The following is a 59,669-nucleotide window of genomic DNA, read 5'->3' as shown; positions in this document are numbered from 1 at the left end:
AATAAAATTTAACATATAAAAATTAATTAATTGCATTTTTTTCCACATACATTTTTATGTGTAAAAGTTACTCTGGTGGCACTTTTTCCCATGAATACGCCGCTACTTTATCAATGTAAAAGACACACAACATCATGCAATACACGCAACATAAAGTTAAGATAATTAGAAGCATAAATAAAATAAAAATTTGATTCACAAAAACAAAATCATTTTGTCACAGAGAGGAGATTCCACTAAGTGTAATTTGTATAATGTATTAAAAAGTTAATGAGATTTCAAAAATGATTAAACGCAAAATAGTTTCATAATTTGATTTTGCTAAAACTGAGTGAAAACATATCTATTTTACGACATTAATTTTATTTGATTTTTTGCGGTAGACAAATTTCGGAAATTAGTATAGGTTTTGTTTTTGATATACCATGTAAGGGATAAACTTATTATTTGATTATGTTCTTTTGAGACGAATCTCACATTATCAATCCACACACAACTACAAAACTTTAATTTAAAATTATAGATATCGTTAAGATAAAATTAATTTGATATAGAGAATAATATAAAAGATTTGTAAAAACGGTAAAGATATTTATTTTTCCAACCACACTGCCTTTAAAAATATGCAGAGACTGTAAAACAATATTCTAAACTTATGTATGTATAATAACGTAAATAAATAGCCAAATATAATTGAACATTGAAAATATGAACATTCATTATTTATACGCCTATATTATTATTTTCAGCCAACATTTCTCATAACTTAAAAAAAAAGTGTGTGTGTCAGCTCTGATGCACGACTGGAGTTTACTCCTTCAGAGCGACTGTCTAAATAGGCACAAAAAAGGCTTACTAGTCTAAGAAAAATATTAATACTATAGCAAATGGTAAATAAACGAATCAAATAACGCCATCTCAATCGCCACCCTAATAGGCTTCCGATAGATGGCACACAAATACGTAACGAGGTCATTCGTTCAGTAGATATTATTCCTCATATTTTTTTTCATTCCTTAGGGTCCTTACATGAAAATCGATTCGTTAGGAGTAAATTTTAAAAAACAAACTGCCATTACGGTAAGCACCCATATTAAATCCGAACTTTTCCAAGTTCAATATCATAATTTATAAAAAAGATGAAAGTAAAACTTGAGAAACAAATGAACAAACATCATGCATTTTGTTTTCTAATGTTTACGCGAATTTCACTCATTATAAAGAACAACTTTTTCATCTGACACCTCATGACCTCGGTCCTCCCGTGACCATGGTTTCTGTAAAGTTTCCGAAACGTCGGGCATAAAAAAATTAAATAATCCGCGATAAAATCCGAAAAAGTTGTTTCATTATAATTATAATATATATTAATATAAATTATACCATTCACTTAAGAAAAAAGAAACACATCGCTATCACTCAGTTCCGCCGATCCTCAACCAATAAGATTAAAATAAAAAATCATAAAGTAAGGCCTTCAAACAGGAGTTCTAATTTACTACTATTTAGTTGGTCAAGACTCAAGCCGAGTAACAGGAGGTTCTATTTTCTTAACACAAATAGACAATAATAAATTTTGATATGGTTCGTTACTTTTTAGTTGTAATATTTCGTTAATTGATTCTATTTCGAAAAACAATGAAATATGTTTAGTTTGTTTATTGGACTATCTGATTAATTCGTGACTTTGTAGTAGTACACAAAACTCTTAAAGTCATGCAACTCATTCTAAATGCTGCAAATTTTCAAAACGCATTCGTGATTCCTAGCATAACCCAACCTTAATTCCTAATTAGTATTAAATATTTAAGACAAAAAAGTATACATACATATAATTACACAACATGTGATATGGCAAACGTGTTTAAAGCTTCACTGTATCGTATTAAAGTAATTAAGGATTTTAGGTTCTGTAAATGTAAAAATACGTACAACAAAAATATAAAATGATGTATTTGTAAAGCTTGACTGTTAAAAAATGATAATATGACTTCGGTAAAGTGTAAACAATTATAAAATAATTACATAAGAAAAATAAAATTAGGAGCGAATAATTTGTATAAAATAACTTTGTAACAACGGTACTGTTTGATAATGATGTTACTTTATATTAAAATATCTGTTAAAATTAATATGGACTTAAAATTTAATTTTATCTTAAAAAAAGTAATAATTTGTTTAGTAATAAATAGTTTACTTAAATAATAAAACTATTAATTTTTTTATAAAAAAATAATAAAAAAGCTTCTTTAAATTGAAAAAAATTTGACTGCTACTTTTAGATGTATTGTATTGTTTAATTTGTAAAAATAAAAGGACGCCGGTACATATTGTTAATTACGTTCCACAAGATATATCTGTAAAATTAAAAGGAAAGGGTACCGAAGAGACTTTTCAAGAATAGGTATTTGAATAAAATGTTTCTGTCGCGCTGCATGCCGCTACCGCGCCCCGCGCCATCTCCGCTCCGTTTTTTCTATGTGTGACTGTCGTGTTGTTAGTGTGCGTGCGCCGGCTATTCAGCTATTAATTGTTGACGATATTTTAGTATTCGCATCTTTCGTTTGTGATTGACTACGAGTACATATAGCGCATAGTGCTATTTTTCTGAATTTGGCTTGTTTTATTGAATTTGTTCTGCATCGTATTGCTGTGACTCGGCTTACTATTATTTAATTTCGTAAACTACTTATTATTATGTTTTATTATTTTGACTTGGATACTTTGTGACTTGATACATGTCTATATTTTTGTGGGTAATTATCGAAATACTTAGGTACTTTATTTATGAATTAGGTACCTATGTAATTACATGGTTGAGGTGTGTGTAAGAATGGGTAATGAAATACATACATAATTATAGTGTATACATGTAGTACATAGTATAAGTGTAAGTATAGTATAGATATGTAATGTAGTACATACATAGTATAAAATGTTTGTCTTAGTACCTATATAATTTGTAATGTCTCATGTTTGTCGCAGTTATTAATACATAGGTATAGGTTATATGTATTAATTAACATACAATTGCGGCGATATAACAATGGTTAAAAATAATATTATAATTAAAAAAAAAAAAAAACAAGAAAAGCCGCCTGCGTGAAGAACAACTATTAGAAAGTCAATTGAAAAGGCTGGAACAAGATAAAAATTCAATAATTACTCAAAGATAGCTAAATAAATCACACCAATTTCACACATTATGTACTGCACTTACAAAAATCATGAAGGCGACTTTTTCAATTATTATTTTATTTATGTTTTTTTAGTTAGGCAAATTACATAATCGATTGAATTTTTTTAAAGAGTGGTTGATTAACATGACATAACATAACAATACACTTTATTGTACACCAACAGAAAATAATAATACGTATCAGATTGATTTTTAACCGACTTCCAAAAAAGGAGGAGGTTCTTAATTCGACTGTATTTTTCTTTTTCTTTTTTTTGTATATATGTTACTTCAGAACCTTTGACTGGGTGGACCGAGTTCGACTTGTACGCAAAGGAAAAAAGGCCGACTTCAATTACATCGACATGTAACACAACAAAGGTAGACGAAAATATAGTCAAGTAAATATGCGTTATTAAAGATTAATCAAAAAGTTGTTATCAGATCTCGATGAAATTTAAATTTGACTACAAGATAAACATCAGCTTTCGATTAAATTGAAAATCATCAAAATCGGTACACCCAGTAAAAAGTTATGCGGTATAATACAACGTAGGTCGACGAAAAAATAGTCAAGTAAAAACGTATTATTTATATAACTCGAAAAGTTGTTGTTAGATCTCAAATAAACTTAAGTGAGACCAAATGACACACAACACCTTTCGATTAAAAAAAATTGTTGAAATCGGTCCACTTAGTCAAAAGTTCTGAAGTAACATACATAAAAATACAGTTAAATTGAGAGCTTCCTCCTTTTTTGGAAAGTTGGTCTATAGAATTCCTAAGTCGACAAGCTTGAACAGTGAAAGATTTAGTTTAAAAGAAAGAGGAGTGAGAGGGAAATTCAAGAAAGAAGAGCTTTCCTCAGAACGAAGACTGCGTTCATTGGAATCACTAAGAAATTTAAATCGTCACTTTAGATAAGCAGGTCAGGCAGGCGTCTTCGGTGCGACAAAGCTAGTACTGCGGTCACCAACCCGCCTGCCCAGCGTGGTGACTATGGGCAAAACACATGAGTTCACGTTATTTTTGGCGTGAACTTGTGGAGGCCTATGTCCAGCAGTGGACTGTATAGGCTGTAATGAAGATAAGCAGGTACAACAGGGTTAAAAAGAATAGAGTAAAGTAAGTTGAGAATATACGTATTCCCGCAGTAGGGAATTGGGTGCCACTCAGGGCGTAACTACTGCCGTATCAGCCGTATCAATGATACGGGGCCCCCTTTTTACAGGGCCCCTAAGGTGTGTAAGCAAAAATTAGTAAAATGTTATCCATAATGCCACTTAATCTTGTGCTTCCTGGAAAAAAGAATAAAAAAACTGTCATACATACCTATAGAGTTTTCACTTCAGAAATGACTGAAGTCTGAAAAGCAATCCCCTTTTATCCGAGTCAAGCGTGCGCCCAATTGTTGATAACATTCTGTATCGTTTATTTCGGGATTCAGTTAATCATTATGAACAATGAATTAATCTTTTTTTATATAGGAATGGAGCACACAAGCAGACGAAGCCATCTGATTTATAACGGCTACCGTCGCCCATGGCCTTTAGAGAAAAGATGTAGACACTAGACGCTTGAAAACCTCCAAATTTTAGCAAGGTCATTCCACACTTTGAATATGCGCGGAAAGAAGAAATGCACGAAGCTCGCACTTTCGTTGCAAACCACTGGTGGATACATTTAGCACCACTAGACTTCTTGACATCGAAAGAATGCAGAACACGACAAACGACACTTCTCATAGTGCACATTACGCATCGCGTGCTCGCACCGTGGAATGCTCGATGGTGCTTTTCCCTCATCTTCAAGAGTTGAATTCGACGCAAAAAGAGTGCAAAGAATTTTCGCTTACTTTTTCGCATAATGTGCCAGAGAGCCTTCAGGTTCGCGCAATGATGGAAGTGTAGACTAAAAAAAGTTACCTTCGACAGCTTTTGTAAGAAACAAAAGGCCCGGGTTCCATTTGGAAAGCCCAATAGTCTCTCGCCAATTCTGATGTGTTTGAACTTTGCCCTAGCGATTTACTACCTGTAAGACCTGGAGGCAGCGTTGAATCTCTTCTTCAGGTTATGCGCCTGTGAATCCCCCATATAGATGCGGAAGATTCATAGGAATTCACTAATAGTATTGGCCTCACAGGCTGAAGCGAACGATCCCCCGCATCTATTGCTGCAGGTCAAGGCTAATAACTCTCCAGCTTGGGACTACAAGCTCTTTAAATTAGCTTAAAATCCGAAATTCAAAACATTCATTCCATTAAAGAACTCATGGAATTATTACTGATAAAATTCAATAGCCTTGCATCCAGTTTTTCGGAGGTATTAACTTGATGTTTTTCAAAACTAAAACTGATAAAAAATTACCTAAGGATTTCGATGGAACAGGAACTATTGACTGATTGACTTGTTAACTAACTATTGTCTATTTTAGGAGGAAGTAATAACTTATAATCAATAAATATTTATTTTAATTCAATGCAAGCATTTTTTTGTGAGAAATCTTTACCCATCATTTGCCTGCCCCCCCACTAATTTTGATACAGGGCCCTAAGGTTCCCGGGGTTCCAAGGAATGCTACGCCAGTGGTGCCACTTGAGTTTTTTACGCAATTCAGAAATATGATTCTATTTGCGAAGTCCAAATACGAATCGCATAGGTACATAGATTCGACCAAATTTAATAATCTGCTCCTCAGTAATGTCAAGAAAACAACTAAGCGATTTTTTACCGATGAAAAAAAAACAGAGGAGGTTCTAAAGTCGCCACCTACCTATATTTATTTATGTTTGACCATGCATAACTTTTTACAGGGTATTCCGAAATTGATAAAAAAAAATATATTGGAAAGAGTAAACCCCGAAGTTGTTTTTCGCCTAGGAGGCGAGGAAGAAGCGCGGCTCACAGCTTGCTTGGCATAGGCATAGGAAAGAGCAGAGTGCTAATTTTTTAAACTTTCTTATTGTATTTTTTATTAGTATTACGGTAATAATAATCATAATATACTTTTTTGAAATCCTTGTATTGAGCCCTTTAATTTGATACCAAAAACAAACAACACAGTTATTTACCATAATTATCATTGTTATTTCTTAGTGAAACCCTTCGTTAGCCCAGGTTTGCACAGTGTTACAATAAAAAACGGATATACAAATATGGTTTTATTGTAGTTATGAAAAGAGAAATTATTTAATTTTCTTAATACGAATTTTAGAAAATATCGACTAAAAATTACATCACTAGTGTATCGATATAATTATCGACTATGAGGCATCACTTCGCTGTTGTATATACGTATTGCTTTGACCCTTCCCTCCCCCAGACCTATCCCCCAAAAAGCAAGAAAGGGACAACTGCAGCTCAGACCGTTTTAGGTAGATAATTTTTGACCAAAACAGTGTTTCGTAGTCGACTGTTTTCTCCTCGAAACATGGCAATTTTGTTTTAATTTTTTTTTAGAAAATAAAAGAAGACTTCGGCTATGCCCCTATGTTCTCATTTTTTTGAAAATATGCATGTATATTTTTTAATGAGTGTCTGAAAATGTACAAAAAATTATGCAATATTTCGAGTTTTTGAAGTCTCGTAATTCCTATGATAATAAGAATATGAAAAAAATCAAAACATAGGGGCATGGTCATGGCAGCAAAGAGTTCTATGTCACAAAAATATTTGATCTAGTGTCATTATCCAGGGAGAAAACAGTCGACTACGTTTGTATGGAGAAAGAGCCGGTACCCTTTCCCCTTAACTCCATAAATATAGATGATTTTGGCATTATTTCGGTTTCAAATGTTCGTAACATTAAATAAATGATTGCTATAAATTGTATGTATGTTTTAAAATACATATTGCCGGTTTCAACTAAATAAATATATATACATATTTTAATTCTCTGTCCCACTATCATTTTACAAACAACTTTTTTTAGATTTTTATAATTTTATTAAAACTACATGTACACAGTGTTGTTATTATATTCTGAGAAATTCGTTAAAGAAAAAATAGATCTTTGAACTGGAAAGGCACTCACATCACAGGCGTATCGAATAGTTATTAGATAGGAACTTTATAGATATGTATGTAAAATATAACGCTATATTTTTGTATTAAATACAGAGCAGACCACCAAAGTGAAGAAAGGTGATTAGTTATTTATTTTACTTATTTTTACATTAATTTAAAATTAAGTAGGTAATTTTATTTAATGTGTCTTCTAGCAGACATTCCGAAATATTAATTTATTTAATAAAACAGCCAGCACAGCCAATACACATATTTTAATTATATTAATATCGTCATAAGTACATTTCAGTTTAAGAATAGGTTCAAAATGTCATGTATGTGTCATATGTATAATTTTTGTCTGTTATCCCCCACCAAGTTGTACCACAGCTGCAATTTGTCAAAATACTTAAGCAATATTACAAGATAAAAAAGTCAAAATTAACGAAACGAATTGTTTTTTTAAACATATTATTTTAAATACCTACATAACTTTCTAGAGTAGAAATCAACATTTTACTTTATTCATTAACTATCAAATATCATATATAAAATGTTTAAAAAAAATCAAAAAGAATAGCAGTGATAATATGAAACTAAACCTTGTCCTAACTTATCTACAATCTTCCTTTGTATACTTCCTTTGCACGTTATTAGAATCAATAACTGCTGGAAATAGCCTGATTCCTAAATATACGATTTCAAATGAAAGTTGATTGTGATCACTGGCAAAATATAATTACAATTTTTATTTTAGTTAACAAAAGGTTGAAATAACTTTACTATTTCCACGTAGATCCTAATTTGAACTACGTAGGAATGTAAATTATTGTATTATTTAGTTTACATAATAATTTTTATGTTATTTAAATAAAATTCACATATTTTGACACATTAGTTTATCTGTTTTGTTATAATTACGTAAAAATAATTTGTAGCTTATCAACACCGTAAGAGAGGTAACATGTTTGTTTTAAAACTTTTTGCCCGTATTATATTTTATAATTAGATTACAAGTTTTATTAAATAAATAGACAATTTATTCATATTACTGGTTTTTTTATTTTCTATTATATCGAAGTCATCATCATTGGCCTTAGTCCGTCTATTGAAGACGATTTAGACAGTGTTAGACAGACACTGTGTCGCCTAGGACACTCTTCAGGAAAACGCAGAGTTGCCTAAGCTCTGCGCCACCCTCTCGACCTCACTGGCTAGGCTCACAGGAACGACAAGTTGATACGTGTGGAGCCAGTTCGTCTGCAGGAGCTATGCCACATTCCGAGTTTCAAATGAAGTTTTCCTTCTCCAGGACCCTGATGATTTTGAGCCAGATTTATCCTTCGGTCGCCGTTTACGACCCCCACGGGAAGATAGGGGGTGATGCTATTCTACTCGGCCGACACCACACGGCATATATTAAAGTATACTTTTTATATTAAAACGAAAAAGTATACTCAAAGACGAGCAAATATTACTGTTGGTTGATTGATTAACACTGTAACAACCTTCTGCTGGGCCTAGGCCTCTTTCGCTATGTAGGAGAAGGTTCGGAGCTTTATTGAGAACGCTGACCACCAGTTAATGGATAATACATATAACTTAACGTACAAGTTATAAAATGAAGTTGTTTATTAATTTGCAACAACTGCTCTGGTGTAGTGGTGCGTGTAGTCGCTTAAAACACCGACGGTTTGCGGGTTCGACTCCCGCTCGGAATGGATATTTGTATTTGTACAAATATTTCTTTCCGGTTTGGATGTCTGTCTTTGTGGATCTCCCCATAGTGCCCCGGAGAGCACGTAAAGTGGTCGGTCCCGGTTGTTATCATAAATGCCTGATAGCGATTGTGACTCATAGTAACATATCCGCCAACCTACCGTGGAGCAGCGTGGTGGATTAAGTTCAATCCTTCTACAAGCAGAAAGAGGCCTATGTCCAGCATGGGATGGGATGTTACAGGCTGAATTGTATTAATTTGCAACTGTATGTTCGCCTGTTTTGAAATGATCTCTACAAAAATCAGTATAACAATCACACAGCCTCTTACGACTTCTGCTTAATATTAATATTTTTTTTATCTGAATGAGTTTTAAAGATTACGACATTAAAAAACACCTTTTAGTTCCGTCACGATAAGGTTTCACCTCGTAATGAAACGCAGTAAGCTGAAACTGAAATTTGGTATAAACCTCTAGTTTTGTTACTCAACATATAAATGTTCCATCTATATCTGTAAAAATAAATAAAATTGCAGTGTCTGTTTGTAATATTGAAATAAGAGCTCTTTACTAAATCCATATGGATGTATACACGGTACATATACCAAAATAACATTTTTTTACAATTTTTGTCTGTATATAAATAAATATGTACTGTCGTCAGATTTTGCGCTCTATTTTATTAATAGTTAATCAAATAAAAGATTTTGAGAATTTAACACTGTAAATTAGGGAGAAAATATATATAAAAAAAATGATTTTTGCGACCTTTAAATTTTCACCTTATGAGACTTGATAATATTTAGAGAATCAAAATAAATGCATATACAAACTTACAGCATATTCCATTTAATTTATAAGTTAGCCACTTTATAGGTCAAATGACTGGACTATAGAGAATATATAGATTGAGTTAGGTAATGAAGTAAAGTGACGAATCGCATTTCTAATTCTTCAATTTGAGCTTATTGGTCTGTTTCAAAAACAAAGAATATCTTTGACAAAGTATTACTGATACCGTCTTTAGCTGTGGTTTAAGTTTTACTCCGCGGAAATTGGATTAACGATGCGCTTATAAGCGTAATTCCTGTAACATGATACCTTATAAAAAAATATATGAAACCATACTCGCGTTATTTCCGAGATTCCAAAAATATTTATTTTTATTAATTTCTTATCTGATGATGATATGACATTTTATAGCTTAAAATTTTTAATTTGTTCGTCGATAAAGTTTTCTATGAAGATTAACCTTCTTTGCCTTATCGGCAGAAAAGGTTTAACCCAACAATGGGACGTAACAAGGTGTTACGGAGTGTGATTAATGATTTTTACATATAGGAACGGACAGTTCAAATGCCTGTCTATAAGTTTTATACCTATTTCTACATACTGTCTGTACTATTAGGTAGGTACTACAATTGAATTGTAAAGTTTTTTTGGACGTGGTAATTTCAATTAATCTGCGTTAAAAAAATTGTAAGCATATTTTTTTATATAACTAGGTCAGCAAACAAGCGCAGGGCTCACCTGTTTGTAAGCGATTACTAGTAGCTTAAAGATGTCTGCAACACCAGAAGCATCGCAAGCGCGTTGCCGACCCTATCCCCAATTACTCCCAGGATTAAGTATAGGCTATATAACAGCACCCTGTGACTCTATTAATATATCGATAATCATCGCGCATATGATTTAAATTTGTTAAAAATTTAAATATTGTGTTGTTATTAGCTTTCCACTCTGATTAATGTTATTAACATGTAAATTTAAACTCTGATCTCTATCAGATTTATTCATATTAATTTGAGCGGAAGGAATATTCATCATCAGTAAGAGATAGACGTCATCTAATCCGTACGAATGAATAATTTTAACCAAAACACACATTCTCTCAACTAACTATCTTTAGATATTAGGTATATTTGTAACGTTACTCATTATTCGTTCTGATTTTTTGGAAATTATATTTTACAATATCTAAGAAGTTAATTGAGCGAGATTCTTCAAGTAATAATAATAATAATATATCAATAGTTTATACCTAACTTGTAGGCATTGAGATATATGTACTACGTACTAGTAATATTAACTCAATGCTTGTAGGTACATAAACAGTAAAAAGTGTTACAAGTACCTAAGCGTAAAATATATTCAGATATAAATCTGGGACTGTTTTTTCACCACCAAACGTCAGTCACGCGTCTATTTTTAAACTTTTAACAAATAAAAATTAACTAAACAAATTAACTCGTTTTTCTCATAAATAAAACACAGGCGTAGAACATTATAAATTTCAAAGTATGCCGTTTCGAACGCAGCGACCGTGCAATTTCACTGATGTAGAGCAAACATTGATTCACTGCTTCAATAGGCGGCAAGGTTTTTCAGCAGAGGTGTGCTGTGGAGGTTTTTATCGGAGCGAGTGGAGGAGTCTAGCGGATCTCCTCGACACGGTGTTCGCCGTGTCTCTGGATAGAGGCAGCTGGCCACCCAATGGTTGCGCGCGCGGCTCGTCAGTCGGCACACCGCCCGGGCGGGCGCCACACGACCGGAATCTGCGCAAGCGACAGGCGACGCGAACGAATATAATTTCAGTGAAATAATAACGCGAATCCGCCAACGACCATTGAAATACGCACGCGCAAGATTCTGGTAAGTAAACTAATTACGATGTGATAACGAGAACCGTTCACGCGACTTTTCTACGTTCTATATATAGTGGTCGTGTATTTTCGGCCGCTGCACCGAGGAAGAGGTTATGCGTTTTACGCTTTTCCCGACGAGTAGTTTTAACGCGCGGATTTAAGATCGCCGCGACCCATAATCCGCCGGCAACGGGCGGTGTTTATTTCCTATACGATTTTCTCCGATGAGAAATGAAAGTGATCGTAGTGCTCGCGGAGCGGCTCCTACGCCTCGAGTCGCTTATTACGGGCTAATTGGTCTAAGAAAAAATATAATAAGTAATATGTTGTCTACTTTTCCGTCAACGACGGCCTAAATACCGGACACCGATATTCTACAACAGCGCACGTCCATGTACCATATCCATTGACGAATGAATGGAGCTATTTAATAGTGGGTGTTGAATTCCATTAAATACAAATTGAGTTGTGCCGCGTCCTTCTTTGAATAGTCACTTTTGGAAAGGATCGAACAACATATGAAATATAAAATTAATTTTTATAGGATATTGAAGATTTTTTTTAATACCACATTATACATAAGAATATCTGTAGTAAAAGAATGGTTTAATAGTTTTACTTTTTAAATGGGTATAACTTTTTCCAAAACCATTAACCATGACGGGATTACGTCACCCTACTTTACATTTTCAAACAAAGCGAACTTACGTTTTCACCTGCTAATTACGACCTTGACTTAAACTTATCTAACAACGAGATAGATGTAGGTATTAATTACTAAATTTAATTAGAAAATTTAATTGTCAAAGAGAAGAAATAATTTGGGTTTTTTTTTCTAAGTCGCTGCCGCGTATTTTGATAAAAAAAGTTTTTCAGCATCACTAAACAATACTAGCTATAAGCTACTAGTAGTACTAGTAGAGGCTTAAATCGGAAGTAATTTTAAATGTCCCTAATATCTTTGACATAAAATAAATCAGGCGAGTAGTCTGTCCTAACATTGCTATTTGAATGTGTGTGCCAGTCTTAAAAGATAAACGATGTGTCTATTACTGCAGAATTCCGGCGCCAAATATTATACTGGAATTTTAAAACACATTTTTTGTTGAACATTTTAGTGATTAATAAGACCGTTTAGAGTACGCAGTGATTGTATAAATAAATTTCTAACGCCGACCCATACATAGTTAATCTAGATCTGACAGTAGCTTAAAACTGAAAATAATTATCATACAATACTTAAAATTCAGTAAAATAAAAATTAACGTCTCATTGTTTTACTATTTATTTAGTCTCTAAATTTAGATACAGCTCAATTTTAGGTAGTTAGGTATGTAGGAAAACACTTTGTATTCCTGTGTTGGGAATTTTGAAGTATGCACTCAATTAATTCCACTAGTTTAAAGTCGCTCAACATGCAACAGAACGGGCTATGCTTGTGGTTTCTCTCAAAGATAGGATTAGAAATGACTGAAATGACTACGCGAGAGAACGAAAGTAACCGACATAGCCCACAGAATTAGCAAGTTCAAGTGGCAGTGGGCTGGTCATCTGTGTCGCAGGACCGATGGCTGTTGGAGCAAACGTGTCCTGGAGAGAGAGGAGGCCGCCTCTTGGCAAATGCAGTGTGGGACGTCCTCTGGCCCACTGGACCGACGATCTACTTAAGAATGCCGGAGTAGTCTGGATGAGGATTGTGGAAAACCGGAATATCTGGCGCAAACTTGGGGAGGTCCATGTCCAGCAGTGGACTACAATAGGCTGAACTGACTGACTGACTGACTCAATCTGTAAATGGAAAATGTTTGACCTAGCACTAATAATCACTACTACTTTGAGGTGTAACAGTGTACAAATTTAATACAGTGTACAATTTTAATTTAGTATATAATTCAACAAAACTATGTTTAAGCTTTAAATAGTTAAGATAATGTTCTTAAAAAATTCTGATCATTTACAAGATTGTAATAAACGAAACGAAATATCTAAAAAAGTTTAAACGCCTCGCCTGTTTGACATTTCTGAGCTGCGTTACAGATATATAATTTCGTAACAAAAGTACAATATTTGCATCTTGTTGTTGTTGTTGTTGTACACGGGCTATTTTCCGCAACTCGACGTCTTGATGCGCCTTTTTTGCGTGATCGGCTGGTGGGCACTATTCGTGCCAGCCAAGCTCCTTGAGGAAGCCTAGCAGACCCTTCACGTTGCCGACGACTTCCTGGAGCAACCTCGGTGTCCCAAGGTGTAGTGCCCTGTAGTTCGCCACACCACCGCATTCCAGCAGGATATGTGAGGCCGTTTCCTCTGCCTCCAGGCACGCTCTGCACAGGGGGCTGTCTGTAACACCTAGATTGTGTAAGTGCTTGTTAAGCAAGGCATGTCCCGTAAGCGCCCCGACCAGTAGTCGGAGCTGGGCTCTTCCATAACCGCGAAGTTTGCGGGACAATCCTGGGTTGATCGTCGGAAGAGCTTCCTTGGTCTGCCTGCAGGTAGTTAGGTTTGTCCAATATTCTTGGTGCATTACCTTGGTGTTGTGTCGCAGCTGGCTGCGCAGCCATCCGAATGGCAGAGGCAGAATGGGTTCGGGTCCGTAGACCCTCATCTCCGATCCATTCCTCGCCAGTCGGTCGGCCGCGTCATTGCCTCGCGATCCACTGTGTCCCTTTATCCATTGAAGGGTAATGGTGTTTGTTTCACTTACCTTCGTCAGAGCTCGATGGCACTCGTATATTAGCCCTGATGTCATAATGTCGCTCTGTAGGGCTTGCAGGACCGATCTGCTGTCGGAAAGTATACGGATTGGAAAACCCTGTACCTCTCTAGACTTGATCGCTGTTGCTGCCATTATGATTCCCATACATTCCGCCTGGAAGACGGTGTTGTGGATTCCTAATGGCGATGAGATGTGGATATTCAGGTCTTCTGAGTAGACCCCAGAACCTGTACCTGTTGATGTTTTCGACCCGTCTGTGAAGATTCTTAACTCCCTAGGGTTGAGGCCTTCACCTGGGTCTTCGTGTAATTGTATTCTGTATCTTTTGTCGAATACGTACTGTTTGGGTATCCTGTCGGTAACCGCTTCGACGAGCGGTTCCCTGTTTGCCAGTTCGCCAAGTATTCCTGTATGTGCTACCTTTACGTTCCTCCAAAGGTTTAGCTTCCTGAGTCTTACCGCAGCCGCTCCCGCCTCCTGTTGGATAAACAGGTGCAGCGGCGGCAGGTTCAGTAGGGTTTCCAGGGCGGCTGTCGGAGTAGTCCTCATGCAGCCCGTAGTCGCCATGCAAGCTAGCCTTTGAAGTCGTTGTAGTTTTGCTTCTCCGGTGATTAGTCTGGTTCTCGGCCACCAAACCACAGCACCGTAGCTGATAATTGGCCTGATGACGGACTGGTACAGCCACAGAGTGACTTTTGGGGATAGACCCCATTTCTTACCTATCATTCTGCGGCACTGCCAGAAGGCTATTGTAGCCTTGTCAATTTTGCTGTTGAGATGCTTGCTCCAGTTCAGTTTGCTATCTAGAATAATTCCTAGATACTTTACCTCCGAGCTGAACTGTAGCTCCGTACCGAACAGTCTAGGGGGTTTGTAGCTCCCCAATTGCCGTTTGTTAGTGAACATTACCTGTTCCGTCTTTCCAGGATTGACGGTGAGTTCGTTATCTATGCACCATCTCTCCACAATTCGTAGCGCCTGCTGTGTGACACTGCACACGGTACTGCTGACTCTGCCGCTGATTAGGATGGCGATATCATCAGCGTACCCGATCGTGAAGTAGTTGTGCTGGTTCAGTCTGGTTATAAGGTCGTTTACCACTAGGTTCCACAGTAGTGGGGAAAGCACCCCTCCTTGTGGACATCCTCTGGCTACCAGTGCATGTTGTGCCTCAGTTGATGTAAGTTTGATGACTCTTTTTCTGAGCATGTTACCTATCCAGTCGATCATCATCGGGTGTACCCCGTGCTTAACTAGGGCCGACGAGATGCTGTTGAAGTTAGTCTTGTCAAAGGCTCCTTCTATGTCGATGAAGGTGCCAAGACACATAGCCTTGTTTTCAATGGCCTCTTCTATTTTACTGACCACTGCATGTAGAGCTGACTCTGTTGATTTACCTTGGCTGTACGCGTGTTGGTTTGGATGTAGGCGTACTGTAGCTAGGGCGTTTTCTCTCAGATCCCGTTCGCACAGCCTTTCCAGAGTCTTCAGTAGAAAAGATGTAAGACTTATAGGTCTGTGGGATTTGGGTTCAGAGTAGTCACTTTTTCCCGGTTTGGGGATGAAGATTACCTTTACCTCCCTCCACTGCCTCGGCACGTAGCTGTGAGCTAAACAGGCCGCCAAAACAGTGGTAAGCCTCTGGATCAGTCGGTTACTTCCCCACTTTAGAAGTGCCGGGAAGACCCCGTCCAACCCTGGGGATTTGAAGGAGTCAAAGCTGTTGATAGCCCATCTGACTTTTGATGGGCTTACTACCTTGAGTGCATATTCCCAATGCTCCTCTGTTTGCATCTTGTTTTGATATTTATACAAAATTAATAGTCAGTTGAAAGAAATGTGTACAACTACACATTCTTTCTAATTATAATAAGTTAGGAAACTAATGTTAAGCCGCGTAAACTATAAGTTAGGCAACAATGTATATCTAGCGAGTGGCTACAGGCCATTGAACGAGGTCACTCACCCCTGAAGCAGAGGTTGCCAGCGATATAAATTACTGTAATTATTCATAGCTTTTGGTAACTTATTTTTTCTTGCATTGTGCGATACGATGAAATATTTCCTGACGCTACTATTGTAAATGATAGAGACGTAACAGCTATGCTCCTACCTACTCGATATTTTTGAAGTTATATTTATTTTGGCGTGTTAGGGGAAAATGATGAGAGTAAAATTTAACGATACGCACACCGTCACAAAAAAAAATCGACTCCCTGAAGCTACTCAACAATGAAGTTAACAACGTAAAGTGAGCTAGCCAATGAAGTATAACTTCTTGCGTGCATACATAAGTACACACACACTTTTTTAAGTAATTAAGTACATAGGTAAGACAAGGCGAAGTACACACAATACACATTTCTTATTTTAAACAATTAATAAAATCGATTCTTTACTAAAATCAACACTTAGTTTAAAGACTTCTTATTAATTAATTACCCAAATTTATATTTTAAAAAGAATTTAGGAAATAAAAATAAAGTTATAACAAGACTTTTCAATAATTGTAACACAACTGAATTGAAAATCCGTAAAACAAAGTAACGAATAAACCAAATGACATTTATCTATATAAATAAATAAAATTGAAGTGTCTGTTTGTAGTATTAAAATAACCGCTTTTTACTAAATGCATATGGATGTATTATCATTCAGCCTATTGCATCCTACTGCTGGACGTAGGCCTCGCCAAGTTCGCGCCAGACATCCCGGTTTTAATATCCTCTATATGGATGTATACACAGTACATATACCAAAATAACCTTTTTTACAATTTTTGTCTGTCTGTCAGTATTAAATATAATCATTAAAAGTTTGTTGGAAAAAATATGTCTCAAACACATGTAAGGGAGACTACGTCGATAATGATGTATCTTAGGATTAACCAGTGTGCACTAAGCATGTGCTTAGGACCCCCGCCTTTAAAGGGCTTCTGCTACTCTGCTGACATTTCTTCAGACATGTACATAATTATTTACTTACTCCTAACGCATTAGTGTTTAAAATAACCGATAGTAAAAGTCACACAATGCATTCTATATAAATAAAACTAGCTGTGCCCGCGACTTCGTCCGCGTGGAATTTAAGAAAAAAGTTATTTTTCAGTTCGGAGAGTTATAAAAGAAATAAATTTCTAAAATAAAAGTAGCCTAAGTATTCCTTATTACATCAGCTCCAGCCATTGCATGGCAGGCCAGCCATTATAAAGATTAGCCGGAACAAACAAACCGACAGACAGACTGACCACAGCTAGTATTAACTATAGCAAGACGTATTATAATAACAAGTACAACACAAATAAAATTTAATTTTGATAACTGTAGTAAGTAATTAATGTTTTTTTTTTTAATTCTTTTACAAACGTCTAAGACAACTTTACGAACATTCAATGCGATTCGGACCAAAACAACAAAAAAAAGTGTGTCAAGTAATTTAATTTTCAATTTTGGCGCAGTAAAAGTTTGATGTAAATTAATTTTAAAAAGTAATGAAATTTATCATTTAATACTCGAACATAATTTTTTACAGTAATTTATATGTTCACAATTATTATTTAAATTTAGAAAAAAATTAAAAGGAATCAAAAAAGTTTTGAAATCAAAGCTATTAAAACAAAGATAAAGATCTCTAGATATGTATGTGTGTATAAGGTACATAATCAAAGATAAAAATATTTAGGCCAAAACAAACCGCCATTAATTTAAATACGAAAAAAAAAATCCAGATATTATTAGGTTAAAGGCTGTATAGGTACGTTCTTTTGATCGACATCGTGCGTCAAATAAAGGTCAAATTAAGTGCAATTGGTTGACAAATTGTCGAGTAATTGTTGTAACCAAATTGCTTTTCTGTCGATCGCTCTGACAAAGGGAATAATTACTTAGTTGCCTTTTAAGAGCAGTGACTCTATTTAATTATCTTTTAGCAGGTTTTTTAACGGATAGGAAAAATACATTTTGACTATCCTTGATACCATTTTGGCTACTTTCAGCCTAGTTTTTAACAGACTTCAAAAAAGGAGGAGTTTACTCAATTCGACCGTATATATTATATTTTTTTATTATGTATGTTCGGTGATAACTTTGTCGTTTATAAACCGATTTTGATAATTCTTTTTTGTTTGAAACGAGATATGGTACCATGGTAAGGAAACCAGGATCTGATGATGGAATCCTAGAGAAATCGAGGGGAACCATCGAAAATCGTAGTGACGACTAGTGCGTTTGTTAATTTTTTCGTCTACTTGTCGATGTAATTGAAGTCAGTTTTTTTCGTTTGTGAGCAAACACAATGATATTTTTTATTAGATACAAGCTGTACCCTCGCTCGACTCATTATTCCTCTAGATTAGATCCCGTGCGAATTATGGGATAAAAAGTATATGTTGCCACGTGACCTCCTTTATCTTATATCAGCCTTTCTAGAGACAGTTGTACAGACATATTGAAAAAGTAATAAAAACGTTTTTAATTTATCATGTAAATAAAAAATTGCAATAAAGATAAACACAGTATTTTTTGTATGCAGAATGTAGTATTTTAATTTTAGTTGTTTTTCACTATTTATATATTTTATTTTACGTTATAATTTTTTTTTTATAATTTAATCCTCTTGGAATTTTATTTGTTTTTGCTTGCAAAATTTACGTATTTAATAGAAAATGTTTGGTTATTTCATATCTATCTAGGTGTTAAGTACTCGCGTGTGGTATACGCGGTTTCCTGCGTAAATCCTGATTTGCGGGAATTCCGGGATAAAAAGTAGCCTATATATTGCTCCATAACCTCCTCTATCTTCCAGTGAAGGTCACAAAGAATGGGTTCAGCTGATCCGAATATTAGCCCGCAGACAAACAGAAAGACAGACAGACAAACTGACAAAAATTTTGAACCTATTTTCGTTTTAGTAAAACGTGATAAGATAGTTATTCTGAAATCACATACAGACAGATGAAATATTTTATATAGAAGCGGTTCGTCTCTATGTCCTTTCATTTACACTTACGTACTAACGACTTTGTGAATCTATTTTTTTAATTGCATATATCAATATACGTGACACGGAACTAAAAGATATATATTTTTTTTACTTTTGTTCAAGGTATAGGAAGCCCATGTTTTTATCTATACAAATAAATAAAATTGGAGTGTCTGTATGTAACATTAAAATTACCGATTTCTACTAATTGCATGTGTATGTATATACACGGTACACATGCCAAAATAAGATTTTTTACAATTTTTGTCTGTCTGTTTGTTCCGGCTGTTAAGAGGAAAGGGTACCGAAGAGACTTTTCAAAAATAGGTATTTGAATAAAATGTTTCTGTCGCGCTGCATGCCACTACCGCGCCCCGCGCCATCTCCGCCCCGTTTTTTCTATGAGTGACTGTCGTGTTGTTAGTGTGCGTGCGCCGGCTATTCAGCTATTAATTGTTGACGATATTTTAGTATTCGCATCTTTCGTTTGTGATTGACTACGAGTACATATAGCGCATAGTGCTATTTTTCTGAATTTGGCTTGTTTTATTGAATTTGTTCTGCATCGTATTGCTGTGACTCGGCTTACTATTATTGAATTTCGTAAACTACTTATTATTTATGTTTTATTATTTTGAATTGGATACTCTTTGTGACTTGATACATGTCTATATTTTTGTGGGTAATTATCGAAATACTTAGGTACTTTATTTATGAATTAGGTATGTAATTACATGGTTGAGGTGTGTGTAAGAATGGGTAATGAAATACATACATAATTATAGTGTATACATGTAGTACATAGTATAAGTGTAAGTATAGTATATATATGTAATATAGTACATACACAGTATAAAATGTTTGCCTTAGTACCTATATAATTTGTAATGTCTCATGTTTGTCGCAGTTATTAATACATGGGTATAGGTTATATATATTAATTAACATATAATTGCGGCGATATAACAATGGTTAAAAATAATATTATAAATAAAAAAAAAAAACAAGAAAAGCCGCCTGCGTGAAGAACAACTATTAGAAAGTCAATTGAAAAAGCTGGAACAAGATAAAAATTCAATAATTACACAAAGATAGCTAAATAAATTACACCAATTTCAAACATTATGTACTGTACACTTACAAAAATCATGAAGGCGATTTTTTCAATTATTATTTTATTTATGTTTTTTTAGTTAGGCAAATTACGTAATCGATTGAATTTTTTTAAAGAGTGGTTGATTAACATGACATAACATAACAATACACTTTATTGAACACCAACAGAAAATAATAATACGTATCAGATTGATTTTTAACCGACTTCCAAAAAAGGAGGAGGTTCTTAATTCGACTGTATTTTTCTTTTTTTTTGTATATATGTTACTTCAGAACTTTTGACTGGGTGGACCGAGTTCGACTTGTACGCAAAGGAAAAAAAGCCGACTTCAACTACATCGACATGTAATACAACAAAGGTAGACGAAAATATAGTCAAGTAAATACGCGTTATTAAAGATTACTCAAAAAGTTGTCATCAGATCTCGGTGAAATTTAAATATGACTACACGATAAACATCAGCTTTCGATTAAATTAAAAATCATCAAAATCGGTACACCCAGCAAAAAGTTACGCGGTATAATACAACGTAGGTCGACGAAAATAGTCAAGTAAAAACGTATTATTTATATAACTCGAAAAGTTGTTGTTAGATCTCAAATAAACTTAAGTGAGACCAAATGACACACACCACCTTTCGATTAAAAAAAAAAAAATGTTGAAATCGGTCCACTCAGTCAAAAGTTCTGAAGTAACATACATAAAAAATACAGTTAAATTGAGAGCTTCCTCCTTTTTTGGAAGTGGGTTAAAAATAGAAACCGATTTTACACGTCTATAGAATTCCTAAGTCGACAAGCTTGAACAGTGAAAGATTTAGTATAAATGAAAGAGGAGTGAGAGGGAAATTCAAGAAGTAAGCTTTCCTCAGAACGAAAACTGCGTTCATTGGAATCACTAAGAAACTTAAATCGTCGTTTTAGATAAGCAGGTACAACAGGATTAAAAAGAATAGAGTAAAGTAAGTTGAGAATATACGTATTCCCGAAGTAGGGAATTGGGTGCCACTCAGGGCGTAACTACTGCCGTATCAGCCGTATCAATGATACGGGGCCCCCTATTTACAGGGCCCCTAAGGTGTGTAAGCAAAAATTAGTAAAATGCTATCCACAATGTCACTTAATCTTGTGCTTCCTGGAAAAAAGAATAAAAAAACTGTCATACATACCTATAGGGTTTTAACTTCAGAAATGACTGAAGTCTGAAAAGCAGTCCCCTTTTATCCGAGTCAAGCGTGCGCCCAATTGTTGATAACATTCTGTATCGTTTATTTCGGGATTCAGTTAATCATTATGAACAATGAATTAATCTTTTTTATATAAGAATGGGGCACACAAGCAGACGAAGCCATCTGATTTATAACGGCTACCGTCGCCCATGGCCTTTAGAGAAAAGATGTAGACACTAGACGCTTTAAAACCCCCAAATTTTAGCAAGGTCATTCCACACTTTGAATGTACGCGGAAACATTGCGCACGAAGCTCGCACATTGGTTGCAAACCACTGGTGGATACAATTAGCACCACTAGACTTCTTGACATCGAAATAATGCAGAACACGACAAACGACACTGCTCATAGTGCACATTACGCATCGCGTGTTCGCACCGTGGAATGTTCGGTGGTGCTTTTCCCTCATCGTCAAGAGTTGAATTCGACGCAAAAAGAGTGCAAAGAATTTCGCTTACTTTTTCGCATAATATGCCAGAGAGCCTTCAGGTTCGCGCAATGATGGAAGTGTAGACTAAAGAAAGTTACCTTCGACAGCTTTTGTAAGAAACAAAAGGCATGGGTTCCATTTGGAAAGCCCAATAGTCTCTCGCCAATTCTGCTGTGTTTGAACTTTGCCCTAGCGATTTACTACCTGTAAGACCTGGAGGCAGCGTTGAATCTCTTCTTCAGGTTATGCGCCTGTGAATCCCCCATATAGATGCGGAAGATTCATAGGAATTCACTAATAGTATTGGCCTCACAGGCTGAAGCGAACGATCCCCCGCATCTATTGCTGCAGGTCAAGGCTAATAACTCTCCAGCTTGGAACTACAAGCTCTTTAAATTAGCTTAAAATCCGAAATTCAAAACTTTCATTCCATTAAAGAACTCATGGAATTATTACTGATAAAATTCAATAGCCTTGCATCCAATTTTCCGGAGGTATTAACTTGATGTTTTTCAAAACTAAAACTGATAAAAAATTACCTAAGGATTTCGATGGAACAGGAACAGCTACAGCAGACTACACTCACTATTGTCTATTCTAGGAGGAAGTTATAACTTATAATCAATAAACATTTATTTTAATTCGATGCAAGCATTTTTTGTGAGAAATCTTTACCCATCATTTGCCTGCCCCCCCACTAATTTTGATACAGGGTCCCAAGGTTCCCGGGGTTCCAAGGAATGCTACGCTAGTGGGGCCACTTGAGTTTTTTACGCAATTCAGAAATATGATTCTATTTGCGAAGTCCAAATACGAATCGCATAGGTACATAGATTCGACCAAATTTAATAATCTGCTCCTCAGTAATGTCAAGAAAACAACTAAGCAATTTTTTACCGATGAAAAAAAACAGAGGAGGTTCTAAAGTCGCTACGTACCTATATTTATTTATGTTTGACCATGCATAGCTTTTTACAAAGTATTCCGAAATTGATAAAAAAATATATTGGAAAGAGTAAACCCCGAAGTTGTTTTTCGCCTAGGAGGCGAGGAAGAAGCGCGGCTCGCAGCTTGCTTGGCATAGGCATGGGAAAGAGCAGTCCTAATTTTTTAAACTTTCTTATTGTATTTTTTATTAGTATTACGGTAATAATAATCATAATATACTTTTTTGAAATCCTTGTATTGAGCCCTTTCATTTGATACCAAAAACAAACAACACAGTTATTTACCATAATTATCATTGTTATTTGTTAGCGAAACCCTTCGTTAGCCCAGGTTTGCACAGTGTTACAATAAAAGCCGCATATACAAATACGGTTTTATTGTAGTTATGAAAAGAGAAATTATTTAATTTTGTTAATACGAATTTTAGAAAATATCGACTAAAAATAACATCACTAGTGTATCGATATAATTGTCGACTATGAGGCATCACTTCGCTGGCGTATATACGTATTGCTTTGACCCTTCCCTCCCCCAGACCTATCCCCCAAAAAGCAAGAAAGGGACAACTGCAGCTCAGACCGATTTAGGTATATAATTTTTGACCAAAACAGTGTTTCGTAGTCGACTGTTTTCTCCTTAGAACATGGCAATTTTTAAAAAAATTTTTTTTTAGAAAATAAAAGAAGACTTCGGCTATGCCCCTATGTTTTCATTTTTTTGAAAATATGCATATATTTTTTTTAATGAGTGTCTGAAAATGTACAAAAAATTATGCAATATTTCGAGTTTTTGAAGTCTCCTAATTCCTATGATAATAAGAATATGAAAAAAATCAAAACATAGGGGCATGGTCATGGCAGCAAAGAGTTCTATGTCACAAAAATATTTGATCTAGTGTCATTATCCAGGGAGAAAACAGTCGACTACGTTTGTATGGAGAAAGACCCGGTACCCTTTCCTCTTAAATGTTATTTTGGTGTGATATTATGTACCGTGTATACATCCTTATGCATTTAGTAAAAAGCGGTTATTTTAATATTATAAACAGACACTCCAATTTTATTTATTTGTATAGATAGTTATCCTTATTCTATCAAGCGTGCTTCTATCAAAATCTAGATTATCTGTATAATAGGTATGCTTCTCACGTGTGATATTATACTTTTTTTGGCCTAGATTTACTAAGCCAAGTGTTTTATTTATAACTGCGTAGAAAGTGAAAGAATTCAGTTTAAATAAATATTATTATAATCCACACATACACATCGCGATGTGATTTTTAATTGATGGACTGAATTTAAGACAAATTTCAGAAAGTAGTTTAATAGGTACAAGTATAATAGATGCTTGTAAGGAAAGGTGACTGCAGTATGACAGCTGATTAGTCACTGTCTACATTTTTATGCCTTTCTTATGCTTTAGGTTATAAGATAAATAGAAATAATAAGATGATAATGATGTATCTACGGACGATTTGAGTATCTGTGATTAATGAAAAAAAAAATATAAAGTTATTTAAGTGCTTCTAGCTTCAACATACTTATATTAAAAATAAATAAATAATGAAAATCAATACAAATGAATAACTTACTGTAATAAACTGAATAGCATTATTAATTTAAATGAGTTTTATGCATGTACATATTTAAATAACAAAAAGGCGCTAAGCTAACATGGCGGCCATGATGCATGTGTGCATTTGCGAAGTACGATTCATAACGTGTTAATTGGACATTCACTGCATATTTTCATCTAAATGACGACATCGATCAAAGTATAGATATATTTTCTATCTTATAACTTTATTTAAACCAAATCAAAGTTGTTTTCTCTCTCATTATTACGTGTAAACAATGAGTCATTTCCTTTTCAAATGAATTACCTACGTAATGTGCATTCGTTTTGTCATTTATCTACACTGAAATATGTAGATAATCTAAAAAATCTAATTGATCTTTTCCACTAAATAAGGTTAAATACGGATTATCCTTATCCGTGGATATTATTTTCAGCTCAATTTTAAAATATTCCCATTTTATTAAACGATTTTTTTAGATTATTTTTTAGAGCTTTTAATTGTATTAATTTTGTATTATTGATTTACATCTTTATAGTAAACTTAATCTATCTTTTTTTTAGTTTTTTGCATATGAATGTAATTGTTTTGTATATTTTGTCTAGATCTGGCATAGGGTTGCCAACTTTTTTTGACAAAAAAAACGTATAAAATGGTTTGGATAGGAAAAAATAAAGTATTTGGAAGAAAAAAAAAGTATTTTTCAAATTTTATGTTTTTATTGCTTTAAAAACGTATTTTTGTGTGCCTTTAGCACATTCTAACAATTTTTTGTTATATTTAAATGTTTCAAACTTGTTTAACAATCATTATTTAAATTTATATAAATAAAAATTCGTTTCTAATTAAATTTATTGACGCTATATTTCTCTCTTCTCGCTACTTTAGATTCATTACTAAAAAAACCCTTTCAGTAAAAGCTTAAGTAGTAGGAACAGAGAGTAAGTAAGAATTTTTTTTTATATTTGGTAAGCTATCAGGTGCATTTTTAAGTATATATTGCCATTTTTCAACTGTACTTTTCACTGAAAATTCTTTATCATCATTAGTGATTTTTTTTGTCTTATTCATTCGGAATATATATCCTGCATCTTAATATTTAATCCGTCTTGTAATTTAGTTTTTATAATTATCATTTCAAAATGTTCAAATTTTTTAAGGACATTTTTTAAGGACACGTTAGGAAGTATTGAAAGCCAGTTATCTTCGCTAAGGTCAAACAATTTTTCCAACCCCTGATTCCTTAACTACATATAAACAAAGCCAACGGTCAATTTTTCTACAATATCGTTGATAGTGAGTAGTGACATCTGTGACAAATGTCAGATTGTCACCTGTGCTGTCACATTCAAAACACCACATCTGACATCTAACATTTCGTTCAGTAATTTTAAATCCTTTCCATCCGTTTTACCTTATGTGTACCGTTAAATAGTTAAGTACCCATAATGAGTATTTTGTTTCACGCATCACAGTAAAGATTGAAAATAAAGTATTTTCATATACTTTATTTGTATGCAAAAGTATAAAGTATATTTACCAAAAATAAAGTAAAATACTTTATTATAAAGTATGGTCGGCAACCCTAATCTGGCATGACGTCTTCACATAATATTGCATAGAAACGTTAGACCGTTGCTTAATTTAACGTGTAGGCGTAGAATGTTGAAATTTTTCACTGTCATAATGCGAAATAATCAGTACTTACATCATGTGTATGCACACTCTCATACAGCCACACCAGGCGATATGGTAAATAATAATTGCACAAAGGAATCTTATAGTTTATTTTTTGTTTCCATGTAGATATAAGTATTCTGATTTAGAAATTTACTTGACGATTCTGCCTGTAACATCCCATGGCTGGGCCTACGCCTCTTTATTTCCACGAAGAAGAAACTATACTAAACTAAGACTATGAGCGATGAGAGAAACTATGACTATGAGTAACGATCGCTATCAGGTGTATATGATAACAACCGGGACCGACCGCCGAAGCGTGGTGGAGATACTCCGAAGGACAGAGACAAGGATGGAGCTGGAATCGAACTCGAAAACCGCCGGTTGTTAGGCGCGTCGAGAACTGTTGTTGAGTTATTAAGCATTCTGCTTCAAAATTCATCTAACAGACAGCCAATGTTCTTAATTAAACTACTAGAATTTTAATTTTTGTTCATTTGTTAACATTTTACTTTTTAACTCCCGTATTCAGACAAACTAACAGTTCTCTTCATTAGTATTGAATATAATATTGTAGACGAGTAAGACAAGTGACTTTCATTTAAATTGTAGGTTACCTAGCTATTATATTACCTAGATATTATACAGAATTAATCTTATAATTAGTTTTCTATCCGGCGATAAAATTGTAGCGACTCTACATCGCAAAACACAAACGACTTTCTAAGTAGATTTTAAGCAAAATCTTGGTTTTGCTTATATTTTCATATTTTGGATAACACATACAAATCTTCGTAAATAATAATGGTATAGCAGACAAATTTTTGACAATTTGTACAATTGTTTATTTATTTATTTTTGTTCGTCATTAATTTAAAAGAATATGCCGATGTTGTACCTGAGATAAAAACAGTGAATAAATTACTTAATTGTAAAAGAAACAATTATAAGAAATCTTTATTAGCAAAATAAAGTTTTAAAAATCAAAACATAGTTTTACTAATGTCAACATTTAAAGATTTTTTATTCTTCAAAACGTAAAACACACCAGCTGATACATACTAATGTATACAAATAAGTAATATACATACATACATACAAGAATTTTTGTATAAATTCTTATTTTTTTTTTATGTATGTGCGAAACTATGGATTGGTAGGTCGATTTCAAATTGATTAATTATGGGTTACCAACAAAACAAAAGACAACTGTAGAACGTGCTCAGTGACCTGGAACCCGAGTCTCAGTGTGTACTCAGCTGACAGTCTCAAGATCGCGGAAATACGTTTAAAGAATTTTAAACTTTATTTCAAAATAATAGAGTTATATTTACTCTGATATTTTAGATGGCAGTACTATTTTTATATATTGTTCTTATGTGTCAGACGCAGTAAACACGGTGATGTCATGTAGCACCGCCTACACTACTAGAGGTTTTGATATTTTATAAATATATGTAATATTTTACAGCTATGGACACTCGCCTAATACGTAAAATGAGGGTAGAGTTTAGTGTACCTTGAGATTTGTAATTTTTTGGTATAGTTTAATGGGCAAATATTATGCTAACGTTTATTAATGAAATAAATTGAGAAAATGAAGAATAAGAAATGTTTTTTTTTTTTAATTAATTACTTTGCATTACCTAACTTTAAATTGTTACTTCAAAAAAGGAGAAGTTCATTAAATGTTCCGTATTTTTAAACGACTTCAAAAGAGGAGGAGTTTTCTCAATTGATCTCAATCTCAATTAATCGATTGAATCGATTATATATGTATATATATTATGTGTTATCGGGGATAACTCCGTCGTTTATGAATCGATTTTAGTAATTCTTTTTTTGTTGGGAAGAAATGTCTCCAGCGTAGTATCATGATAAAGTAATCAGGATCTGATGATGGCATCCTAGAGAAATAGAGGGGATCTTTCGAAAATCGTAGTGACGACTAGTGCGTTGGTTAATCTTTTTCGTCTACTTACGTTGTATAATTATTACTTGTCGATGGTATTGAATTCGGTTTTTTTTTCGTTACCTAGCAAACATAATTATTGTGTGTAGTTATTTTATACTTTAAATTCGCTAATCTATAATATAAAAATGAGTCGCTGAATGTGTTGCTAAGCGCAAAACTCGAGAACGGTTGGACCGATTTCGCTAATTCTTTTTTATAAATATTCCTTGAAGTACGAGGATGGTTCTTACGGAGAGAAAAATTCTAAAAAAAAAAATTTAAATTTCCTGAAAAAGTCTAAAAACAACACTTTTCTATACTCCCATACAAAAGATTTGTGATAATACTTAAAAGTCACTGTTAGGCGATACGAAGTTCGCCGGGTCAGCTAGTTATAAATTAATTTTAGTAATTCTTGATTAAAGGATCCACAAGAGAGAGAGAGAGAGAAGATTACATGATACAAGATAAATTTGATGAAAAACGACTGTTCTAAAAATGGAAAAATATTATTGTTATGCTTTTTATCTGAATTTTTATACGAGAAAAGTCATCTATAACTTACAACAGGCATTCATAGTAGATATTTCTTAACCTACTTGCTCTATTCATAGACATTGATATCTTAAACTGTATTAGACATTTTCTACAATTCTGCTACATAGAAAGCTGGTAGCTAATTATTCCAAATTGTTTTGTTTTGGGGAGGCCTATGTCCAGCAGTAGGCAGAACTGTAACTGTAACTGATCTTCTATGAGGTCAAGGTAATACCTCAGTCGGGCTGCTCCATATTTTGAGCAGGAAATTTTCTGTTAAAAAAGATCAACCGAAAAAAAATTAGGAATTTATAACATTAAAGAATTGAAAATGTGTCACCGCAATTATAGTATTAGAATTATAATTCATACCACTTAAGTTACTGCTGTGTGCGTGATCTAGACATTTTAGCTCTAAAGACGGGAGGCTTAAGCAAGTGCATACTAATTAGATTTAAGCACACCGTTAGATCGTATTGAGTATTATTTTATAAGTTATTATTGTGTATTGGCATTACGAGAAATTAACGGAAGTATTTTTAATAAGTTACTATCGATATAAAATGTAAAATGAATTCGATAATTTTTTTTTTGCGTTTGAAATTAAATGAGGTTATTTATTGTTACATAAAATTATAATAGACACAGTAAATTATACGTTTTTAATATTATTAAATATTTATAGCGTGTCACTCCAAACTAATAGAACTATTTTCTCTGACAAAATCTAGACTAAAAACAGTTTGTTTTTATTACAGTTTGAAATAAGTTCTAATATCAAGCGGGATGCGTGAAACGGCTTTTAAATCATAAAAACTAAACGAAATCCGTTGTTGCAGTGAAACCAATACGAGTAAAGAGAACGAGTCTCGAGTGCAGAGAACGACGGACGGCGCACAACGAGAGAGCGGTGAGTAGGCGCACCATTTTGTTGCATTCTACAAATAATATATATATATATATATATATTTCTCATGTCATACACACACGCTCATCTGTTTTTACGGTAGGCAACTCAATGCAAATTTTTGAATTAAAACTTCTTTACGCACGCTTGACTTGGGGAGTAAACTGGTGAATTCGTGACAAGACCGTTACGAAAAGTTTTATCGGGCGAAGCGAACGCAAGTTGAGACGGAGATATAAGTTAGTGAACATAGAAAGGGAGAGAGTTTTACTTCAGTCGTGTGGTCAAAAGCACAATAGATTTTTGTTTTGTAATAAATGTACATATGAGATTTCTGTGAATAAAGTACCTATAACAACTTGTTTCGGGGTAAGAATCGGATTTACAAACCCTGGATCAAAGGAAATGATCATAGTTTTAGTCTTGGTAATCCAGTAGATGGAGCACGTGAATCGATATCAGATGTGCTAACCACTGATATGATATAAAGTACTTTCATTTGACTGTATATCTTACCTCGTTCTGTTGGTAAATAATAATATATGGTGAAGTTAAGGTTTCATGCTTTTCGTAGAAATTCCGAATCGTCTGAATTTGTCAACGTCACAGTCATAGATATACCCGCCATTGCTGTAATATTTTTACAATTATCACATCAGAGTTGTAGAGAATGCAGAGTAATAGGTTATATTATGTCATTTTGGTACTACAGAAATTTACTTCGAGGATTCCGCAATGCTTGAAGACAAAAGTCTTCGAGCAATGCGTCCTGCCTGTGTTAACATACGGAGCCGAGACGTGGACACTGACGAAGGGACTGGTCCACAAGTTTAAAGTCGCTCAACGTGCAATGAGACGGGCTATGCTTGGGGTTTCTCTTAAAGATAGGATTAGAAATGAGACTATTCGCGAAAGAACGAAAGTAACCAACATAGCTCACAGAATTAGCAAGTTGAAGTGGCAGTGGGCTGGTCATCTGTGTTGCAGGACCGATGGCCGTTGGAGCAGACGGGTCCTGGAGTAAAGACCGCGTCTTGGTAAACGAAATGTGGGACGTGCTTCAGCCCGTTGGACCGACGATCTACGTAAGATTACCGGTGTAGGCTGGATGAGGATAGCGGAAAACCGAGAGGACTATGTCCAGCAGTGGACTGCAATAGGCTGAACTGACTGACTGACTACAGAAATTTCGGGATCAAAAGTAATTTCTGACATATTCATTAGTGTTTACGTGAAAGAATATTAAATATCCATCAACTCAATTTGTTCATAAGTATTATTAGCGTGTGTGAATGATGGTCACACTAGCGGCGGTGATGAGTCACAGCGGAGAGACACGCGCGCAAATCGCGTTCATAACTGTTAGGTGGCCGCGTCCGTGTATTCAGTAATATTGATAAACTCATTTTTACTCGCGACTATGTTTACATAGGGCTTTGTGGCTGCGATTTTTCTTTTATACCTACCTAAAATAAAACACGCATCACGTCTCTATATTGTGTATTATATTTTACTTCATAGCATACCTACAGTGTAAATCTTTCACTATAGGATTTAGTTTCTAGAGATTCTGTGACAATACATAATATGCAAGTATACCTACTTATTGAGAGCTATCTTACCATATTCTTCAGCAATATCCTGAGCGAGTTTTTAAGTGAGCAAACTATTTAATTATTGTTAAATCATAATTTGTCTTAAAATATTATTTTATTAATTATTATTATATAATGTAAGTTAAAATAGCTCTCTGTATGTGGAAGTTTCTCACATATTTTTTGTATGTTCTCACTGTCGTATTTAAAGCTATTGTTAATAAAAAACGTAACATCGTCGAAACTTCACTCCATCGTCGGACGAATAAAATTTGTTCGTTATTTTTTATACGAAAACCGTAAACCGGTCCGCAATGAGGACGGCGGCGTATCGGATGGCAAGGTCTTTCAGGCTGAATATACACGTTAAAATATTATACGGCGGTATTTAGTGTATAATTATATTAATCTCTGAAATGAAAGAACCTCTATTACCGGTAAATAGATATGCTTTAATTTTATTTCTAGGAGTAGGTACCTATTATATAAAGCCAGTGAAAACAATGTGAAGTGGGTGTCGTAAGAGGCGACTAAGAGATAACACGTTTCCATTACTACCTTGGAACTTAAAAAGCCGACCGATGGCGGGATAACCATCCAACTGCTGGCTTTGTAATACACAGGCCGAAGACGGGCAGCAGCGTCTTCGGTGCGACAAAGCCATCCCTGCGGTCACCAACCCGCCTGCCCAGCTTGGTGACTATGGGCAAAACACATTAGTTCACACCATTTTTGGCGTGAACTTGTGGAGGCCTATGTCCAGTAGTGGACTGCGAGTGGCTGCTGTGATGATGATGATTAGTAAAAACGATAAACAAGCGTTACTCACTTTGAACGAAAAATAATAAAAAAATTGAGACAATGATAAAACTTTATTATATTTCTAGGAGTATCACAAAGCCTTGACCAAGAAAACGATACATGTAACCTAATTCTTGACGTCAAAAAAAAATATGATTAAGATTAAATTTTTGATATGCTCCTGTCCGAATCGTCGTATATTTTTTTTCTATCATTCACATTCTTTTTAAGAATGTTTTACTTTAAAGTACCTAAGAACACTCACTATCTCTCTTACTCTATCAAGAATAGTCTAGATTCTTTTCAACTTCCTCAGGTTGGTTTATTATATTGTCCTACACTATATTAAATAAAGCGTACAAATTAATGTATTATTCCCAAATGTACTACCTGAGTAACGATCTCGTGCTAATCTCTGGATATAAGCTATATGTGTTAACAAGCAATAAGCGTTCATTGTTTGTAAAATTTTCTTAATAATCCTATATGTAAAATTCTCGTGTCACAATGTTAGTTAACATACTCCTCCGAAATGGCTCGACCGATCTTCATGAAATTTCGTGTGCATATCGGGTAGGTCTGAGAATCGGCTAACATCTATTTTTCATACCCCTAAGTTATGGGGGGGGGGAGATTAAGGGAGGTAAATAATATATATGGCAAAATAACGATTGCGGGTTTAGCTAGTATTAGATAAATTCTATGATTAATGCATGGGCGTAACACGAACTAACTTTGTTGAGGTGGGGCAAAAACAAATAAATGTAAAACTTAAGTACCTAGTAGAAAATTAAATACTTTTCATTTACTGCTACTTTTCATTTACTTTCACTGTGTACACTACTTCATTAATAACTTATGGAGCTTTAGCTAAATCTAACTTTTTCGCTAAATCTCTAACTTATTATAATCTAAAATATAAATTATTTAGGTTTGAGTCAGGGTAGAGAATACCCAACCATACCCCACCGTGGGTACGCCCATGTATTAATGTATTATAGATAACTAGCTTTACCTGTGTGAATAATTCGCACTAAATAAGTATATTAATTATCTATTTACAAAGTTACAAAAAAGTATTTATACGTGAGTTGATTTATGGAACAAAAATTTTACCGACCGTCAATCATGTTGATGTTGTTTCAAAACTGAAGCTGGCAGATGGCAGCATTGTTGTATTGTGTCTCAATGTATATCCATACATATATATAATTTTAATAATTAATTAATTTACAAAAACAAAAGCAATAATAATTTTTTTAGTTGTGGATGCCGGTAGAGCTAGCAATTATCTATAGAAAGATATATAATTTATGTGGAGTAATTGTGAGATTTTTTTTCTAAAAAGGGAGGCAAACAGCTTAACCTTAGCGTATTAATATAATTAGCGACCCGCCCCGGCTTCGCACGGTTGCAAAAACTATCAGTGTTCCTCTATTATATTATGCATGTATTATACATATAAACCTTCCTCTTCAATCACTCTATCTATTAAAAAAAACCGCATCAAAATCCGTTACGTAGTTTTAAAGATTTAAGCATACCTAGGGACAGAGAAAGCGACTTTGTTTTATACTATGTAGTGATTGTATGATTTATATATTAATTGTATAAAATTTTCATTACAATGTATATAGTCTATTGAAAAAATTAATAATTTGTTTCAACTTTAATAAAATTAACACTATGATTTATATGTGAAACAGAAATTAAAGTGACCAATATGACCACCAATAAACACGGTCAATATCTTTCTTTACATGTAAATAGTAGTAAAAGTATATAGGTGTGCTGGAAAGTTTGATTGTTTGTTTGTTTAAATCTCAAGAACTACTGTTTGGAATTGAAAAATTCTTTTTTGTTTTGAGTGTCCCGTTTGTCGAGGAAAGCTATAGACTATGTTTTCCTCAAATTAACTCAAGTGAATCCGCGAGGCACAGCTGGTACCCTATAAGTACTTAGCTAGTATCCTATAAACACTTGATTCTGCGGGATTTACAGCTGTTGTCAATTTGAAGCTATCGATATTTTGGCGACGTTGTAGATGCTATGGTCAAGGTTTAGTATCGGGAAATGAAAATCGCGCTAAGTCCCATACATTCAAAAGCGTTCACAATTACCGTGAAAGCTTGAAAACTAATATATCCTATCACATGAGCAGAAAGATAGAAGAGACTTTGCAGAAAGCTAGATGATATCGCGACCATAATTGATGATATCGCGACCATAATTCCCAACATTGTTGTAATGAAATGAATGAAATGAAACGATAGCTTTGTCGTAGCGATTCATCAATTTGAACGAAACATTGAGGAAGCGTCAAAGTGAAAATAATCAGTTAATTAAATTGGCGAACGTTCAGTAGGCGTTAATTACTGTGAACGAGACGAGGTGAAATTTCGTTGTCTCGGTCTGTTTTCGATGTCAAATTTAATGTTCCAAATGTTATAGATAAGGTTATTTATGAAATTTATGAATTTTGTGAAACTATTTTTTTTTTCTAACCGACTCGACATACGTTGTGTTGTCTTACGAATAAAATTGTCAAACATTGTAAAGTGAAAATGGAAAAAAATCTGGATATGGACATCCTAATTTTCTATACCTATTGAAATATCCATATTTTATTTTTATATATTTACAATTTCAAGATCATACCGTAGATATGTACATTTAAAAATCATAAAAATCGGTCAAGCCGTTTCAGAGTAGTGCAACGAGATTTTTATTCTGAAGAAATCAAAACAGGCATAAAAACATACGGGAATAATCCAGTTGTCTATTATTTTCATACGTAGCTGTATAACAGTAGCGAATATAACAGTTTTGTTATGCCTCATCTACTCGACCTTCAACGGTGTACGTATATTCTGTTCTACAAGTCCATAAATAATTATTACACAGCTCAACGAAGACCTAATGTAATTCATTGAAGACCTTTCTAGAAATATAATATCTGTACGTTTTACAGAGGAAATGGTTTTGAAGCGTTTTAGTGTTGTGTAATTTTTTTTGGGAATGTGTATAGAGTTTTTAATTTGGCACGCTGCTCAATTACTTTATGTTAATTGTAACAGTTTTTATTTATTTTTTTATTTTAGGACTTTACATCTATAATCTACTTAAATAGAAATCTTATGAACATTGCATACATTTTTTAAATATTTTACTGGAGAAATATCCAAACCAATATTTTAGTTTTAAGTATATTTGAATTACAATATGAGAGCAATGGTTATTGCTATCGCTAGGCTATTGCGACTTGCATAGTGGCCAAGCAAATTCAAGTCGTGGTCATCTTTAAATAATAGCCATTATAGATAGTTAAGTATAAGATCAGCTATTCCATATACTGTTAAATTATGTTAGTGTTAAATATATATATATTTTTTTTTTTGTTTCAGACAAGGGTTTCAGGGAATCCCTTCAACGAAACGATTCGAGAAAGGAGCTGAAACTGTGCTCACGGTTCTGCCCCTCGATTTATAAAATCGCTCTGTCTCTATCGGCCTAGCTCCTGCACCGCTCTATAAAGTTGTATAACGTATAACGAACAATCGAAACCACGCCCCTTGTCTGTGGCCACGACCGGGGGGGGCCTTAGGATATATTATATGCATATACTATAATCTGCAGTACAGATCTCTAAAGTGACGTCACAATACACTATTGTGATATAATTCATTAATATATTAACTTATTATAAGCTTTGTAATTCGCATTTTGTATATTGCCCATTTTGAAATTGTTTTTTTTTTTATTATTTATTTATTTGTAAATATAAAATAAAAAACTATCTAACCAAAATATTATTCACATTGTATCGTAACTATTATACTAGTCATTCATCTAGTGTATTTATTTTAATATATTCAGACTTACTACTATTTAATAATATAAAGCTGTTTGTGTAACTATAATTATATTTAAAAAAAAAAAAAACGCTGATATAAGCGTAGGGTTTGCCAAAGAGGAAGCAGACAATATAAACCGTCCAAAAGCGCTACGAAATAAAAAATATTTTTGCGCGTTTTATATTTGAGTCTAGTAAGTGTTGTAATAAACATCGGCAAAATGCAAACTCAAATGGGGGGTGACCTGCAAAGGAGCTACAGGGTGCAGGACTTTGCCTCACCAGGCGTCATTATGAGGGAGCGAAGCTTCATACGGCCGCAGTCGCACCATAACATGCATCATAACCAGGTATTTTTCATTTATCGTAAATAGTACACCATATTCTACGTTTCTAGTGACTAACGTAGGTTTATAAATAATAAGTATTTTAATACGTAATTATGACATTTGTGTACCAACACTACACGTAGGAGAAACTGCACAATTTAACACCCACATACATTTGTAAAACTTGATGGCCTCTGTCTGAGATAATTGTGCAATAACGCAATATTATCATAATCAAACATACTTTAATAATTAAAATATTTTGTGATACGATTAGCTTTCAAATATTTTTCAATGGTATTCTAAAAAATTATTACGAAAATCTTTACTTTTTACGTTTCGTTCAACGTTAGTAACGTTCCTCACCAATTCCGTTTTAAATTTGTCGATGATGCTAGTAAACATTTAGTCAGTATTACATCTTCTGTGTATAACATGCTCGAAATAAATCGTGACAGTTCATCAAAACTCAAAAGATTATGAATAGCCAAGCAATATTTTACTTAACACATAATGTGTACTCTAAAGAATATTCTTTTTAACCATTGCAGTTTCCGAACAATGGGAAACGGCGGAGTATGATTCTGACAAACGCCAAAGGGAAGCCGACGCTCGAAATCTATAGACCTCCAGGTGAGCTAAAAATAAAACGGTATTTATAAAATATTGGTAACCATTTCCGATTCGGTAACAGCACTCGCGTCTCGGGAAGTGCTGGCTGGCAAGCATCACTACGCGTAATTGGCGCCAAATTTAAAAATAAACAAAACATCAAATTTGGAACGCGTCGACAGTCTCGTGTTTGTTGCGGTATACGGGTGTCAAGTTTGCGTTTATCGAAATATCAATGTATAATACAATTATTGTGAGCGAGTTATGTCGAGGTGTATAGTGAAACAGTCGGTAGTTCAACCTATGGCCTCACCGGTGGGTCAGGTGACTCCAGTGTCGATAAGCCCAGTTCCAACAGTACCGGTGACTAGCTGTGAGTCGACGCAAAACGAAACCGCTTCTGAGGTCCCAGGTGTGTTTACATTATAATGTGGAATATTTTGAATGAAGTAGAATTAGTACAAGTTTAAGTAATAACAAAGATTAATAAGACTGAAAATGTCATAAGCATGGGATACAGCGAAACTGTTTTAAAGAATTATCTAGAAGTTTTAGTAATTAAGAATGAACTAATCTTACGAATACATTTTGTACGCTCTTTTGATCATATATTTCGTAAAAAGCCGTCCTTTTCTGTTACTACGGTCAAAGTCCCAAGTTTATATTTAAGACAACTCACGACATTTTTTTCGTATAAGTAACTCAACTAAAAGGCCCATAAGTAATATATCTAAAAATAAAAAATGAATATTTAGGTGCTTACAAATGGAAGTTACCTATATCGTGTATGATTTTTCCTTGAAATGCCAACTTCATACAATTACTCCCGACATTAAACTTCCAAAGATAATTTATTAATCCGCATTATTGATTGAGTAAGTGAATTAGTGTAGAGGTCTAGAGGCGTTTATTTAGCATAATTCAGTTCAGATTATGATTGGCAGTGTATTAAGGACATCTTCTCTGATACATTATCTTAACTATATTAGTCTTAACTATATTAATCGCCTACTAATCTGCAAAATAGGTCATTAAACTAAACTAGCAAAAATTGATGAAGTGCGTTTTTATTGTTTTCATGCTAGCTGTCTCATGTTATGTCACTTTCTCAAAAGAATGGAATAATTTAAGTATAATTTGAAACTCTTAACATAATTTTTATTAACAAAATGATAGAAAGCTAGCTCAAATTGATGTTTTGTTTGTTTATTATATTAATATTATTATCTTATGTTCTAGAATAATCTAGAATATACATCTATGTATAGTTGTTGTAGTGCCGACGTTTGGACGAACGTGATCGTCGGTCTAGCTGTAAATCTTTGATGAAAGTTTGCTCATTTGACCGAGACGCCGAGAATCACGCACATCGGCGTTATCTACAAAATGCGATGAATCTTTCAAACAAAACTTAATATAGGATTATAAATAATAAAGAAATATCTATATATCATTAAAATATGATTCAATTAAGATGTTCAATGATTCATAGTCAATTAGAATTTTAATTTATAGCATAATTTGATTTCTAAATCAAATAAAAAGCTTTTTTATTCAAGTAGGCTGTGAAACTCTTTTATAAGTCGTCATTTTACAAATTAAAATTATAGTAGTCAAAAAAGTTAATTATTGATTGATTGGTTCGTTTAGCACGAACTCAGAATGAAAATTTTGATGAGTACAATTTGCAAGAAAGGCTGCAATTATTCTTTAATTATGAAATTATCAATTTAGTCACGTCAAATTTCATCAAATGTTTATTGATTTGATTGCTTCGCCTTCACATTCGTCCGTACGCAGTCATCCATTAAACTACCGATATAACCAAAATTACGACATTATCTAGATAAATATTGCATGAAAACTTTCAGTTCGCTTCGGTAGGAGCGATGACGTAACGTCTAACCGACATTTTTTGCATTTCAATAGACGAAACTTCGTACTCCTTCGGATTCACATTTCCGTAATTTCCGCATGAATTAGCACAAATATTCTCTTTTCATCCAATCATTTCTGTTTCTCTATTTCTCGTTCATGATCCCTTCGTTGGCACTGTCGTCTAACGTTCATTCTAACCTTTCCTATCATCTCTTCTCTTGACGACCACGTTGACCACCAGGTGTCCGCACAGACGGCGTGGCGACCACGGGTGGGAACACGGCTACTACGCCCACAACGCCAGGCTCCAACAAGCTGAATGTGCATGCTAAGGAATTCACAATGGCCAAGCCTGCTGATCTGCAAAATAGGTGAGTTCCACAAAGAACTAACTACTAACTAAATATAATATAAATGATATTGTTACAAGTTTAGAAAAAAAAAGTTCAATTATTTTATGTATTTGGAAAAACTTGATAGAGGATTATAGATTTATCAAAATGCGGTTATAATGTATCTACTACTTTTAATTATATGGTCGTTAACTTAAAATATTGTTGGAAGATACTTTTTTAAATTTTGTGCTGATTTGGTTAATTTTGAATGGGTTCGAAAAAGTGTAAGGTAAATGAAATATGTTTGTACACACTTCACACCAACTAGGACAGTCAACGTAGAAGAATCAACATATACACAACATCAACCCAAATGCCACGACAACGAATATCCGCATAACCAATACAAATATTTGTTATGAGCAATGATCGCAACTGCGACCATTAATTAGTCCAACAGCCAGAGCATTGACTGCTATTGGTTCCAATGTGTTGTCAATACTAATTATAATTAATTAATTCATTTATATATCAATTACTAACTACTGATTGACTTGACCTTTCTTAATATTCTTAAGAGTAGTTTGGCTACGGTTACGGTGCGCGTATACTCGCCATAATATAACACGAGTAGCCGACCATTAGTAGCGCAAAAACGCACAAATCACTTGTGATGTAATATTTTTTGACGCTTAAAAGAGTCACAATTGGTAGCAGACGATTACTAATCAAGGATTATAAGGCAACCATAAATAGAACTAGATAACCTTCACGTTAATTGATTTTCCTTTTTGGGGTTGCTATTATAAGTCATTTTTCGGTAAATAATGTTCCCAAAACGTTAGAAAATTACCTCTACTAAAAAAAAGGATCTTTAGTTTATACGTAAAACACCCAACTACAGAATAGAATCCAGTTTGCAAGATGGAAATCTTCGAAATCACTGAAAGCAACGTCGTTGGCTCGCCTCCAGATGTATGAAAAATCTTGAAGATGGTTTACGCGATTTCCGTTCATGCTGAAGCGTAGGCGTGTAGTATCAATTGTAGCGATATTGTTATCACTTTGTTCTCGACCGCGGTGACGCTAACACGCCCTCGCACACCGAGCGTGACCGAGTGACGGAGCGCGCTAACTGCGCACGCGTCGCCCGTCGCGCCTCCCGGAGACACGCGGTCTTCCCGAACGAACGCGACCAAACAAAGACGAAATCTCGAACGCATTCGAACGAAAATATAAATAAAATTTTCTTTTATCATCTTGGAATTCCTTTTTAACATCTGCTCGATTTTTTTTAAAACGTGAAATATTGTATGGATTATATTTTATGGAGCAAATTTTGACGCGACGTCTCAAGTTAAATTAGAGATTCGCTAAACTGTTATACATTTATGTATTTATTTGTCGTACATTGTAGTGACGTGCGATTTATGTACAAACACTTTTTATCTAAATTATTGTTTGAAAGTGGATACAAATCGAGGTGATAGTTTGAAATCTAGAAGTGTACTTTGTGAACGTTTCTTACAATGGTTCGCGGGAGATATTCCACATCAGATATGTGAGTACAAAACTCATATTTTATGTCTCATTAGATGTTTAAAAATGATTTTGCGCGTTCATGCAATTTTCGTTGTAATGAAAGTAAATACAATTCCACTGGTAATATTCAAATTACGGCCGTTTCCTCTTCCTGTCATTAATTTTATTTCAGTTCATTGTGAGAGTATTGAACTCTTGCTTAAATACAATTTTATTTGGTTACTCCGCAAAAACAACTGACTGTATTAATAAGATTCTGACAGACATTTTGAGGTTTACCTCTCTTCTAAAGACATGCATTATTAGTATTATATAAATTACTAGCAATACCCGTGCGAATAATTCGCACTAAATAAGTAAAATAATTACCGACTGTCAATCATGTTGACGTTATTTCAAAATTAAAGCCGTCATATATAAAACAAAAGCAATAATCAATTTTTTACTTGTGGATGCCGGTAGAGCAAGCAATTATCTATAAAATTATATATAATTTATGTGGAGTAATTGTGAGGTTTTTTCTTAAAAGGGAGGCAAACATCTTTACCTTAGCGTATTAATATTAATATATGTGATTAAATACAAAGTACCTAAAATTGAACTTAATATTATCAAAATCTAAAAGCAGTAATAATTCTAATTTAATAATAGTTATTAATGGATTTCATTTTATATTTAGACACCATTTTTTTTATTGTAAACAATAATAAATAGTTCTAAACTGTAAATACTTTGTGATTGTCCAATTGACGATTATACAGTACTTACGTTTGCTCGAACCGTATCTGCTTGTACATTTTTCGCGGCTTCATTGACATTAACTTCCATACTCAGAATCAGATTAGTTAAAGTTTACGGTGACTGTTCTGCTCGTATGCGGTGTTGCAGCTTAATATATTTTTATATTAACTAAATTAAAAAAAAAAAAAAAAAAAAAAACAAATTATCTCGGTAGATCCTGAGACACACCTGAAAGACGTAGAGCACATGATATAGACATGTACGTAAATGCAATGTTATGTAATGTCTCATATTTGTAAACTATAGAAGCGTAAGTGGTAAAGGACTCAGTGTTATCAATGAGGTGTCATTAAAAACCAAGGTCGCTCATTGTTAATAGATGTAAATATTTTTCCGTTTATAAACATGACACATCGTAGGCTCTGTGACGATTTTTCTAGTAGATTTATCTACATTTACTTGCAATTTTGAAATATATTTTTAAAACGCTCAAGATATGGTAGGTTCGTAAATATATAATCTGAATCTCGGAAACGGCTCCAACGATTTTCATAAAATTTTATATAGGAGGTTTCGGGGGAAAGAAATCTATCTAGCTAGGATTCATTTTTAGAAAATGTCGTTTTATCCCTGTTTTCCCAAAACAGCTTAGTTTTGTTTAAATACTCTAGTAATTACGCTTTAGCCTGTAATATCCCAGTGCTGGGCATAGGCCTCTTTCCCCGTGTAGGAGAACGATCAAAGCTTAATCCACCACGCTGCTCCAATGCGGGTTGGCAGATATATTCCCTACTATTAGTAACGATCGCTATCAGGTGTATATGAGAACAACCGCGACCGACGCCTTAACGTACTCTCCGAGGCACTGTGGGAAGACCCACAAGGACTGCACAAACACCCAGACCACGGCAAACATATGTATGGCCAATACAAATCTGGAGCAGTCCGACTGGTACCTCGACCTTATAGAAGATCACAGATACATAATACTGCTTTCAAGCAGTGTTGTATTCATGTGGTGAGTAAGGTGACCAGAGCTCCTGGGGGTAATAGGATCGGCAACGCGCTTGCGATACTTGTCACTTGCGGGCGTCTATAGGCTACGGTAATCGCTTACGCTCAGGGGAGCCGTACGTTTATTTGCCAACCTAATTGTATAAAAATAAAATTTCAAATTTGTCAATCTAAATTATTTAGTCACATCACTTTTTCATATACAATAACTTAAAAAAATACATATATTCGATACTCTAACAATAGGAATAATTTCATTGGTGTATTTTATTTATCAACTAGAACTACAGATTCTATTTTTGTTGAATTAAAATGTGTGATGATGATAACCTTCATAGTTTATTCAATAAATAATTACAGCTGCTGAGTAGACTAGTGTAGGCTTCTTGCTCTCGTGATAGAATCGGCCCTTGTCCACTGTCTTCTGATTTTTTTAAAGAAAAATAATAACAACATTCCCCGGCTGTCTCGATTCTGATAGGTTGTCGTCAGTCAGTCAAGAAAGCGAGATCGCGCAGGAAATAGAGTTTATTACTAGTAAATTTATCCATTATTAAAAGAAATAAATTAATCATATATTTGAACGTTTTTTATTCTATTGAAAATGTTTTACAAATATTTCTAAGTTTGTCATCTCAAATGCGGGTGTTATTACCTACTATCTTAGTTTTCCACCCACATCCTATGTGATTCATGGACTTTGTATGACTAAAGAAATACGAAAATTGTCACACTCATTCATCTCGTAAAACATTTAACATTCCTCGGCGGGTACTTTAATACTTATGCGATTGTTAAGTTGCTCGAAAGACAACTTCTAACACCACCTATGTCAAAATTGCCAATTTTTTAGGAAAAAGTAAAAGTGTATACTTTTATATGGATATATCGTTATATTGATTGTTACATTTTGGTATTTACATAACAATGTTTAATTGGCTAATGTTTGTTTCTAATAAGCTATAATAATGCTTCTTCCGATTTTTAGCGAATGATATCAAAATGTCAAAACTATCAAAAACGCGAACTAAAACGGCGACGATGAGAATAGGACATTCTGTCATGAATTTTTTTAAATCCATTTGAAATGCTATATTTATAAGAGTTAGGTACAAGTAGATACTTCAAAAATCAAAAATGGAAAATAGTAACTGAGCACAACTCATAGTTTTTTAAATTTCCAACTTTAACCCCCATTTACCTAAATGATAAAAATATAATTTAAAAAAATTACCATTATATACCAGATCACAGACATCTAGACCTACTCAGTGATAATATTGTTCTTTCCTGGTAACGCTTGTGTTACACTTTTTATAACACGTATATGAACAATCATATCGTTATAAACATCGAAAATGCTCTGTTTGAAGCCAGTCAGCTGCTAATTCACTCTTATGATTCAGCGTTGAAGTAATTTGATCATATAGTGCAATATTACATACGAAAGATGAAAATAGTCCTTCAATATTTAGTCTATTAAATTCTACTAGTAGATTCAGCGGTGATGAACTTTTGTTTGATTTTTTAACCGACTTCCAAAAAAGGAGGAGGTTCTCAATTCGACTGTATTTTTTTTTTTTATGTATGTTACATCAGAACTTTTGATCGGGTAGACCGATTTCGACAAATTTTGTTTTAATCGAAAGGTGGTGTGTGCCAATTGGTCCCATTTAAATTTATTTGAGATATAACAACTACTTTTCGAGTTATATCTAATAATGCGTTGACGCTTTTTTCGTCGGAACTTTCTGCTGGATGTACCGATTTTGATAATTCTTTTTTTTGTTAGAAAGGGGATATTCCTAGTTTGGTACCAGGATCTGATGATGGGATCCCAGAGAAATCGAGAGAGACCCTCGAAAATCCGCATAGCTTTTTAGTGGGTTTACCGATTTTGATGATTTTTAATTTAATAGAAAGCCGATGTTTACCATTTCACATTTAAATTTCATCGAGATCTGATTACTACTTTTGGAGTAATCTTTGATACTGCGTATTTACTTGACAATTTTTTCGTCTACCTACGTTGTATTACTTGTCGATGTAATTGAAGTCGGTTTTTTTTTCGTTCGCCAAAAAAGTATTATCAAAATCGGTTCATAAATGACGAAGTTATCCCCGAACATACATAAAAATATACTTAATATATATATGCGGTCGAATTGAGTAACGTCCTCCTTTTTTGAAGTCGGTTGATTAAAAAAGTAACATGCACTATTAAATTTATATTTTCATGATAAAGCATTGTTACTATATTTGTTTAAATGTAGGTACATATACCTATATATTATGTATGTATTGAAACAGTTGATACAATACACGCTTGAATAAATGTAATGGTTACATAATTTTTATGTAAATCTTAAACTTATTTCATCACATCAGCCTTTTGCAGTCCACTACATAGGCCTCCACAAGTTCGCGCCAAAAACGGCGTGAACTCATGTGTTTTGCCCATAGTCACCACGCTGGGCAGGCGGGTTGTTAACCGCAGGGCTGGCTTTGTCGCACCTAAGACGACCTTAAACTTATTTAAAGTCTAGTAACTTATATCGAATAATAAAAATTAAAAGGAAATAAATGTAGTCATATTCGAGTACTGATATTGTTTTTATATACACAAACGTAACGTAACGTAACAAACGTAACGTAAGTTTTATATGCACAAACCTTTAGGTTCTCGTAAATATTTGATTGGATTGTGATTTTTAACTCCACCCGAGCTCATCTGGGTGTATGTTTGTATATTTACCTACAATTCGTATGTATATTAATTTCATAAAGAGAAGACTGTATATTAGCCGGCTGTTACCAAAAATACAGGCAATACATGCATTGCAATATTACACTAGCGACCTCTATCCGTCCATATTTTTCTACACTATAAGTTATCACCAAGATATATACTAAAACCTTTTCCGAAACAAGTCGCATCTTATGGTATAAGTATTATTCCGATCAGTTCAGTAGTTTTCGCAGTATTACCGAACAAAAAACTGGCTCTCCATTTATTAGTATTTAATAAACTAGCTGTGCCCGCGGCTTTGTCCGGGTGGAATTTAACAAAAATTTATTGTTCAGTTCGCAGAGTTACAAAATAAATAAATCTATAAAATAAAAGTAGCCTAAGTTACTCCTTACTATATCAGCTATCAGCGAGTGACAGTCCCGTCAAAATCGGTCCAGCCGTTTCAGAGATTAGCCGGAACAAACAGACAGACAGACAAAAATTGTAAAAAATCTTATTTTGGTATATGTATCGTGTATTACAACATATGCATTTAGTAATAAAAAGCGATTATTTTAATAATAGAAACACACTAATTTTATTTATTTGTATTGATGTTATAATGCATGTTATAACGTCAATAATTGAATAATAAAAAATTCTATTTAAAGTGAAGCACGAAGTTGATTGTCACTTACGTACGTTTATTACACCTAGAAACCTTAAGAAAGGAAGACCTAATAGGCTAAGACATAATACCCAATCAAGAAAATGTCATTTCACAGCTCATGTCTCCCGACAGAGCATATAACAACTATGCTGTCTTGAATCTTAATCGTCTTCTACTATACTTATATCAACATTGTTGTTTCATAATTTAATAAAAAAATTGTTATTGTCGAGTGAACACAGCACTAGGTTCTAATAAAGGTTAAACATCTACTGGTATGATACATGATGACTGCCATGGTTTACCTTGTCTCGATGTTAACTATCGATAATATAACCTTAAGTGGCTTTAATTGTTATAATTGATAAACTTAATTTTTAATTATTCTGTACATTGATTTTTTAAAACTCTTTTTAAGTCAAAAGGATATGTATATATATATTTATTTTGTTGTCCGTCGGTCTGTACGTCTGTTGACTCCGGACCAAATGAAAACTACTGAATGGATGAAGTGACTTAGTATTATTTCAGTTCTTACTTTTTCGAATTTCCTTATGGTGTTCTTGGAATTGGAAACGAAAATTGAAATGTAAAGTCACGCGTACCTGCTAGTTAACACTATTTCTATAAATTTAAAGAATCATTAAATTGGTCAAGAGTAATTGGCACTGGAGTTATAGTCACAACCTTGAGAATGGAAATAAGGCGTCAAACGTTCGACGCATTTTGATGTGGCATTCAAAACTATTACCGATTTCCTGTTATAATCTAGGTTTTAGGCAATATTTACTTCAACATTGTCGGCAAAGATTGGATGGCTTCCAATATACCTATGTACCTAAAAGGTTGTTTCATTTCTTACTCATTCATTGATTAAAGGCTAATAGAGTAATTTTGTCTCTTACTATATGGGGGCAAAATCAATATATACAAATATATAAAATTGGAGCGTCTATTTGTAATATTAAAATCGATTTTTACAAAATACATATGGATCTATACACGGTACATATACAAAAAAAAAACACATTTTTTTTACAATTTTTGTCCGTCTGTCTTTCTGTCTGTTTGTTTCGGTTAATTTCTGAAACGCCTGGGCCGATTTTGACGGGACTTTTACTGGCAGATAGCTGATGTAATTAATAATAATATCTTTATTTCACAAACTTAGAACTATATTACAATGATAATGTGGCAACAATATCAGAAGTAATGAGATTAGCATCTGTAACCGAACTAGGCATAGCCTGTATCTCGGCTATCAGCACCATTCCCTTCCAGTAATTATTTATTATACCATAATAGGTGCCAGGAGATATATATCTTATACATTCATTTAATATATACATTAGCTTTAAGTTTGTAAGACGACGATTACATAAACTTCTAATTTATTTCATGAATTGTTTTAATATGTGAGTTTGTGAGTGTGTGTGTTCCGTGTGTGTGTGTGTGTGTGTGTGTGTGTGTGTGTGTGTGTGTGTGTGTGTGTGTTGCGTGTGAGAGAGTGTTATGTGTGTCTGTATGTAAGTATGAATTAAGTTTGTTTGTTAGTAAGCTATGTAAACTCTTTTTATAATTTGTGTTATTAAGTCACTATATGCTGCAGTAAATTCTATTTGTCCACAATGTTTTTAATTAGTTTTTACTGTGTTATTTTTAATAGTTTTTCTGTTTCCTCGTAGCTTAAATTTTGTAAGTATTGGTATACTTTTAGTTTACATTGAAATGAACATTACATTGAAATTAGAAGTAACTTAGGTTTTTTTATTTTATAACTGCGAACTGAAACAATAAATTTTTCGTTAAATTCCATGCGGACGAAGTCACGGGCACAGCTAGTTGTTTCATTAAAAAACACACTTCCAAATAAATGAAAATTTCACTTTAAAGTTAAAATGAATTCTGACTGTATTTATCACATAGTTTAGCTTGTTGTACGTATGTAATTAATTTAATATTTTATGTGTAATATTTCGTTTAGTTGTGAATTCGAGGATTTAGGTACAAACGACGATGGTATATAAAGTAAATAACTTTAATCTAACTTATTTCGAGCTTGAAGAGTTCATACACATCACTTAAGTACTTAACTTCGTTAGAACGATTTATGTTAGTTCTTGTCTCATAATGTTACATATAGTCGGTACAGTGAATTTATCTCGTCATGTTTAATTTAAACAGTTAAAATGTTTTAACACACCGTAAAGCCCCTACATACTAGTAACAATAGAGAGTCGGACAGGACACGCCACTTGTCCTCATTTCACACCTCACCACGCATTGCGCAGGCGCACATACAGTTCACAAATAGAAAAGAAATTTATTAAAGAATGCTTTATTTCGATATATTGTTCTTTTATGCAAACAATATGATTATTAGTTCATAAATAGTAATTTCATTAGCATTTAGTTATCTTCAAGTATACCTATTAAACCAAAAATATTAAATTATTAGACTACAGATTTATGAAATCTTTTTATACATTAAATTCTCGTGTCACAATAATTAGAAACATACTGCACCGAAACGGCTGGACCGATTTTTATGAAATTTGTGTGCACATCGTGTAGGTCTGAGAATCGGCCAACATCTACTTTTTATATCCCTAAGTTATATGGGGGGATTAAGGGGGGGTTAATAACATATATGGCAAAACAACGTTTGCCGGATGAGCTGGTATTATTTATAATTTTTAATTAATGACTAAACTGCATTTGGAATTTATTTAATTTTGATTTGTGAAGGAACATTTTAAATATAAGCCTTTTTTAGTGATAATAAGATTGGTTGAAAGTAACAAAAATTTTTTTGAATAAAGGCCACTTGTAAGTTGTAATATAGAGTTTTTGCATCATGGCCAAAACAGAACATTGAAATATTTATTTGATAGCCCGCATATGCACAGTAAGTAGTGACTTGCGCACGACTCGATGCCCTTAATCGGTGACTCGACGTGTGATGAGCGTACCAATATAATTATCCTATTGTCTACTTAGCTTCCTGTAACAAAATATTTAATGAAAAAAACTAATGAAATAATAAAAAATAATTGTGTTTGCTCGCAAACGAAAAAAAAACCGACTTCAATTACATCGACAAGTAATACAACGTAGATCGACGAAAAAATAGTCAAGCAACTACGCGTTATCAAAGATTACTCAAAAAGTAGTTATCAGATCTCGATAAAATTTATATGTGACCACATGATAAACATCAGCTTTCGATTAAATTAAAAATTATCAAAATCGGTACACCCAGTAAAAAGTTATTACGGATATTCGAGAGTTTCCCTCGATTTCTGTGGGATCCCATCATCAGATCCTGGTTTCCTTATCATGGTACCAAAGTAGGGATAACCCCTTTCCAACAATAAAAGAATTATAAAAATCCGTACATCCAGTAGAAAGTTATGCGGTATAATACAACGTAGGTCGACGAAAAAAGCGTCAAGTAAAAACGCATTATTAGATATAACTCGAAAAGTAGTAGTTAGATCTCAAATAAATTTAAATGGGACCAATTGGCACACACCACCTTTCGATTAAAACAAAAATTGTCGAAATCGGTCTACCCGGTCAAAAGTTCTGATATAACATACATTAAAAAAAAAAAGAAAAAAAAAACACTGGAATTGAGAACCTCCTCCTTTTTTGGAAGTCGGTTAAAAATGCGTTATACTCGACAACCATCAGTACAATATGAATCCAGCGTTATTCATGCATAAATTTGATAAATAATGTAGTTTGCTACTTCGAAAGGTGACACAAATAAGTTCAAAAGTTCTACGTCACCCGTCTGCCCTTAACAGTCTACTGCTGGACATAGGCCTCTCCTATAGATCACCACTCCATCCGGTCCTGAGCCCTCTGAATCCAGCGGCTTCCCGCTGTCTTCTTAAGGTCGTCAGTCCACCTCGTTGGAGGGTGGTCGATGCTCCTTTGGCCGAGGCGTGGTCGCCATTCGAGAACCTTCCTTTCCCATCCATCATCCCACCACCCATCGGTCATCGGTTCTTCTTACAATATGGTTTGCCTATAGCCACTTCAGCTTGCAGATTTTAAGAGTTCTAGTTACAAATATATTATGAGACAATGCTCCTAATGTCTCGTAGGGAAGCTGTTTTATGTGTTTTTTTTTTTAAATGGCCGACGCTCTATCGTTTAATGCGTGTAAAACTGTCTCTTACTACGAAAGTTACACATGAATTATTTCACAATTATGAGTTATTTTAGGACTTACATCAATAATAATTACACTCTTTCAAATACAATATTAATTTTTTCAAGGGGACCAATGCATCCTGAGTCAAATGCGCTTATTAAACAAACAAGCAATAATTATTTTTTAACATATTTATATTTATATCACTATATACAATACAAGTAGGTATATTACATATACAACAGGTGCTACTCTATTCCAAAACTTCATTACTTATCCTAAAGCTAAATCAAACGTCTCTTTCAAAGCTATCTATCGGGATATAAATTGAATTCATCGTAACGATATCAAAGGAACGCCCGCTTTGGATTACCATGTTATATAGAAGCCGAAAGGGCGAATGCACGTAGACTATTGTTCACCGTACTCGTTTTGATACATTGGTGCTGTCGAATTAACAATTAGCTATTTAACAAGTAGCAAGCAGTTGGCAAACGTAAGCGCTTACGTCACGTTCATGTATTGTTACAGGAGAGCTAACGATATCGTTTATTGATTTCGATTGGTTAATATATTATGTATTATACTGTTTCTGCTCCATCATTTAATACTAATTTGTAAAAAAAATGTGAACATGTAAGAAGAATCTATTTGGATTAACTACTTGAGATCAATACCTACATACAACAATACACTATTTTTAAAGAATTGTTTAGTGGAAACATTATCTTCAATTATATCTACTTATATTTTAATCCTTGTTCGGTCAGAAAATACTTAAGTTTTCAACGTCTATCAAATAAGCAGTGCCCTTCGATAGATTTTGAAATGACTACTAAGAGCATTTGTTTTAATGAACGCACAAGTAAACTGTTGATTATTATCTCGAATATAATAACAGGAGATAACCACGCTCTCGTTCAAACAATACAGCCGAGGGTCGACCGGCGCCGTGAGAATAAGTGTTATAAAACTATTTAAATTATCTCACAATCAGTGTATGCGCCGTTTTCTAAAAGTAGCTAATTTTATAACTAATTAAAATTGTTTAAATTTATATATTTATGTAACGCATCGTCGTCTTTTTTAAATTAGGAATTGATTTTCATTATAGATAAAATAATCTCTCCGACAATAAAAAAAAAACAGTGATAAATTGTAGTCGTATGTGAAAAAAATTGTTTTGGCCTATGAGAGAAGATATAAGATCCAAATATGAGGCACATATTTTAAATACTTTTAAATAAGTAATACATTACTCGTACACTTAATAAGTTAATACCTACAAACACCCCACGACAGTTTTCCCTAGTTTCTTTGATGGCAGAATTTTTATAACCATACTAATGTAGTCCCCAAAGTTTGGGACATTTAAATATATTTTTTTTAAATAAACGAATATATATTTTTTTTTTATGAAATAATCATACTCATCCTACTGTCTCTTGTTAATAAATAATCGCTTTTAGTGATAAGCACATGGAACACCTACTTTTTGTACATATTGTATTTCTGTACCGTGTGCGATTAAGTATTAAATAAAAATAATATAACAAGGTTTTACCAAGGAGTTATTAACGAAAAAGACCCACCAAAAGATCTTAGATTTAATCTGATCTTAGAGCTCTGATCTTAGATCTCTGATCTTGGATCTTAGATCTCTGATCTTAGATCTTAGATCTATAGATTGATTTGACCAAAAAGTGATTAAAAAATTTGATAAAAGAATCGACACCACCATTTTGTGAAATAAAAAACTATGATAAAAGAATTAGTATTCGTGGTCGCGATGGACATTTATCGAATACTATTTTTCATTCATAATATTGCCAAACCTTACTCTTTTTAATACAATAAAATTTTAAATCATTAACATCTAAATTTATTGTTTTATTTTGTTTTTTTTTTAAACAAAGTACTTGTTTTTAACTCCTATATAAATAAATATAGTAATGACATAAGAAAATAATAAGGTAATGAAATTATAAAACGCCACATTACAGGTCGGCAATAGGGTTGGGCTACACAAGCGTGGGGCTGCAGCACTCGCGGTCGGCAGTGTTGCACGCGCAGGTGCCGCCGCACTACCGGCCCGTGATGCCTCCGCACTCGTTGCTCACTAGCGCCTCCAGTGGAAATGTTCCTCATGCCACGGTAAATAATTGTAATAGTAGTAACTCAAAATTCTATTTTTGCAGATTTTTTTACGGAGCCGATTTTATTAGTGCGAAGTCTCAGCGTATTCATTTTTAATTTTTATTTGATGTGCTGTAAATTGCAATATTATACAAATTAATTTTATATCTACCTATTGCGATACTGGTTTCGCAACTTCAGCTCATTTGTCTCTACTGAGTGTGAACAAAATTAAACTTCAAAACGAATAATAAAATTTCAGGTGGGTCCTCGTGTACACTTCAAGTTGCAGCCTCAGATATCTGAGAAGAAGAAGTCACCGCCAGCCTCCTTAACAAACGGCAATGGCAAGAGCGTCAGACCACAATCCTTCACACCGGGACTCAAACGTTCCAAATCTTTAACATCAGCTGACACTCTTGCCAGTGGTATGGCAGCGTTGGGTCTTGCTGCGGACGCGGGAGATCTCGGCAATTTTCCCCCAGAAATACAAGAGTGCATTGACAAGGCACTGGAAGGTGAGAATAACGGTGTGTAATCTAATTTTTTTTATTGGCTCGTCTCCAGCACGGTGAAGGAATATTGGTGTAGTGGTTTATAGAGCTGCAAATCAACGAAAATTGGGTAAACTTGCTTATTTTTTATGCCATAAATCTTCAACATGATTATCTTTTGCGAGTTTTTATTTTGAACAAAAAAAAATTAAAAGTTTTTTTTTAGAATCACGACAATTTTTTCAAAATATTCTTGTCTTTTTGGTGTTGGAGTATTTATTGTACATGGTAAAAAACACGAAATATTTAAAAGGCACAATGTAAATATATTATACTTATTTGAAAAATAGCTTTTGAGCACTTTACTTCAAGGCTTTGATCAGCAAAACATCAACGTAACTTATCAACATTTTATGAATTTTCTAGCGAACCGTTGTAGGAGCCATTCATTTATGTGGTTATTGCTTACACTTTACATACTGTAGTATGTAAATTGTAAATATGTAAATAATTTCGACATACTATTCTTAATTATCAAATTTGATTCACATGTATGTATGTATATTAGTATTTATTTAAAATGATTAACGCAAATGTGCAATAAATTACACGATTCCGAGTGTATTCTTAAGTATGTTCGACTTTACTTGCGTTGAATGGAATATGTATGGGTATTGTGTGATGACACAATTTACTACTCCAGCAGAATTCGATGTGTTACGTAAAACCTTCTTCATCTGATTATTCTTCGTGACATTTATATGTGGCTTGAAAAGCTTCTCAAAAAAACTCTTTAGCATGTTGCAACTCTAAAAGTAATTTTGCACTGAATTGCCATCCAACTCCATCTAACTCTCGACAATTTATAGTTCAGTTTAGATCTACAAAAACGTTGTACGGTACCGTCTGTACAATAGAAATCGTTTTCTAAAGAACTCTTGGACATAGTGCCATCGTCAAATTTAGCATAATAATCATCCACGACATTGGGATGTGTAATTTGCATCTAAGCTCATTTGTTTCACTGATTCTCTGCTCATTCTTTCTTCTGACGTTTACTTGATCGTACAAACAGTTGCCGTTTTCCTTTAAGCTCACAATGCTACCCCAACTTTTTCAATGTCTTAGATGTCTTCAGACAGCTACAGTTCACATCAGATATTGTCAGCTCGTGTACTCTCGTTTTATTGATAAGAAAAGACAAGATAGAGCATGTTAGCGGATTTAATCAATCATGCCCCAATAAATGATGGCCCAACTCGTAACCCCGCAGACCCATTTAATCAATCATGCCCCAATAAATGATGGCCCAACTCGTAACCCCGCAGACCCATTTAATCAATCATGCCCCAATAAATGATGGCCCAACTCGTAACCCCGCAGACCCATTTTATCAATCATGCCCCAATAAATGATGGCCCAACTCGTAACCCCGCAGACCCATTTAATCAATCATGCCCCAATAAATGATGGCCCAACTCGTAACCCCGCAGACCCATTTTATCAATCATGCCCCAATAAATGACGGCCCGCCTCGTAACCCCGCAGACCCGAACTCGGTGTGCGCGCGCACGCTCATGGACGCGGTGGGGCACCTGGTGGCGCGCGCGGTGGAGTCCCCGCGGTACGCGCTGCCGGCCGCGCGCCGCTGCATCGCGGTGGTGGAGCGCGAGCAGAGCGAGACCTTCCTCGAGTCGCTGCTCAACACCTGCCAGCAGTGGTACCACGACCGCGACAAGGTGACTTTTTTTTTAAGTTTTAACATCCATACGCCCTTTAGTGCCCATGCCTTTTTTATTTACATTTTAATTTTAAAGCGTTGAGGCGAATTATTTTCAACTGAGGTAGGGCACAGCAGGAATTTCTTGCTCAAAATATGGAGCAGCCCGACTGGGGTGGTACTTCGACCTTACAGAAGATCACAGCTAAATAATACTGTTTTCAAACAGTATTGTGTTCCTGTTGGTGAGTAAGGTGACCAGAGCTCCTGGGGGGATTGGGGATTGGTTCGGCAACGCGCTTGCGATGCTTTTGGTGTTGGAGGTGTCTATAAGCTACGGTAATCGCTTACCATCAAGTGAGCCGTACGCTTGTTTGCCGACCTAGTGACATAAAAAAAAAAAAAATGCATGCTTCAAATTACGAACTAAAAGCTTATTTTCTCTAATTCGATGGTGAGTCCAAAACTGACCGTGAGAGATATATATACCTATATATACATATATTCGCGACAAGGTGACTGGTGGCCACTTCCACTTAACAGCTCACTCGTAATTATTTATCTTTTAATCTATAAGATTCTCGTGTCACAGTGTTAAGGGCCAAACACCTCCGAAACGGCTTGACCAATTCTTAAGAAAATTTTTGTACATATTTTATTGGTCTGGGGATTGGTGTCGTAAACTATTTTTTAAACCCCTAAGCTATAAATGTATAATTTGTTTTGACAATTTTTTATTTTATTTTATTATGATTTGGCATTGAAATTTACATACAAGTCTAAATTTTCAGCCATCTGGCCATCAATCCCTATTTTTAATAGCGTTTAGCAGCAAAACAACGTTTGCCGGGTAAGCTAGTACATATATAAAATCGTTGAAACATTCTCCTATCATAAAATCTCAACAGACGCATAAATATTAAATTTGCAAGGAAGATAGTTTGTAGTTAGTAGACGTCCGGTAAAAGAACGAAATTTTCTATAGGGCTGAATTAAACGGGACTAAGGGCTATCCAAGGGTCTCCCCACCATGCCTCGGAGAGCACGTTAAGCTGTCAGTCCCGGTTACGTAGTGTACACCTGATAGTAATCGTTACTCATAGTAAGGGAATATATCTACCAATCCGCATTGGAGCAGCGTGGTGGATTAAGCTCTGATCCTTCTCCTACATGGGGAAAGAGGCCTATGCCTATATATATGTTGTAGCGTATAGTACGTTATTCAGCATCTATGAACAATCTACCCTTAATGGGTGAAATCTGGGTTGAAAATTAATAACGTTGTACAATTTTAAATTGAAACCAAAAAACAAATATTGATAGTTTTTTATGTTTTTCGAGATGTCGTTAATAAAGGCCAAGAAAAGAATAGAACCGAGGCTTTGTGTGAACTATATGTGAAAATGGATAGATGTTTAATACTCTTTCACGTAAGAATTACTTTACTGTAGCAAAACTCAGTAGATCGCTAGATCCGGAATGAAACGTACACCACTTTTTATACCAAAGTTACGCGGTTGATACCGCTAGGTGCGTCTAGTTACTGATAAGGTTAATTTAGTTGCTAGATGACAATCAATGGACTGCGCTAAAAAATCACACGCATATCTGGTCAGATATCTTTTGGACTATAAATTATGCTTGAAGTTTCTTAGATAAAGTACCTAGAAATCTTTTTGGTAGGTAAGATTTTTAGACTCTAAATATTATCATCCTCATCCTAGAATTATTAGTCGGTAAGTAAGCGGACTTTGCTCTTCAAACGAATCGGCCAAAATGAAATTGACCATGTACAACAGAGTTTGCTCTCCTAAACTTGAGGAGAACGGATAAGCGAGCTCGTACTTCCTTTCCAGCTCCTGGGTACGATAGTGGGCGGCGGCCGGCCGCGCCTGATGGCGTTCCTGTCGTTCCTGCTGGAGATGTACTGCCAGCTGCGGCGGCGCGCCATCCAGCGGCGCGGCCACAGCGCGCCCGGACACGTGCTGCTGGCGCTCATCTGCAAGTGCTGCGAGGACTGCATCCGCCAGCCCGTGCCCTCGCCCAGCGACGTGAGTGACGGCCGCGTCTGACCGAGTTTGGCCAAGAGACACTTCACCAAGTGGCCGGCTCTAACCGAGTGCTGTTGTGACACACATATTTCTAGAGTTTTGTTAAAGATCCTAACTACCACTGATTCGGAAAGTATATTCTGCAGTTACTACTTTTAAGATAATATATAAACTGTGTTTTAGTACAAGGTATGAAATTACTATTCGATTTGTCTATCCACCCTCACCGACCCTCATTCCAGACGGAGAACCTGTTCTTCGTGCTGACGTACATCGGGCGCGACCTGGAGACGCAGCTGCCGGGCGACCTGGAGCGCCTGCTGACGGCGGTGCGCGACGCCTTCATCAACAGCGCCGCCGCGCCCTCCATACGGCGCACGCTGCTGCAGCTCATCGAGCTGCACGCCTCGCGCTGGCAGCTGCCCGGCTGCGCGGTGCTCTACTACTACCCCTCCTCCAAGTAGACTGCGGGCCCCCCCCCCCCCCCCTACCGGCTAGGTAGTACACGACGGAAAAACATACCAATAACGTTCTTCGCTACACTAAAGTGCCCATTACAGCTGGTTAGGTAGTAGGTGAGGGGGTAATAGTTGAAGAGAGAAAGACAAATTAAGAACGTTCTTCGCTACTCTAAAGTGCCCATTGCGGTCCCTCCCTCTGTAGGTGAGATTTCGATTAGCTAGTACTCATGAAGTAAAGTAGGTAGTAGGAGGGGAGGTTATAGGCGAAGAAACGTACTAAATCCTCTTTCTCCCGACTTCTGGTTAAGTAGTAAGTTCGTTAAGTAGACCACCGTACTAGCGAGGGGGATTGTAGTTAGTCTAGAGTGTTGTAGGAAAGTTGCAGGAGGGGAGGGGGGCTATAGCCAGTGAGAGAAAACTGAGAGAAAACTCACCAACTTCCCCTCCCCCGCCTACGCTTGGTTAGGTAGTAGACGATGTTTCACTTCACAAATCTGTAGGGTTTACTTCACTACACTTTTCTGTTGAGTGCCGGCTAGGTAGTAGACGAGGTACCACTTACTAATACCCGTGAATCTGTAGGATTTGCTCCACTACTCTATTTTGTTGGATGTCGGTTAGGTAGAAGATGGGTTCCACCCACCAACCTATCCTACCTATCGTATGCTGTACTGGCCTCATGAGTAGATGTTATGAAGTACAAGGCACCCACTACCTTGTACTACAAGTAGGGTACAACGACTAGTCAGGTAGTAATTGCTTAACTATATCCATAACTTTTCTCTGTCATAGGCCTAATCTTTCTAAGAGATTGTCCGTTGTAAAGAGATAGAAAATATGGATTGGTCAGTTATCATTTAAATTGGAGGGGAAAAGGTTAGATTAAGATTTAACGCTACAGAATCGTTAGTGAGATGATGGCGATGGTGATACCACTGATACCAGGTTAGAGGTGGCAAAAGTGAGATTTAAGAAATTCTTATCATTTTGGTTTAACCTCGATTAAACTAATATTTGAAAAAGCGATTTAGAGATGGGATTTACTTCTGCTACCTTCTAAATATGGATGAGTCATTAAAATTCATGTAATACAACGTACAGGAGGGTTAGGTAATTTTTGTACGTCGGTGAAGGTTTCATACATTCTAGGTAATTAGCTCTTGAAGGCATGTTAAGTGTCCTTAAACGAGCAGACGTGTAAGAAAATTATTATAATTACATGTTTTGTAATGGTTAAGGATTTCGAGTCAATTATATTGTGGCTTAATAGTTTCTACCTTTGTTTCAGTCTAGGCGTATTATTAAAAACTACTTATAAGTCATCCGTATAATATGAAGAATATTTAAAATTATTTACATTAATTTCAAAAAAAAGAAAAATGGTTTTTATTAGATTTGTTGTTTTTTTTTTATGCAACTAAACTTTTTTTGTAAACAGTGTAGTGTTAAATTAGAAGTTCCTAAATGTGTATTAATATTATATAGTATTAAACACTTAAAAATTATCGAATTTTATTGAAATGTACGTTATAGGAGGAGGGGTCTCGTGTGTCAGAGAGTGTGTCTTAACAAAGGTTACAAGCATTTCTTTGAGTGTTTAATTTCATTTCTATTGTGATCGTAGTGTTGTTAGTTGAGGTCGATGAACTTATAGCGTATCGTAGGCAATAGTTGCCATAAGCTCATTTTATAATACATTACCTTAAAACGTAACCGTTTTTGCACATTGTAATACCATTTACACTGTGAAGATACGAATTTAGTTATAATTTTTTTTTCTACTATAAGGTCGATTAATGAGCATAATATGCCTAAAAGTATTAATGAGTACGTGTAAAATAAGTAGTTGACAAATTAACTGTGTACATTACTGTACGATCTTCGCATAGTACTTCGTGCATTGTAATCCTTTGGCGTCTTAGCTAACTTAGCGTTTTGCCATTTCTTTAGGCCTTAACCACTCGCTCTTTTACCTTCCTACCTTCGCTATATTTTGTTAGTTAAATATAAATATAAAAATTGTTTATGATATTAAACGTAACAAGTTATACGTTACATCATTATGAGACTATCTGTTAATTTTAAGAACAATTTAATTGTTGCCAGTTGCATAATATGCTTTGTTTTTATTTATAAATTGCATAAAAGTTTAGTAAGTTTGACTGATGTATATACGATGCTAATATATATGCTTGTGATATATTATAAATTTAAGCTTTCTTGAATCTTTTCTATCCTAACCAAAGACTGTATCCATTCGGAGATTTCACTTGAATTAACATAAAAAATATAAATGGATCTTGTTGATGCTGGACCAAATTGTTTCGTGTATTGTCTATGGCTCTGTGTTAAAGAGAGTCTGTAAATTTTTCAGTTATTATTTCACTTTAGACTTAGAATCGTGTGATCAATGTATCTAATATTAAAACTAATAATAGTTTTAAGTTTTAGTTTACATATGGATTATTATCAAAAGACCGTAATTTTTTTACTTTACTAATACATTCATTTACATTAGACTATGATAGTTTGTTTGTAAAAGATAAAAACAAAAAAAAATGGTGCTAACCGCGTACATTGATATTATTATATTTATATCATTAATTGGCTTACGGGCAATATTCTCCTCGTAACAGTTCTATTTCTGTACCTTTGCATAAACAAATAAAGTATAAAACTATATAAATACATTTTGTTTTTTTTTACCTGAAAATTAAATAATTAAACAACCAAGAAATGCGCAGAGTAGGCAGTACTGAATTCAAAGCTGATTCGATCAATATATTTAATGTATAATTATTGTAATGTTATGCGGGTAATGTTATGTTATTGGACTTACATTTTTTATCGCTGGATTTCATGCAGGACATGAGTAAATTTGTAATGGTTGAGCAAAATATAACAGTTGTCTTGCATTTT

At 34.4% G+C, this 59,669-nt stretch overlaps 1 protein-coding gene across 2 annotated transcripts; it reads left to right on the top strand.

Moving 5' to 3' along the window:
• The first annotated feature begins 11,357 nt into the window (after window positions 1-11,357).
• LOC123656245 (CBP80/20-dependent translation initiation factor) lies at window positions 11,358-59,438 on the top strand. Of its 2 annotated transcripts, none has more exons than XM_045591946.1 (10): window positions 11,358-11,555; window positions 29,555-29,625; window positions 35,423-36,221; window positions 36,752-36,833; window positions 38,944-39,061; window positions 51,892-52,042; window positions 52,287-52,542; window positions 54,067-54,257; window positions 56,095-56,289; window positions 56,532-59,438. In XM_045591946.1, the coding sequence occupies exons 3-10, from the start codon at window positions 36,093-36,095 to the stop codon at window positions 56,751-56,753; spliced, it is 1,344 nt and encodes a 447-aa protein (XP_045447902.1). In that variant the 5' UTR covers window positions 11,358-11,555; window positions 29,555-29,625; window positions 35,423-36,092; the 3' UTR covers window positions 56,754-59,438. The 2 variants fall into 2 exon arrangements, with proteins under 2 accessions (XP_045447902.1, XP_045447901.1); XM_045591945.1 differs by having other exon boundaries at window positions 38,932-39,061.
• The last annotated feature ends 231 nt before the right edge of the window (window positions 59,439-59,669 follow it).

The sequence above is a fragment of the Melitaea cinxia genome, chromosome 9, assembly GCF_905220565.1.
Source record: "Melitaea cinxia chromosome 9, ilMelCinx1.1, whole genome shotgun sequence".
NCBI classification, from domain to species: Eukaryota; Metazoa; Arthropoda; class Insecta; order Lepidoptera; family Nymphalidae; genus Melitaea; species Melitaea cinxia.
This window is presented reverse-complemented; position numbering and strand designations above follow the sequence as displayed.

Coding starts and splice junctions, on each gene's coding strand:
- LOC123656245 (XM_045591945.1), top strand. CDS start 36,093: ATGCAAACTCAAATGGGGGGTGACCTGCAAAGGAGCTACAGGGTGCAG. Junction 36,222..36,751: donor ATAACATGCATCATAACCAG/GTATTTTTCATT, acceptor TAACCATTGCAG/TTTCCGAACAATGGGAAACG. Junction 54,258..56,094: donor GGTACCACGACCGCGACAAG/GTGACTTTTTTT, acceptor CTTCCTTTCCAG/CTCCTGGGTACGATAGTGGG.